We start from the raw sequence: 71,894 nt of genomic DNA, 5'->3' as shown, positions 1-71,894 counted from the left end.
TTATTATCCCTATTTTAGAAATGAAGAAACTGAGGCTGACAGAGGTTAAGTGACTGGTTTAGGATCACGCAGCTGTAAGTGCTTGGCCACTCTATTCACTGAAACACTTGGCTGCCTCTCCACTTCCAGAGATTCCAGGAGGTGGAGGTAAGGAAGCACATTCCAGGTGTGGGGAACGGCCTGTTTAAAGTCACAGAGACAGGAGACTGAATGTTATATACCACAAATGTGAGAGTTGGGCTTTGCTGGAGCAGAGAGTATGTGGGAGTACGTGATGTCAGCCAATTTATTAAGCTAGGCCAGAGCCAGATCCTGCAGGATCTTAAATGCTAAACAGAGAAGTTTGTATTTAGAATGAGGGACAAAAGAGAGCCCTGAACTTCATGAGCAGGGGAGCGATGTGGTCAGAGCTACGCCTTAGGAAGCTCCAGCTCTCTGGAAGACATGTTGGGGAGGGGAAAGACTTCAGGTGGGGAGATGTGATGGTCGGAGCTACGTGAGCATGTGAGGACACAGAGGACAGAGCTGAGAAATGCTGTGGAGGCAGTACTGATGAGAGTAAGCAAAGGACTGGAGATGAGAACTTCCAGGGTTGGAGGGGGAGCTAAGGGTCAGGAAGGCCTCTGAGGCTGAGGAGCTGGCTGACCTTCGAGAAGGATGCTGGGGCCTTTCACAGAAACGAGGAAGTTTATGGGCTACTGCTTCACCACAAGATATTCCCATTGAGACATACTGTATCTTATTTATGAGAGAGCATCTGAAGCTAAATTCATGCTTAGATGGTCCCAAAAATGGGGGAAAGCTTAGGATAACATGATATATGTGTTCTTCAAAAGTCCAACACCAACCAAGACAATGAGGATACAGATTTCCTCCAATCCTAGAAGTGCAAGGGTCTTGGTGGCCCCAACAAAGTATAAAGATTCCCTCTAACTCTCTCCTAGCCCCTCATCCTACCTCAAGAAATGCTGGGATGGCCCTCTTCCACCAGAAGAGACAAAGATTAAAAGCAATTGTGGCCAGCTGGTTGTTGAAGGTGGTGGCAGAGGGATTTGGAGCAGGGGATTTGGGAGGACTTGATCATGGTGGGAAGGATCAAGGGATTATAAAATCTTGTTTCAAAACTGTGTTCAGAAGAGGTATGGAGACCCCCAATGCAGCCCATAATGATTAGTAAGAGCCTCAATCATAGCCTTTTGCCTTTGTATTGCTGTGCATCCCAACCCTATATGGGGAATGGCAGAGGCCCCGTTCAAGGGCTAAGGGCACCTAACTCTTAACACCCCTCCCCCAATCGTTTAGCTATGCAGCCCTGGGGCAGCTAGGTGGAGCAGTGAGTACAGAACCAGCCTTGGATTCAGGAGGACATGAGTTCAAATCTGGCCTCAAACACTTGACACACTAGTTGTGTGACCTTGGGCAAGTCACTTAATCTCAATTGCCCTGCCTTCCCCACTCAAAAAAAAAAAAAGATAATAGATATCCCACCCTAAATTCAACCATCCTCCTCAGAACATTAATTTCCAATTACTGACAACATAGCAACTGCATGCCATTAAAATCATATATTATTTCCATTTAATATTTCTGTTGGCCAACGCCAGGGCTAGAACATGTTTGCAAAGAGGCGACAGAGATAACTGTGTTATATCCTCTGCTTATTAGTGGTAGGGGAGGCATTCCACAAGCAGATCGATGCATGCTCAACAGAGGCATGTGCACGGTCACAGACGCTATTCAGAGTGGAGTCCAAATGGAAGAGAGGCTGACTGCTTAAAGATGAGGAAGTCCTCCAAATGCATGAAGCTTGCGAAAAGTGTTGCAGGCTATCCTAAATGAGAGTTTGGCCTAAGCCCACATGAGAAGCACATGGCTGAAGGTCTGTTGTCCAGACAGTGACGTACAGCTGGATGGACAGCCCAGAGAGTGGGCCCAGCACAACGGGTAGGGCTGGAGCATGTATGGTTAAGTGGGCCATGGTCCTAATGACACCATGCTTCTGCCTCAAACAAAGACTTATCTTTGCACCACCATTATCCTTCTGGTAATAGGGCATGGAATACCATTGTGTCTAAAGAATTAAAGTTGGAGTCACACAAAGGGCAATGAAGAGATGCCTGATGGGTATAAACAGACCATAGCACGGGGGCTCTTAAATTGGGATCCTGCATTGCAGCATAGTTAGTTTCCTTTCTTAACCAATCTATTTTATTTCATCCATTTAAACACAGGATTCTGAGAAGGGGTCCATAGGCTTCACCACACTGACTGCCAGAGGGGTCCATGACACAAGAAAAGTTAAGAGACCCTGCCACAGTATATCACCAACACAGAACTGACAGCAAGCTAAAAGTGGTATAAAAGGCAGTAAAAAGATGAATGGCTAGAGAAAGGAAGTGGCCTGGTCATGGTGGGTCATGGCCAAGGGGCGAGCCTGTGTGCTCGGCCGGTACCCACCAATGCCAGGAGAGCTGGAGGAAGGCAAGAGCCTCATTTTCTTGGGCAAAATAAGGAAGTAGTTTCTAACCTGGTGGACTCCCAATCCGAATCCCAGCAGAGCCCTAACTAATGATCCCTGAGCAGCCACGTGGCGCCACGACTAAGCGCACTCGGAGGTTTGCGGCCCACGTGATCCTCACAACTCCCCGGGGGGAGGTCCTTTCTTGTGTCCATCCTGGCTAGCTGCACTCCCGGCTCTTCCCCACGGCCCGGGAAGCCCTTCCTCCTGGAAATCAGGCCTCGCCCCTGCCCTGCCTGGAGGGTGGAGACCTCCTCCCAGGAGCTCCACGTGAAGGGTTCCCAGCCTCCCCTCCCCCCCACCTCCGCTGCCTCTTCTGCTGTTTCTGAGACCAGAAAAATGTGTTTATTGACAGGCTGGTTATTCACATTTCACAGATGAGGAAACTGAGGCAGGTGGCAGTGAAGTCGCTTGCCCTCGGTCACACAGGTGGTAAGCGGCCCAAGCTGGATTTCAACCAACTCAGGTCTTCCTGACCTGAGCTGAGCCAGCACCCTGGGCGCTGCTGTGCCCCCTAGGGGCCTCACGAGGAACTGGCCCTTCCTGACTCCAGGCCCAGCACCCTGGGCACTGCTGCGCCCCCTAGGGGCCTCACGAGGAACTGGCCCTTCCTGACTCCAGGCCCAGCACCCTGGGCACTGCTGCGCCCCCTAGGGGCCTCACGAGGAACTGGCCCTTCCTGACTCCAGGCCCAGCACTCTGGGCACTGTAGCGCCCCTTGGGGGCCTCTAATCAAAGATAATTACAATTTCCTGGTGCCCACTCTGAGGACAGAAACGCCACCCAAAGAAAGAAGGCTTGCCACTCACCTGGCGGGTCCTGGCTGTCAGGAGCACGGGAGCCATCCTCTCTTCTGTTTTCTGGGAGAAGGGCAGTCTGTATAACAGGAAGGAAAAAGGACCACTGAGATGGACTGGCCCCGCCTTCCGGCTCTCAGTGCTGGGGTCTTGTTTGCTCGCAGTGTTTGCAGGTGGTCTCTCTCCTCAGACTGGGAGCTCCTCAAGGGCAGGGCCTGTCTTTTGCCCTCTTTGTGTCACCAGCACAAGGCCTGGCACACAGTAGGTGTTCATAAATGCCAGATGACTGACTGGCTGAATCTACTGACCCCTTGCTCTGGAGGTCATGAGGAGCCCCCCGTCCGTGCTCACTTCACTTCCAGCCCAACTCCCTCTCCAGACTTTTCTACCTTCTGGACCCCTGGAACCTCCTGACCCTCCCCCAATGCTGGCCCCTGGTAACCTTCCTCTCCAAGTCTCCCCTGGATGTGTTATCTTCCTCAATTAGAATATAAGATCCTTGAGGGCATGGGGAAGTGACTTGTGTCAGCACTAAGCACAGTATCTGGCATACAGAAAGCGCTTAAAGTTGCCTCCTGGCAACAACTCCAAAGATCCTTCTGGAGAGTGGGGGGAAGGGCTGGGAGAAAGATTCCGGTAGGGGAGTGGAAGGAAGGGAGAGAATAGTGCTGAAGGTGGTGACGGCGGTAGAGAGCCTTTACACAAGCCGTCTCATCTGCCGGCATTACTTTCATTTTACAGAAGAGCTAACCGAAGCACGGGGTCACCTGGCTGGAAGCGTCAGGGGCGGGATTCAAACCCGGCAACGCTAAGGGGCGGGGCAGGGGGCGGGGGAGAGGAGAAGGGAAGAAGAGAATAGCCTAGGAGAGGCTGGGGAAGCCGGGGAGGGAGGGAGCATAACATTCTGGCCTCTTGATTGGTCGGCCTTCTAGCCGCGCCTCCAAGGTCAGCCAATGGACGCGCGGAGGACTGCGTACGCGCAATTCTCAGAAGCCGGACTGAGGGTAATAGGAGGCTCCGAAGGCGGGTGCTGGTTGCCCCTCCCCCTCCGTCCGCCCTCCCGGGGCTCCCCCACCACGGCCGGGCTCGGCCCAGGGGCAGTGCAGGTTGAGGACCGTGGAGCCGAGGCAACCGCGAGCGCGCCCAGGCTGGCAGAGGCCGGACCAAATTGACAGCAGCGCCGGGAACAGTGGGCAAGGCGGAGAGCGGAAGTGACGAATAAGGAAGCTCCTGTTTCCTTCCCCCGCCTTTTTGTCTAGTTTCCAAGGCAACCGCGGTACGCGACATCGAAGCTCAGCCCCTGGGGAGGCGTGTGAACGCAGAGCGCACGTGCAGCGGAGGGAATCTAAGCCGGCAGGGGCGGAAGCCTCGGGGCCGGAGCGGGGAGTAGGCTGGGCAGCCCCATGTTCGGTGCCTTCGGTTCGCGCAAACCCAGCCTGACCACAACAGAACTCCTCCTCCTTCTCTTTCCCCTCTACCCCACCACCAGGAGGCGCCCCGACTCTGCCCATCACCCAGACCCAGCCTGGGCATCTTCGAACGGCCGGGCAGCTGGGGTTGTCGTTTCTGCTCCCACAACCAAGCCACCAGTTTGTTCAGAAACAGCCCCTGCCTTTAGGCAGCTTACACAGATATAAATATGTATGAGTAACCGGGTTTTAGAGCCCGGGAATTAGAGTTGATTTATAAACAAAGAAGTGACCTAGGACAATGTGCTGTAGTGAATAGCGAGCTAGTCCCAAAGCCAGGAAGACTTCCATTCGTGTCCTGCCTCTGAGATGTTCTGGCCCCGGACAGGTCACTTAACTTCTCAGTTCCCTAGGCAGCCCTGGAAGACTATGTGCTGACCTGCATTGACAGAAGGATTTTCCTTACACCAGTGAAATCACAGGTTCAGTCCCTATGCGTGAGATATTGTGTTGTTGAGGTTTACGGATGATGGGACCCCAAAATATCAACAGGGGGTGCTGAATAAATTTGACTCAAGCCTTCCTTCAGCCAAAGAAAAACAAAGTTTACTAAAGATCCTCCATATTAGACTCTTAAGGAATCTGAGCATTTGTATGGCTAATGCAAGCGGGCCAGATTGAATCTGAGCACCAGGATGGAGTCTGAGATGGATCTTATATACAGAAAGACTGGGAGGAATGAATTTAGGGGTTGGCCAAGTAGTCTGGGGAAGAGGGGATCTGGGGAGGATCTTGATGGGAGTGGACTGGGGTGACTAGAGTTCTTATACCAGGAAGCAAAAGAATGGCGTTTAGATAGTTCACGGGTGGGAAGTAGCAGAAGGCAATCGGGGGTAGCAGATGATGGAGAGCTAGGCTAGGTTAAGGGTAACAGAATTGGGCATAGCAATAACGAAAGGCTTATAGCTTCAGGTGAATGCCAGATCAAGTGGGAAGTTTCAAGGAGAGTTAAAGGGGGTTCACAGAGCCTGTACCCCATCCGTTTCTGAAATATTCAATGGGTACTTGATGATTCAGAACTGAAATTCAGCAGAGATTAGGGCTGTATATAGAGTCTTGGGAGTTATCTGCACAGAGATGATAATTTAACAATGGCAATCAGTGAGATCACCAAAAAAGAGCTTGGAGGGAAAAGAAAAAAAGAAACCAGGAAAGCCTTGGGTGATAGCCACTATGCCCTCTGGAATGCCTGTTTTGTAGGCAATAAACATCCCTTCATAAACATGTTCCTTGCCCGCTCCTTCCATTTACTAGGTCTTACTGAAACCTGGTCTCCCCCTAATAGCCTCCCTGGCCACCCTTTCCAGTGCTGGCTGAGCCAGGGGTGGGGAACCTGCAGCCTTGAGGCCATACATGGCCTTCTAGGTCCTTGGATGCGGCCTTTTGACTGAGTCCAAGTTTTACAGAAGAAATCCTTTTGTGAAGAGAATTTGTTCTGTGAAGTTTGTATTTAGTCAAAGGGCCACACTTGAGGACCTTAGAGGCCTGTCTGTGGCTTTGAGGCTGGAAGTTCCCCATTCTGGTACCTCTACTCATTCTTCTCAGCTCACTGCTTGAAGTGGGAATGTTGTAATACCCCTTCCTCTCTGGTACCATTTTCAGCTTCTGTCCTTCCTCCATCACTTGGTTACTTCTCATCCTTTGAAGTTAGTGCTATTCATATCTACTACCCAATCAAATTCCTGGTAGCTGTCATCTTCAGTGTCCCCTCCCCCCTTCCTCAATCTGATATCTAGCTTACAATATTTCTCTTCTTATCAACTCCTGCCTTTATACTATGGGACCTCAACATATATACTGGTTTTTTTTCCCCCTACACTAGCCACTTTCTCCTCATCCTGACTCCTTGGTGAACCAACCTTACTTACACTGTCCCCCTCTCTTGAATCCCTAGCTCCCTCATATTGCTGATTATGCCCAGCCAAGCCTCAGCTTTGGATCACTTCCACCATTTTTTACCTTTGCTCATATGCATATGCTACTGAATGAAGGTAGGAAAAGTCATGCAATCATTTTGACTAGGTCCCCTACAGATTTTTGATATAAAACCTCTACTGTGCCTTCACTGCTGCTAGACAATCTTACTATACCTCCCTTATCTATTCACTATCCCATTCTCTATAGAGGCTCTTTCAAACCTTTGCATCTGTGACAATTAACAAAGTTCTAAGAGACATAGTTTCTGCGTACAACAACAATGTTGCTAGCAGCTGTTGTGGGGGTGAAAGACTGGTAACACCAGCACACAGAAGAGCTGCCAGCACAAGTTCTTTGATATGCTTTTCTAAGGAAAGCAACCTTAACAGGTTAATAACCTCAATTTAATCAAATATACATATATCATTCACTTAGTTCAGGGGGAAAAGATCACACCCCTCCCCCTTGAACTTCAGGGCAAATACAAACAGAAATTACAAGCATACATTATAAACAGAGCAAATAACACTAAACGGTAGACAGGCTTCTAACTTCCTAACATCTCAGTACATAGTGTGGAAAATATTATACTATTTTATATCATTTTTGTAATTTCAATAAGACTCAGGGCCTGAACTACTTAACCAGAAGAAAAGCCTGATCCTAACAGTCTCTTTGTTCTCTTGTATCAACAAATCCAGATGGAGCATTTCTTGCTCTGTCCATGGCCATTAAGGGTGAAAACCTTGACCCCAGACACTATCTTGAATTATGTGACTTTTCCTTATCTTAATATTTTATGGGCATATACTATGTTGTGGAATGTTAATGGCCAATTAAACACAGAGATCCTGCGGTTGCAAATCCAGTTGACACTCTGTCAACTATCTAATTTGTTGTATTTACAATCTATTCCATTAAGAAAAATCCTCTTCTTGTATCACGGTTAAACATACGTGAGGGTCATAAAAATGAGGTCATACAGGCTTGCTAGCTCTGCTAAAATAACGTATTTAAGTTTTCTCATTGCTTTGTTCAGGCAGCCAGAGTTATACTCTGACTCCTTGTACGTACAAGTAAGCTAGCTCCGCTATGCTTTAAGGGAAAATAATAAACAACATGGATTTTTCTATCACCTAGCTCTCTTGTTTCCTTCAACCAAATTTTCAGGTTTAACAGTTATGGTGCCGTGACTTTCAGATGGAAATGATGGAAACAGGACAACGCAGCCCAACCTTGCCAACGCTTTTGGGCGCCATAGGATTAATTTTTCCTGGAATTTTGGCCTTGACAAGGTGGGGTAAGTTGTCTCTCTTCCCAGCTTCCAAAAAGAACTCCCACAAAATTGGTTGAAGTCTGGAAATTCCCTTTAAGCTAGCTCTGGGGGCAGGGATCAAATCTGTGGTAAAACACAGATCTGCGGTCAAACGCACATAGATCCCCTGGAAACACTGATTGATCTAGAAAATTAACTATGGATCAGTCAAAAACTAGAATTAGAAGTCCAACTGTTCCTCCACTCCCTCTCTTCCTTCGCTTGGAGGCTCTGTTCCTGGGGAGAAAAACTGCACTTTGCTTTTTCCCTCCCCTTCTGCCTCCCAGGAAGGGCTCTGATCCTGAGGAAGGTAACTCTGTTCTGCTACCGTTGCCTCCTCTCTCTCCTCCCTCCCCCCCCCCACTCCCTTTCCCCCTTCCCTTAAGGGCTCTGTTTTTGCCTTCTGCCCTATTCCTGCTTCCTTCCCTTGAAGGCTCTGATTATGGGGAGGATAAATGCATTTTATCCTTACTCCTCGCCTTCCTTTACCTGTCCTAGTCCTCCTCCATCTCCCCTTTCCCCATTCCTAAGGGATAGGAGAGTCAGAAAAATCAGGAACGCCAAGGCTTCCCCAAAGACCATAGGGATGCTAATAGCTAACTCATGAAAGCTTCTAATTCTCTGTTGTTTAAACTCTGAGCTCAGTCTGTATTTGTTCTGTATTTGTTTTGTTGATTGTCTGTTAACTGTCTGTGTGAGAGCGTGTGCTGTGAAATGTCTATACCGTGTAAAATCTGAAATGCAGGTAGCCAGAGAATTCTAAGGCTGCAGTTAGGGAAACAGAGACTCTATTTCCTTTTTCAATGTTTGGCCTGGCCAGCCGAACTTGAAGAAAAAAATAGAGCTGAAACATTTTAGCATATTCTGGGATTGATTATTCATTAAAAGTTTGGAAATTGGTTAGTTGGATTTTGGGACAGAACTCCTGAGACTGTAAAATCTCTCCAGGAGCTCACTCTTGCTGATCACTTAGGTGAAGTTACTTGAGTTACAATCATTGAGATCTTTCACCATTGTCTTGTCTCTGACCAAGCCAGAGCTGCAGTGAAAGAGCAGCTAAAACAAACTCCTTTCCTCCCAGATCAGATTAGGAGAAGATAATGCAGGAGAACTGTAGGGAAAACAAATCACCTTTCCCCACCTGGCAAAAGGAGGAGAAGGACAGAAATTCACAGACTGACAGTATTCTGACAGTCCTGTGCCCCTGGGTACCTTTGTAGCCCATCCTTGTTGGCAAAGTTTGGAATTGTCACCAGGTCCTATGCATTCTGCCCACTCTGTCCCCAGCAGCTGCAAACCGCCCTAGGCTCAGTAACTTCTGCAGTTGTGGGGGAAGGGTGAGGTAGATGGATTTGGACTTTCTGCCTCCCAGAATTGTCGCCACTGGGATACTAGCTTCTGCTCTAGGTAACTTCTCTAGGTAACTTTACACTTCTTGTTCCAATTGCAAAACTGTATTTTAATCTCTGTTTGACCTGTTTCCTGAGTTTTAAAGGGAAAGTAATAATGATGGTTGTTACGGGATCAAAATGATAATGATTGTAAAATGCGGAACATAAAGTCTGGTATATGTTAGATACAACATTATTATTATCTCTCTCTGACTTAATGTAATTGTTAACTTATGAAGTGGTTTTTAAATACCAGAAGTAATAAGCTGAATAATTTCTATATGTGGTAATCTGGAAATGCAATAGATGTCATCTGAAAATTATTGTTTCTGTATTTCTAAACTTGCATTGTGTTCCCAAAATTCTCTTAGATTGTGGAATTTGAGAAGACCATTGTGCGGTAAGAAATGATATTATAGCAATTTTAATCTGATTTTGATATATGTGAATTGGGTTTCCAAAGGGAGGTGATAAAATCTGGAACTGTTATATGTGGTTATAACAAGTAAATAATTAATAATACTGATATTTAACCATGAGAACAGACTTTCTGTGTGAAAAAGTTTTCTATTATGAGAATATATCTGGTGATTTAAAGTTATAGTTTCAAATGATGAGATGAAAGATTCTCTGTGCAAGGAGATTTAGGAATATGTTCACCTAACTGATAAATGGGTTGTTTCAAGTTTTAAAATGCATAATTATGTTTAGGGCACTGTTACATTTCTAAATTGTGTAATTTGACAAACAGATGTATCAGCAATATTGAAAAATGTGGTAATCTTTTACAATGCTAAGAGTATTGGGCCTTAGAAATTAAAATGTTACCACTAGTGGTTAGGAATCAGATTTGATTTGCTTATCCAACTCAGTTATGATCACTAGATTGGTAATTAATTGGAATCTGTTTCAAGTTTTAAGTACATGATAATTGCTTGTGGTGTACTTATTTCTAAATTTGTTATTATATACAAATTGGTTAACATCGCATTACCTGCGCTGTTAGAGAATAATTTCTTTTATAATCTGGATGTTGTTAGCTTAAGAATTGTAGTTAATTAAGAAATTGAGGTTTTTAACTGAAACAAGAACTTTTGAAACCATCTAGTCATGAATTCTTATCAATCTTGTGTGGTTTTCAGTGTAGAGGAATTACTCTGGAAAAAGCTTTTTAAAGTCCTGGTAAACTTTGTTATTGTGATAGCGTTAATTTAATTGGGTATGCAATTATAGAAACTAAGTGTCCTCCACATTATAACACTTTTTGACTAAGGAATTTGTAATATCTAGGAATTCTGGGCAATATTTGAGAATGAGGACATTTGGTACCAACTTAGTCAATGAATTCCAGCATTTAAGGGTTAATTTGCTTTAAGGAAAAAGAAGGAGATGTCTATCATTTTAAAAATATATATTTATATATGTTAATCTGGAGGTTTATGGACTAATTTGTGAATGAATCCAAATGTTTAAAGGTTATTTTGCTTTAAGAAGGAAGGGGGAGGGGCAACAATTACTGGGATTTGAGTTTTTACTGAAAGAAAGAACAGTAGGGGTCAGAAGCCTAAAAAAAAAACCTGGCTTTTTAAAGTCAGCAAAAGTGATGCGTTTTTAGGATAAGATTGGGTTTCGAGGAGGATGTGGGTCTTAAGGATACAGTTCTTATTAGTGAAGCTTGCCTTCTGATGGAAAAGAACCCACCCTCAGGGGGAGATGAGATGGCAGATCTCTCTAATAAGTGTTCCTTTCTTTTAGAATGAGTTATCATGAAAAACAAATTTTTTTTCTTTTTTTGTGTGTCTTTGTGTGTTTAAGAAGCTGGAGTGGGATTCCAGTATACACAGTTATGACAATGAAAGTACTAACTTATGAGTTGTTTTGTCCTATGGCTGAAATGAAGGCTGAGTAATGGGTTTGAAAGATTTTGAAAGGTAAATTAAGGTTGAGGGAAAATAGGAAAGGCAGATAAGAAAGTTTAGGGACAAACGGAAGTTAGCTAAGCTTCTCCTGTCCCAAGGGAATACTAGTTTCAAATGGTTTAAGTTAAGTTGAGAGTGTGAGAAAGTATTTTAGAAGACAGAAAAGTTATGTAGCTTGATTTGATAATTATTAGCTCAATGAAATTTGGGACAGTCCTATCTGAAGGATATTTATTTGCTATTTAAGATTTTATGGGACTACAATTTAATATTGTTTTAAGCTCTGATTACAGGAATAGGTCACATGAAGCCAGTAGTGGAATGGCAGGCATTACAGACTGAGAATTCTTAAAGGTGGATGTCTATGCCTGGGAGAAAGTCTTGAAGACGACCTTGGACACAACCTAGGTAGGATCTTCCTGACTCTATTTCCCAATTCTGCTATTTCCTTTCTGAAAAGGAAAATCCCCACCTGATTACTCCTAAGCCCTGCTTTCAGCATCTAATGACTGTAAGATTGGCTATCAGATATGACTCGTGCCTGGAATCAAACAGAGCTAAGGAAGTTCTTTCCTTCTGTTAAGATATATGACATTGTCCCTCTTTTCTTCATAGCAAATTTATATTAACAGGAAGTTTTGTAAGCACAATGCTAAATCTATTAGGTAATAGATGGATATTGGAATATCTCTGAGTTATTATAACAGGGTACAGGAATGAATAGCTTACAATTTTAACCTATGTTCATGACCAAATAAAGATCAGAAGGAGTATAGAGATGACATCCTCCAAAAGGAGGAAATGATTAGACACAGTAATAAGACAAAGATGTAATGTGATAAATGTCTAATTAAATAGGATAGCAAATTTTGAGAGGAAAAGGCAATAGGACCAAATTGATTCCTCTAAGAATTATATACAGATGTGTATGATTGGCTCCAAAATTTATCAGTCATGGAAATTCAAGTTAATTAGTGTGTTTTGGTAATAAGATCTTAAATGTGGATTTTTGTACAAGAAAATTGTATGAGATAGTACAAGTGAAATTATATCTCCTTTATTAAGGTATCTGTCTGATGATTTTAAAAGGAAGATGAGTTCAATTTATGGTTGGACCTTTATATTTTAAAGGACTCTTATACCAGGTACAAAATTTAGGTAAGGACAGAAACAGTAGATGATATATGAACTGAAATACTCTGAAGTTAAAAGAAGGAGAGCCAAATTTAAGTGATTAAGTTATATTAAGTTAGAATTGTCTGAGGATTTCTAGATCTGAACCAGAGAAGCAGAACTCTCTTTTACTATCTAGGAACCAGATAACCACAATCAGGCATCTGAAAAAAAAATTTTTTTTTTGCTTTAAATGGACATTGGAAATATGTAACTGGGATTTAAAGCTACTTTGTATTTGTACTGTTTGAACTTAGCCCTGAGTGGCTGGGACCTATGGTGTGCTGTTTTTCTCTCAATTATCAAATTACATGTGTTCTGAGAGCTCCTGTCAGATCTGACTACTTCTATAGCTGCCAACTTGTGGATATGGACTCCTTGATCCTTCTATCACATCTGATGATTGCCCGTGCTCCTGAGTGAACATCTGAGCCCATAGGACACCTTGCCCTCCGGTTTCAAAGAGCCTGAAGGGGACAGCATCGGACACAGGCAACCTTCCCAAGAGCCCAGACCAGAACCTGAACGAAGAACTGCTCTTTCCCTTTCTGAGTCCCTTGCGTTCCCAAGACTGTTTACTTGTACCTTTGGTATCTTTAGCTTATTTTACTTAGGTGTTCTAGTTTCCCCATTATGCTCCCTACTGATACCCCTTGCAACTTGCTCCCCCTGCTTGTTTACAAGTAGTTTATAATTACTGTGCCTCTCTGGGGATGTCCTAACACAGAAAGAGAAAAAAAAAACCTGAATCCACCTAGATAAGGATTTTTACAACTTTACCCCTGAGGTAAAGATAGAGGTTTTTCCATACCTTAATTGGTCTTCAGGTGAAGCTTTCAGCTTACCTTTGACCAAAAGGAGGAAATGGAAAATATTATACTATTTTATATCATTTTTGTAATTTCAATAAGACTCAGGGCCTGAACTACTTAACCAGAAGAAAAGCCTGATCCTAACAGTCTCTTTGTTCTCTTGTATCAACAAATCCAGATGGAGCATTTCTTGCTCTGTCCATGGCCATTAAGGGTGAAAACCTTGACCCCAGACACTATCTTGAATTATGTGACTTTTCCTTATCTTAATATTTTATGGGCATATACTATGTTGTGGAATGTTAATGGCCAATTAAACACAGAGATCCTGCGGTTGCAAATCCAATTGACACTCTGTCAACTATCTAATTTGTTGTATTTACAATCTATTCCATTAAGAAAAATCCTCTTCTTGTATCACGGTTAAACATACGTGAGGGTCATAAAAATGAGGTCATACAGGCTTGCTAGCTCTGCTAAAATAACGTATTTAAGTTTTCTCATTGCTTTGTTCAGGCAGCCAGAGTTATACTCTGACTCCTTGTACGTACAAGTAAGCTAGCTCCGCTATGCTTTAAGGGAAAATAATAAACAACATGGATTTTTCTATCACCTAGCTCTGTTGTTTCCTTCAACCAAATTTTCAGGTTTAACAATAGTTACCAGGGAAGCACAAACATCTGGGCTCCTTAACAACGGCTACCCAGAGTCTTGTCTGGTCAAATCATACAGCACTCCTCCAGTGAGTGAGAGCCCCAAACAAAATGCTAACCTCTGAGTTTATATATACTTCTTCAGGGTCAAAGGGTGTTGCAACCATGCAACTCAAAACCCTTAACGTAAGTAGGTCATCAAAGACTCTCAGTTTAATCAAGGAAACAAAAGGCAGACTCATCAAAGGCACTTGATTGCCTAAGTGTTCCAAAAGAGAAAACAGTAAAAAAGTCCCAACTAAATTGCCAATACACTGAATAATTTGATCATTTTATTAATAAGGCCAGCATGTTTATTAATAAAAGAATGGTCATTTGGCTGTCTCCCTTAGACCAAAGACCCTCCTGGCAGTGGGTTCACAGTTTATAAACCCTTCAAAGAGTAGGTGTTCCTAAGAGGTGGCAATCAACTCATATTGGTTAACAATTAATGAGAAAATGAGTATTACAATGAGGGTCTGGGGTGTATGACTTGGATCACCCCAATCTTGATCAAAGAAACTGAGCAATTCCCATGTCACCTGTCTGACAAAAGGGAGAATTAACACTTTTCCAGACCTGTCTGAGCAAACACAATGAGCAGGAATACATCTATTAGCCCAAACTTAGAATTTCTTTTACTGACTGATTAGATCTTGGCCTGGGTAAATCTCTGCTTAAGCTTTCCCACACTGGTTGGTTTCTAGATAAGGAAGCAGAAAAGGGGAAAAACCTTAGTCCTAATACAATAATTATTAAATTCAAGAGAAAAAGACTCATTTTTCACGCATCCCAACTCAAACCCTGCATGGCTCCTGCTTTTCCTAGTCTCTGGGTTGAGGAGCTACCTTCATATCCTATAGAAAAAAAATTTGAGGCTATTCACCATGAACTTCTCTACTTGTTCAGGTGATCCCAATCCATCCTGTCTCATCCAGTAGATTGTACTTGCAAGGAATGATTAGGCTTTCATTTCCACAGAAATCATGTGATGCATGGTTTGCGAAACCTAAGGAGTCATACATATCAGAAAGTCACTTATTGGTTGCTGCTAGTGCAGGAAATAAACTGGTTGTAGAAAAAGTAGTTGGGAATGTTGCTTCTGTATTTCACTGTGCTTACTTCTCTGCACACTTGAGAGCAGACATGCCCTTCTTTGTTCTCTGAGTAAACCCAGAGAATGCCTCTTCCTGTGTTAAGGCCAGATGAAGCTCCATTAAGGATGAGGCTCCTTAACCCAAGATGGGACTTTTCTTATGTTAATAGTAAAGCAAACACAGATACCCTGGGTTGTATTTTCAACTGACACTTTGTCAACTCTCCTATCAGTTGAGATAATTCCTTTCTCACGCTATGGTTAAACACATATGGAGATCATAAATCTGAGTGATGCAGACATCCTGAGGTGGGATTATTCTAAAAAGTATTTAGGACTTATCATTCTTTTACCAAATTAAGTATAAAGAAAACAAGGATGAGGGACCACTGAAATGTGGGAAATGGGAAAATGTAATAGAGGGGGGCAGAGACTCACTTGGGGTGGTAGGGTGGTTAGGTGTCCTGGATAGGCTGTAAACCCTGCAGTACCCAACCACTGGGGATCCAGGGGAGGGATTTGCATTGGGGACAGGAAAATAAAAGATTGTGATAAAAATCCCATTTTCTACAAGTAGACTTCCTTAACCTTGCTTAATTCCAGTGCCTTCTCTCTGTTAGTTATTTCCCATTTACCCTGTATATAGCTTGCTTTGTATATGTTGTTGGCATGTTGACTCACGCAGAAGATTGTAAGCTTTTTTAGAGCAGGAATTGTCTTTTGCTTCTTTTTGTATCTTCATCACTTAGCACAGTACCTGTAGGCACTTGCATTTGAATTGAAATGATTAATTGAAACAAAAAAAAAATAGGGAGGGAGATTTCCTGCATTCTCTCTCTCTCTGTCTCTCTCTCTGTCTCTCTGTCTCTCTCTCTCTCTCTGTCTCTCTCTCTCTGTCTGTCTCTTTCTGTCTCTCTCTCTCTCTCCATATATTTCCTGCATTAGGTATGGTAGAGCAGAGGTTCTTAATCTGGAGTCCATGAACTTGTTTTGAGAATATTTTGATGACTATCTTTTTAAATTTTTTTTATTTAGTTTTTAAAATTCAATCTTATTTTCAAATATATTCTCTTCTCACCTCTCCTTTAACATCCCATGCCTCCATTAAGAATGCAGGAAAAATAAAACCTGTTACAAACATGTATAGTAAAGCAAAACAAATTCTTACATAGTCTTGTCTCCCTCCCTTTCCCAATATGCTTCAATCTGTACTGAGTGCACCACCAGGTGCATAGCAAGTCCTCTTGGATGGAGGCTGGTCATTGTGTTGATCAGAGTTCCTAAGATTTTTTTTTTAAATGTTTGTTTTGACAATATCATTGTTATTGTATAAATTGTTCTCCTGGTTCTGCTTACTTTACTTTGCATCAGTTCATACAAATCTTACCAGGTTTTTATGGAATCATCCCCTTCATCATCTCTTAAAGCACAATAGTTCCATCAGATTTATATACCATAACTTGTTTATCCATTCCCCAACTGAAAAGAACCACTTTAGCTTCCAGTTCATCTTTTTTAAATTGATCTGGGAAATCAAGGTTGGTAAAACTCCTGCTTGCCTGGCATCCTAGAGAATAACATCATATGACATGTACAAGGCTCAAGGGCCTTGATTCATCTTTTTTTTCCTGCCTATCAGTCTTATTTTCTTCTTAAATAGATATTTAACATTTCATGAGATGCAACACATACTTTCCATTTCAATGGTTCTTTTGATTGTCTAAAGAGAGAATTTTGCCCTCTCTGAATCAAAATCTGTCTAAAATCTGTGTGCTTTATTTGATTTGTTTTCTCAGGAGAATCTAAGCCCATTGTGAGCAGGGACTTTCATTTTTTGCCTTTTGTTAGTAGCCATTGAATTGGGTTGAATTTCAAGTAAGAGCAGATGATGGAATTCTTTGTGTTTATTAAGATAAAATTTAAAAAATCTGATTTTTAAGATGAAATCCCAAGTTGACAATGGTATATAACATTTTAATGCTCAAGAGAGTAAAATCAATTTACAAGTACAAATCAACTTTAATTGATTTTCGCTCTGTTCTCAGCCTCTGCCTCCACGTTGGCCTCCCCCGGGGCCGAACCCTGCGTCCGTCCTGGGCGGGCGTGAGCGGGAGCTGGAGGCCAGGCTAGACGGGTGGCTGGGGATCCCTCGGCGCCACCTTGCGAGAACCTGGGGAGGGAATGGGCGGGGGAGAAACCACGCGTGCGCAGTTCGCCTTCTCGCTATGTCCCGGCTCCGCCCCCTAAGCCAGCGGGCGCACCCATTGGTCGGTGTTGAGGACTGTCACCAATCCAGAGCACCAGGCTCCAGGGCTCCCGCCCCCTTCGACGTTAGTTCATGTTGGCCCGCAGAGACTGAGCTTCAGCGTGGGTCTGAGCCAGGCGAGCGTTGTTCAGTATGGAAACGAGGGGTGTGTGAACTTGGAGGTTTTTTTTTTAAATGCAGTCTTGCATCTCGCTGCAGTTTGGAGAGCCACAGTGCAGAGAATGCAGATGGAGCTAGGAAGACCCGAGTTCAAATGCAACCTCAAACACTGACTACCTGTGTGACCCTGGGCAAGTTCCTTAACCGCTGTCTGCCTCAGTTTCCCCATGTGTAAAATGAGGGTCTCCATGGCAGTGACCTCCCACTGAAGTTGTGAGGAGGAGAGATATTTGGGAAGCGCTTCCCAAACCCTAAAGCACTGTATAAATGGTAGCCAAAGAAGAAAGAAAAGATGAAGTGTTGATAAAGCCCGTACTTCAAGGGGCAGTCACAGATACTTCCTGGTAAAGGGGTTGCAAACATCCCCCAACCTCCCCACCCCCCATCAAATACAGCGTCAACCCCACAAAACAAACAAAAAGCCCTCGTCCTTATTAAGCAAGGAGAGATGTGTCCATACGGAACAAATACTGACCAGATCTGATCATATTTGTCCACAGTTCTGTTATCGTTGACTTTTTATCTCTGCTTTCCTCCTCTCTATCTCAGTTTTTCCATTTGTGAAAGGGTCATGATACATTTCCCTATCCTACCAAGCTGTTAGGATAGGGCTTTGTGAAGCCCAATGGATTGCTAGCTCCTTTGCTGCTGCCCTGCCAGCTCTTCTTTCTCCCCCGACCCCCTAACCCCTTTGCCAGTTTCTTTCATTGTAAATTGAGTAGAATGCTTTACTAGGTACATCACACAGTTATTGCCAGGAAAGGGCCTTGTTAATCTTGAGGTTCCCTAGAGGGGAGCTATGTCTTCCCTTTCCTGTTCTGCCTTCTCCCCTCCCATCTCCTATAGTCCCCCTTGCTTCTCCTTTCATCCTCTTCTTCCTGCCCTTCCAAGGTAATATCTCCATCAGCCGGCTTTCCAAGCCTATGATTTTGCCAGGTAGCATTGGAGGATCTGCTCCTTGTGTCAAACAACTCCCCACTTTATCGGGGCACTTTCCCTCTGGTCTTTGCTCAGATACCGCCCCCTCTTAGAAGCTATCCTAGTTAGGAGAATTAGGGAGAAAACTCACTCCTCTGCCCCCGAGTCAAGTATTGTTGCCCCACTCTATCCCTCCTAGGGCATAAGAAATGTAAGCAAGAAGCAATTACAGATGTCAGGAAAGTGTGTGTTTGAGGAGAGAGGCCTTCTTGTCTCTGTTAGAACATGGAATACCCACTGTCAGAGGTGCAAGGTCACCCACACTGCCAGTTGGTGGCACATCACCTAAACCTGAGTCACATGATCCTAAAAACCTGCCCTTCCACTACATTCTTTGTCTTGGATGTGAGCTCCTGAGCTTGTCCTCTTCTGAATTCCCACAGCTCAGCATGGAAAACCAACCGGTGCTGTTACTGATTTCTCTATTCAGTCTGCCAGACACTTCGCCCAGTCTCTATTTTGTGCAAAGTACTTTTCTCCCTGAAAACCTGGCTTCAAATCCTGCCCCTTGACTATGGGCAAGTCATTTTGCCTCTCTGAGGTTCGGTTTCCTCATCTGTATAGAACGAGCTTAGTAATATCTATAGGACCTTACCTCGGGCAATCCTGTGGTTAGATTTTAATGAGATGATACATGTAAATGTTCATGGTCAGCAAAACAAACTCCCTCATTGGCCGTGTTCAGAAAGTCTGTATCTCCTTCTTTACCTTGAGTTCTTCTCTCTGCCAGGAAGTGGCTGGCGTGCTTCATCACTGGTCCTCTGGAGTAATGGCTGCTCATTGCCTTGATCAGAGTTCTTACAGCTTTCAAAGTTGTGATGTTCTAGTGATGTTCCTGCACCTATCTATAATGGCAAAAACCCAGAGGTATCTATCCTTTGGGGAATGGCTGGACAAGTTACTGTGTAGAAAGTACTTTAAAACCCTACATAAATGTAAGCTTTGCTTACTCTCTTGTCCTCTCATCTAGTCATATCTAATCTGTCTTCTAATGTTCTTCCCTTTGTCTTCTCTGATCTTGCCTTCCCTCACCTCTTTAGTCTCCTCTTTCTCATTCCTGCTTTTCCACTCTTCTCTAGTCATTTCTCTAATCTCTTCTTTCTGTGGTAATTGTCTAGTATCCTTGATTCTAATCTCTCCCCTCCTCTAGAGTTACCAAAGTAGTCTTCCTAACAGAGGAATCCAGTCACTATTCCGAAAAATCTTCAGTGGCTGCTTGTGGCCACCAGCATGTAATAGAAACTCCTCTTTTGTTTAACTCCCTCCTCAGTCTGGCTTCAGTGTACCTTCCAGATCTTTTTTTCCCCAGTCTTCCCCTCCAGGCAAACTGTATTCCTTGCTGTTCCTTTGCTCATTCCCTGCCTTTGCCTCCTTCCTCAAGCTTGACTTCCCATGGTCCCTCTCTCATCTCCATGCATTTGCCAACATTGACCTGCAGCCAACAATGTCTTTCTCCTCATCTTCTTTCAAGGCCCAGCTTAGATACATCTCTATTGTACTGGTCCATTTCTCTGTTTATCCTGCTGCACTCATTTTCTCTCCTTCCTCATTTCTTTTATCTTTACCTATCTGGGCCTATGTTGTATCTCCTAGAATGTAAGATTTGTGAGAGCAGGGAGGGAATATCTTTGTATCTCCAAGCAATACCCAGTACTTTGCACAGTTTTTTGGTCTAAGCCTGAGCTTTGTACATAGTAGGTGCTTAATAAATATTCATGTGATTGAATTGAGTCATAGAAATATCTCATGAGTTTCCTGTATCCTTCAGTTCAGCAGGGAGAGATCTGGGGATTTCTAACCCAAGGCTCCAGAAGCAGAAGGCAGGGCCAGTCCCTTTCCTCAGGCCTTTTTCCTTCCCAGCTTTGTTTTCTTTCTGTCTTTATAAAATTTTTTAAGAAGCTTTTTCAATCAGCAAAAATCTGCCCTCTCATTCTCCTACCTGAACCCACTGTTCCCCAACCAGAGAGCAAAAGAAAAACAAACCCCATTACAAACATGTATAGTCTAGCAAAACAAATTTCAGCATTGCCCATGGCATAAAATGTACATGTCTCACTCTACACTCTGAGTCCTTCATCTGCATGTTAGGAGGCAGACAGCATATTTCATTATCAGCCTCTGCAGTTGTGGTTAGTCAGAGCTCTTGAGGCTTTCACAGTTGTTTATCTTTGCCATATTGTCTTCGTATGAATTGTTCTGGTTCTGCTCATTTCTCCTCTGCATCAGTTCATTCAGTCTTCCCAAGTTTCTCTGAGACAACCCCCTTTATCACCTGGTGACCCAGTGGATAGAACACTGGGCCTGGAATCAGCTACACCTGAGTCAAACTCAGTCTTCCTGACACTAAGACCAGCAAGGAGGGAGGGAACCTTTTAGATCAGAGGATGTTGGAGCTCAGACAGATGAAGAAACAGGCTGAGAGGTTAACAGACATGCTCAGGGTCACAGAGAGTGAGTCAAGATTAAAAGTTAGGTCCTCCTCCCTTGAAGTTTGGGCACTCTAGCCACTGCTCCACGGCCTTGTTCTACCAAGGCTACCAAGTTTTTTTTCTACCAAGTAACATGTTTTTTTCATTATCAACAAACAAGAAGCACAATAGGATCTTAGAGAATTTGCATCTTTCAGTAGGTTGTGAGAAGACCAACATATGGACCATTGTTGGAATGTGTGTGTGTGTATGGATGGATGCCCTTGAAATGACTTTGCTTAATTACATCATCTTGCCAAGCTTTCTTTAGACTGACTTTACCTTCCTCTGCTTCTCTGTGTTTTATGAGACAATAATATTCATAATTTTCCATCATCCATCTTTATAATATTTTACAGACAAGTTCATATTGGTAGTCACTTTTCTCCATTTGGCAGGCAAGTCAAATGTTTGCAGCCCAAGTGCTTTCTGGGCCCTTTTTGTCTCCTTGTTATAACAATTAATTTATACAACTTCTAGAAATAATTATTGTATTCTCTGTTGATGTCATTTCCCTGTTATCTGTAGCTTTTTTAAATAATGCAGAGTAAAACTTTATCCACCATATCTTTTTCTTATTATTAAATGTCTTGTTCAATATCAGTTCTGATCTCATCTGTGACAAGTCAGTGTTCTGATAATAAATCTCTTCTGTCTGTCATGTTTTCTATACTTAGTGACTCTAAATTATTTTCTTGAGGAAAGTGTTCATGATATAGAGGCATGAGGCTTCCGTGTAATGTACAAGCCTTTGGCTTCTCTCATATCTTAGTCTTGAACCATACTTTTCCCACCTGTTCTAGTTAGGTGGCACAGTGGATAAGCACTGGCCTGGGAATCATCTTGTTGAGTTCAAACTGGGCCTCACAGACAAGCTGTGTGATCCTGAGCAAGTCACTTAACCATGTTTTCCTCCTTTAGTCATCTGTAAAATGAGCTGGAGAAGTAAATGACCAACCACTCCAGTATCTTTGCCAAGAAAACCCTAAATGGGGTCACCAAGAGTTGGACACAATTAAAAAACCACCACACTGATTGAATTGCCACCTTTCCCACCAAGTATCAGAGTACATATATATATATATATATATATATATATATATATGTATATATGTATGTATGTATGTATGTATGTATGTATATGTATATATGTATATGTACATATATATCTATATAGGGGTGTGTGTGTGTGTGTGTGTGTGTGTGTGTGTAGATTTTCTGTGGAGGATCTTATCAAGAACTTCATAGCATTTCTCTACCATGTTGTCTTTAGCAGACAATATTGGTGAATAAGCTGTAGTTATTTTCATGGTGTTTTTTTGCAAATGTTAATACTACAACATATGATGAACAAATGTTCCATGTAATAACATTTCTTGTAGCTTTTGGCATAAGATGAAACCAGCTCCTTTCATTATCTCCCCAAGGGAGAGCCATCCTCCCACTGAACTGCGACTTCTTCCTTATGATTTCATTTGTAACAAGAATGTTAAGACTGAAAGGATTTAGCTTCTCCAGTGGTATACCTATTCTTTGGCATTGGACAAGCCTTTTACTTTTAGAGTACCAATCATCAAATTGAAGTTTGTGGATGGTCTAAAAACTGATGCTTAGCACCCTCTGTCCCCTTTGCTGTCACTTTGCCACCATCACTGCAGAAACAGAAGGGGGACACACAGGACTAAGGTCATTTTTTCTTTGTTTCATAGGTTGCTGTAGCTCCCTACCCCCCCAAAAAAATCACTAACAGAAAGCCAGTCTTCTTGTGCTGTGCTGGCCCTTGGAAAATAGACAGGATTTGTTGGAAGTCATATCTGAAGTCTTTCCAGTCTGCTAGTACCTGCTAGGACTTGTGTTTTGCTGGCATAGCCTTCATGAACCTAAGGGTACCTCTGTGTCACAATGAAGCACCAGAAGGTGATTTCATGGAGAATTAATAATAATTCCCTTTTGGAGTATGATGAAGGGAAGATTATAAATTTTAATTTAATATGTGATATTCCAGTTAGTTAGACAGGGAAAAGGGAGAGATAGGTAATTGTATTTGCAAAATAGTTATGTTGCTGTGCATTTATTATTATAATTTTTTTTTTACTGAAAGTGGCAGCATTTGCTCATTCCTTCCTTGAGAAGCCGCTTTTAAGGAAAGACCCAATAATTCACCCTAACCAAATTAATCTCTGACAGTTGCATGTATTTTCCACATTTCAGAAAAAAAGTTATTTTATTTTGTCTTCATTTTTTTTGAGCTTGAGTCCTAATACTTTTATTCTGTTATAAAAATAATGATAACCGCCTATGCAATATACCATAGAACTTTAAATGTGAATGAATAATAGCAGCATAGTGACTTTTCCCAGAACCCTTTGCATCTGAAGTTCATAAAAATGAGAATAAATACTAATAGATTCATGAAGTACTTTAATCACAATAACCCCGTGAGGTAATCTAAGTTGCTGTATTCCCATTTTACTAGTAAAAAGACAATAATTCAGGGAGCCTAGTTAATCTGCCCAGGGTCACACAACAGCTTGTAAGCATCAGTGCCAGAATTTGGATCCAAGTTCCTCAGTTCCTGGACTCTTTCCACTGATTTTGCACCAAGGAACTCATAAGGAAATTAGAAGAATAAAAAGCAGTTCAGTACAGTTGACCAAAACATCAACCAAGTCTGACAGTATATGCAATGTTCCTTACCTATAACCTTGCCCCCTACCTTTCTCAAAGAAGAAATGAAAGTTCATTATTTCAAGCTTCTTTTAGGTGAAGCTTGGTCATTCAATTTTTTTCAGCGTCCAATTGTTTTATATTCTTTCAATTTCCATAATATGATGCTTTCCTGGTTCTCTACGGCATTTGAAATGGCTCCCTCTCAACATGTATTTATCTATCTTCTATGTCTTCCATGCCAGACATTGTGCTGGGCTGTGGGGATATGAAGATAAATGTGAAACAGTTACTGTTTGTTGACTGACATAAAGGATGAGACGTGCATGGTTCTTGCAAAGCAGACTGAGAAGGGCCATATAGGAAGAGACCCTTGACAGCAGTGTCAAGAAAATCAGGGAGGAGACAGAAGACTTGGGTGCTCATTGGTGACAGAGGTTGGAGAGACAACAAGAGAAATGAGGAATGAGAAAGATCCATTCAGTTTAGCAATAAAACAACCATTAGCGAACTTAGAGGAGTCTTAGCTGAGGGGTAAAGACTGAAGCCATATTGCTAGGGGTTGAACAATGAGAGGAAGGTGAGAAGTTAGTCAGCAAGTGTAGATAGCTTTTTTCTAGGAGACTGGTGAGAATGAGGGTAGAGATAGAGCTCCCTCATTTTATGATTCCCAGCAAGGAGTCACCTCCCTGTCTCCTCTGAATAGCTTTTGGAATGCCATGTGAAGCTTGGGTCTCCCCTTTTATTCCCCTGTTCATGCTTCCAACTCCTTGATCATTGTACTAGACCTCCTGTGGACGTTCTTCAGCTTGTCCGTAGCTTTCCTAAAATGTGGCAGCCAGAAATGAAAGCCGTGTTTAAGATATAGTGGCAATATCCCCTCCTTTCTTCTGGCAGCCATGACTGTTAGTGGAACCTGCTTGCACTAGCTTTTTTGGGGTTGTTTTGCACTGTTGACTTACGTTGTTATATTCAGTTTGCAATCACAGTCTCTGAGTTTGAAGTGAAAGCAGCCATCCAATCCCAGGTATACTGAAACAAGAAGAATTCATTCTACTTTGTGCCTGGTAAGTGGTCATTATATAGCCTAACCTAAAGGAAACCTACTACTTCCCAAAGTGGCAGGCCCCATCCTGGGATAGCTGTGATTGTTAAGTAAGTTTTTCTTGACCTTGAGCATGAATCTGCCTCCCTGTGACTTTCCCCTGTTTCTCTTAGTTCTACTCTCTGGGGCCAAGGGGAACAAGCCATAATTCTTCTCTTTGCCAGGCTAACTGTCCCCAGAACCAACCCTAACATGGCATGGTACATTAGGAAGGCAGAATTTATGATTTCAAAGAGAATCTCATATGTGCCTAAAAGGTCCGGAACTGCAGGATATAAGGAATTCTCTAGGCAGAAGGCAGGAGAACTAAAGCATGTATTTACACTTCACAGTAACAAGCCCACCAACCAGCATCCCCATTTTGATATTTTCATCAAAAGCTTCCAGGCCCAATAAGTCTGCCTCACAAGGGTAACCAGGAGGCCACAGAGAAGTGAGATAGTATAAGGCAAAATCATATACACGCTTCCCTTCTACGGTAAGAAGATTACCCACTGGCCTCCAGTCCTTGCTCAGTACTCCAGTCAGCTCTGCTACTGGCAGCTCAGATTCGGCTGTAGGCGTCTCTGGCTCCAACCGGAAAAGGAAGAGAGGATCTTCAAGCTGTCCTCTCCCCTCTTATAGAGTTTTTGACATCATCAAGCGCCACCTGAACAACCAGGGCCGATTGGTTCTTGACTTGGCCCCTCCCCCTAGCATAGACCAGGTTAACACACCTTCCCTCAGCCAGCCCCATGACTCATCACACAGGAAGTTCTCTGATTCCTGGCATGGTCGCTGGGCTTCCTGCCCCGGAAGAGCAAGCCCCAGTGTCCAGGGAAGCTCAATGAGGTAAGCTGAGTCATTCAAAGAAAACAAAGTCCATTCTGGTTACACATGGTCTTGAGCCTCACTGCTGCTTTGGGAATTCTCCAACTTATCAATGCCCAGAAGAGAGTGCTATAAGACTCTCATCTCTTAGTATAGCTTAAGATTAAGTAGGTAGTGGTTTTGGTTGCTTCATCACAGTGTTGACCCTTGTTGATGTTGGAGCTCAATAAAATCTCCAGAATGTATCAACCTTGTTATTTTTTAAACAATTGACATATTTGGTTTTGACAAAAGACACCAAAGCAAAAACTCACCTGCCCTGCCTGCTAATACATCCCCAAAATAGATGACAAAGAGCCAACATGGCATCACCTATTGTTGGTCATGTCAGACTCATGCTATTCTTGTGGGAAAATATGCAGAAATGTGGGTTGGATAGTAATACAGTAAGGCACATTTGGACTTGGTTGAATGCCTGGACACAGTGGTCCAAAATGCCAACTTAGAAAGAGGATTACTATTAGCTTGGAAAATGGTTTTCAGTGAGGTGCTGTTTGATTAATAACTCTAACAGAGCCATAGATAACAGGGACAGGGACAGAGCAGTTACAGTTGTTTCCATGGGACCAGAATGCAAGAATCCAGCAAGATAAAGTCTTATAGATGAACTGTGGAAAATGACAATCATTAAGGCCCTCATTCAGCATCCCTCCCCCAGCAAACTTTATGTTCTGGCAGGGCACATAAACTGACCCCTGGATTTATGGGTCAGTTTAGGATTCACTCAGGGATTTCCCTCTTGCTGTAGTCTCTGTCCCAGTCCCTCTAACCCTCCCCTCCAAATGAATCATGTCTCAGCAAGCATTAGACTTCAATACTGACTAGCTGTATGTGGAGGAGGGGAAGGAATCAGAGGTGAGGACTGTGCTTTATTCTGTCTTGAGTGGCCCCTATGTTAGGAAATGCAAGGGTGGCAGAAATTCTGCCTAGAACATCCAAGCCCTACAAAAAGCAGCATACTCTTAACTCAGCCCAAATAAAGAACTAAAGAATAGTGAGAACTGGTGCATTAGGCCAGTGCATGAAACTGCACAAGGGCCTAAAGAAAGGAGTCTGCAATTGATCTGGTGCAAATCTTGCCCTCACAGAAGCTACTTGCAATAGGGACTGAGGCCAATGATCTCTGGCCTATGGGAGGAGACTGTGACAGCTTTTAGGTCGTACCCTGGGGATAAACCCAACATCAAAAGGGGAGAAGGGCAAGGAAGGGAAATATGAGGGGAAAAAAAACCCCACTAAAATCACCAAAAGTCTCAGGTGGAAGAAAAACTCAATTAAAAATCCAGAGCAAAGGCAGATAAACCAGTAAGGATGATAATAAAAATCAAAAGGGAAGACGAGTACTAAAACATCTAGAAGTACAGTGTCTCTAAAAATCTCAAGAAAAAGGAAATTTAACCCACAACTGATGGAACACATATCTCTGTAGAATCCTAGCATGTCATGGAACCACAGCAGGATATTCCAGAGTAGTTAAAGAGAGAAATCAGAACTTGACAGAAGTTAGGATGGAACAAAAGGCTAAATTTATGGTCTGCACAGCAGAAAGAATTAGCAAAATAGGAAACTTTGAATCTATGGTGGCGGATTTTTCCAAAGAATCAAAACAGAGAGTAAAATAGGGAATAAATATATAATAAAGTAAAGGAAATTTTGAAAAAAAAAAGCAAAAATCATTAATGTTAAAAGAATGTATCTTTATATGAGCAAAATACACTGATTTAGAAAACATAGGTAGAAACAACTTGAGGATCATGGACCCCTCTAAAGGACATGACAAATAAAAAGACCCAAACAAAATAATGCAAGAAATAAATGCAATAAAACTGCCTAGCACTTCTGGATGCAAAAAGCAAAGTACCTATCGAAAGGATTTACACATCACAAATAAAACAAACAATCCCAAACTTATTATTCAATCTTTAGGACACACACTGGTTAAATTTCACAACTCCACTGCCAGACAACCACTTCTACAAGTGGCCAAAAGAAAGACCTTCAAACATAAAGGAATCAAATTATAAGACAATTTATCCTTACTCCAAAAACCACAGAAAGGAATGGAATAACATATTCTAAAAAGCAAAGGAGATCAGGATGTAATCCAAAATGAAATACTCTACAGATGTGAGCCTAATCATCAATAAGGAGATGGATATTCAATAAGACAGAGATATTATAAGTGTTTCTGCACACCTGCATAACAATAACCAAAAAAAGATGAGCAGATTATTAACCTTATAAAAGCTTTAAAGAACAGAAAGACAAGAAAGGATAATTAAATACAACTGCCAAAGAAAACACAAGTAATGAAATAAATTACTCCCAATTCTAAAGATTATGGGGGGAAAATAGAAAGAGAAAGACACCTATTTGGCTAAAAATAAACACTGGTACTGTTACGGGCTGAGTTAGAGCTGAGCCCTGCTCTCCTCAGACCTCCAGGCCCAGGGGCCTGCTGAGATAGACTCAGGGCTTTGGGATGTGGGTGGAGCCAGGAGGAGGGGTCTCGCCTTTGTTGCCTCCCTAGCGATTCCAGGTCGGACCTGCCTGACCACGTGGAACTTCCGGCTCTCTGGCAGAGCATGTGGAACTTCCGGCTGCCTGACCACGTGGAGTTTCCGGTCTTTGCCTGGACTGCCTGCCCGCAGGGAGCTTTGGGTAGTGTGGGAAGAGAAGGGGAGGAGAGTAGGCGGAGTCAGGGCGGTCCTAGGACCCAGGTGTATTAGTTTTACCTGTCTTTCACCCATGTAACCAAAGAATGTACCTACGTCACTAAAGGTATAAATGTGCTGCTTGCTGAAATAATAAACGGAGTCATTCACCATCTTGTTCGGCTCCCGCCCCATACATTGTCCACGAGATCAGGTCCTTTGCTTAGGCAGAGGCCTGGGGCTTGGGGGGAACCCCGAGCGTAGTCACGAGGCTTCGGAAGCCCGTGACATGGTACCATTAACAGATTTCTTTCTAAAAGTACATGGGGGGATAAAGATTAAAGCAGAATTTAAAGGAAAAGGAATGATAGTGGGGGACCAGGCCTGAAATATCGTGGAACAACCCTCAAATAGAGAAAACTTATCTTTGGTACTTTAGCAGCTTTAACTTCATGAGGACAAAAAGGCCAAAAAAGCAATAAGTAAACATTCAAACCATGAATCAAATTTTAAAAGTTTATAATGAAGAAATAAGAATTAATGAATAGAACAAGATAGAGAAATCCTTCACAGAAATATGCACAGAAAAAGAAACTTAGCAAAAGAACTTAGTTGGGAGAAAAGAAGGAAACAAATATTTCTTCTCCAGGTGTATTAGGCACTGTGCCAAGTATTTTACAAATATCTCATTTGATTCTTACAACAATCCAGAAAGGTGGCAGTTTACATTGTTCCCATTTGAGAGAAGGTGAGGAAAGTGAGGGAGAGAGAAGTCCCTTGTGACTTGTCCAGGGATATAAGCTAGTGTTTGAGACTGTATTTGAGTTCGGGCCCTTCTGATTCCAGGACCAGCACTCTAGTACTCTATCTAACAGCCCCAACTTAATTCTAACACTTAGCTAAGAAAAAAAAGAGGGCAAAAAGGAAAATTAGATAACTAAGTAAAAGAAAGAAAGAAATAATAAATGAAACATTGAAACTAAGAAAAGGATTGACAAATGGGGGGGGAGGGAGGAGTAGAAAGGAGAGCTGGTGAAAATAGAGTTGCCTTAAAATACATTAAATAATCATAGGAACAAAATACTGTCTTTAAAAAGGGAGGAGAAAGCACACACACAATTCAGAAAAAAAGCAAAACTAGAGACATAAATGAAAGAAAACATAAACCCAATTCAGTGTTTTAAACAATTCAACAAAGTGAAAGTAATAGATTGGATAAGAAAACAAAACTACATAATCTATTGTAAAAACAACAACAACAACAAACTATCTACAAAGTAAAGACATGCACAGAATAAAAAATGAGAGGCTGCAACAAAATTTACTAAAAAATCAGGTGAATTCAAAGAATCAAGAGTCACAATTATGCTTTCCAAAAAAAATTCACAATATAAACAGATTAACAAGGAAATTACATTATGCTGAAAGGAAACATAGGCAGCAATCCAATACCAATATTAAGATTATATGCTTCAAATTTCTTAGCATATCGATACATAAGAAATTAACTAAATTATAGGAAGACATTGAAAGTTACACAAATATAGGAGATATTACTCGCTCTCATTTAGGACAGTACTCTCATTACTTTCAGAGTAGGACATACTAACAGATAAAAAGGAAAACACAGAGTTGGAAAAAAATTAAGACTTGTGGCTTTTTTTTGAAATTGTTTTAATCAGCCAAAATCTACCCTTTCATTCTCCCATCCCAATCCCACCTCCTCAACTATTGAGAATAACAATAGCAACAACAAAAAAACCAGCCATTTGTTACAAACATGTATAGTCAAAACCAGCTTCCATATTGTTATAGCATCTTCTCAATGGGAACATTAAAGTATATACTTTTTGAAACACCACATGGAATTTTTAAAAAACACTGACCATGTTTCAGGGCACAGAGATAATGAAAATAAATGCAATGAGGCAAAAATACTACATACATCATTTACAGACCATAATGCGTTAAAAACAGCGCAACAAAACACCGACTTAATGGAAATGCAACGACACCCAAAATAATGAGCTTGCCAAAGAGCAACTCATAGAAACAGTAACTATGTGAAAGACAGAGATGACAAAGTATCATGCCAACATTTCTGGACGCAGCTAAATTAGTGCTGGAGGCAGAACTAAGAACATACATTAGCAAAAGAGGATGACTTAATGAACTAAATAGTCATTAAAAAATTAGAAACAACAAATAAACTCAAACGCAAAAGAAATATTAAAATGTATGCATGAAACCTAATTAAATTAATCAAAGCTGAGTAACGGATTAAGAAGGTAGAAACAACACAGAGGTAAAAGTCAAGTCAAGAAGCATTAATACCCACTCTGTGCCAAGGACTGTGCTAAGGATACACCCCCACACACAAAAAAAACCCCAGAAAACAACAGTCCCTGCTTTTAAGGATCCCACAGTCTAATAGGGAGAGATAACAAGAGAGTATTGTGTGAGGAAGAGCAAAGAAGCCTGTGTTACTGGATGTAGAGTATATGGAGGATAGTAAGGTGCAAGAAGACTGGAAAGATTTGAAGGGGCTGTGTCATAAGGTGCTCTAAAAACCAGAGGATTTTATATTTGATCCTGGAGGTAATAGGGAGCCGTTGGAGTTTAATGAATAGGGATTAGGAGGGGTCACATGGTCATACTTATAGAAAGATTAATTTGATGGCTCAGTGGACAATGGACTGGTGTGGGAATGCTTGAGGCAGGGAGACCAGCCAGAAGGCTATTGCAATAGTCCAGACATAGGGTAAAAAATGCTTGCACCAGGTTGTAGCAATGTCTGAGGAGATAATCGGCCAGATATAAGAGATGTCAAGAAGGTAGAAATGATAAGACTTGGCAAGTGATTGGATATGGAAGGTTAAGAGTAAGGAGTCAAGGATGGCACTTCTTGCAAACCTATGTGACTGGAAAGATGGTGGCACCCTGATTGTGGAACCGAAAAGTTAGGAAGACCCTGGAATGCTCTCCTGCCTCATCTATCTACTGATTTAGGAAAATCTACGACAGGAAGTTTTTCCCAATACCTCTTAGTCCTAGTGCCTTCCTAATTTAAATGAAATGGATGAATATCTACAAAAATATAAACAGCCCAGATTAACAGAAGAGAAAATGGAATACTTAAATAACCTTATCTTAGTAAAAGACACTGAATAAGCCATAACTGAGCTCCTTAAGGGAAAAAAAAACAAACAAATCTAGGAACAGATGGATTTACAAGTAAATGCTACCAAACGTTTAAAGAAAAATTAATTCCAACATTATATAAATTGTTTGAAAAAATAGGTGAAGAAAGAGTCCTACCAAATTCCTTTTATGACACAAATATGATTTTGCTATCTAAGCCAGGGAGAGTGAAAACAGAAAGAAAACAATAGACCAAATTTCTTAATAAAGTCGATGCAAAAATTGTAACTAAAATACCACCATGATTATAGCAGTATGTCACAAAGATCATATACTATAACTGGATTTGTACCAGGAATGCAGGGCTGGCTCAATATTAGGAAAATTATATGCATAACTGACCGTATTAATAACAAAAACAAAAAGCAGATGCAGAAAAGGCTTTTGACACAATACAATACTTATTCTTATTGAAAAACACTACAAAGCACAGGAGTAAATGGAGCTTTTCTTAAAATGATGACTATTATCTATCTAAAACCAAGTGTAAGCCTTTTCTGTAGTGTGGATAAACTAGAAGCCTTTCTGGTAATATCAGAAATGAAGCAAGGATTCATGTTACCACTATTATTCAACATTGCACTAGAAATGCTAGCTAATAGCAATAAGACAAGGAAAAGAAATTGAAGGAATAAGAATAGGCAACTAGGAAACAAAACCATCACTTTATGCAGATATATGATGGTTAACTTGGAGAACCCTGGAGAGTGAACTAAACAACTAGTCAAAACAATGAATGACTTTGGCAAAGTTGCAGTATATAAAATAAACCTACATAAATCATCAGCATTTCTATATATTACCAACAAAACTGACCAGGAAAAGATAGAGAAATTCCATTTAAAATAACTGCAGATAGTGTAAAACATTTGGGTATCTAACTGCCAGCACACACAGAGGAAATGTTGAGGGTTGAGGGAGCCAAGGTCCAGGAACCCCAAGACTGGAGTTCCCAGACAGGTCATTGAGGAGGAGTACCCCTCAACCTGAGTGCTGGAGAAGGTCAGGGCCGTCTGGAATGAATTCACGATCTCAAGCATTCTTTAAGTCAAGGTGGCAAAGATTTATTATGTTTTACAGCAGGCAAGAGTTCTTAGGGAACCTGCAGTCTTAAAGGGGATACAAGTATATCTTATATAGGGCATTTTGGGGAAAAACATATCAAGTGTCTTGATTAGTTTTTTGGGGGTGGCTTTAGGGAGTGGTTAAGGAGTGGTTAGTTCTTAAAGGAACATGCACATTTTGTATCTTCTGCGCAGGTATCTTACCCAGAGTTCACTGGGAAATAGCTTAAGGTGGGGCTAGGAGGAGGTGTGGTTTTGACTGTGAAACACCACTAAGTCAACTAACAGTCAGGGCTGAATGGAAATATCCAGGTGGCTCTCATCAAATGTCTTGTTAGACAAGATGAATGTAAAGGAGTATACATTTGACTATGTCTAGGATACATATTAGTAAGGTCAGTAAGTATTAAATATCACTGTGGCCCAGTGCACAGCCAATAAGCACATACAGCGGGAATCCAAACTAATAAATTCTATACTTACAGCTGCCCACAGTATCAGGAGGAGAGAGAAGTGTTTTGCTAAGGCATGCTGCCCTTGAACTGGAGAGGAACTGCCTGGGACAATATTTTGAGGGTAGGGAGAGATGTGATTTTAGAGCTGGATGTGGTTTTGGAATTGGGGTCCAGGAATTGGGTCTCCTCAGCAGAGGCTGAGGAGAAATGTGATGTTAGAATTAGGGTCCAAGCACAAGCACCCCATCAGAACTATAGAGACACGATTACAAAATTGTGTTCACTATTCGTCACATATATAAAGGCACTTAAATTGAATGAATATTAATTGCTCATGAGTGGGCCAAGCAAATAGAATAAAATGACAGTAGTACCTAAATTTATGTACTTAATCAGTGCCATAACAATCACAAAGAGTTATTTTATAGAGCTAGAAAAAATAACAAAATTCATTTGGAGAAACAAAAGGTCAAGGCTATCATGGGAATCAAAATTGTTCCACAGACACTGGAAATCATAGAAAAGAATGGAAGAGGATACTTCCACAAAGAACTCAACCTGCAAATCAACTAACATATTCTGGACTTGGAGGAAAAGAAAGGCATTTGAGGCATTTACTACAAAAATAGAAGTGAGTAGGACATTGCACTTGCAAATACCCCAAACAAGACAACCACAAGAAGGGTAAATAGGTTTAAAAATTAAGAAAACATTAAGTATTTAAATGAGTTCTCTCATGAAGCTAATTAGATCAATATGAGCTCAGAAGGCTCTACCACAGCTCAGGCATAAATTGTCCACGTGAACATTTGGAGTGGAAATGTTTCTAAATTCCCTATCTCATGTTTCTTTTGAGTTACTGCAATTCTGCTTTGCTGATAGAACACAGCCCTTTCTTTGATGGAGGCACACCAGTCTGGGTGGTCCCAGGCCAGTGTTTCCCATGTAAAGCAATCAATTCCAAAGTTCTTCAGAGAGACATAGGACAGTTTTTTAGAGAAATGAACTTTTTGCTTTCAAACAGTGTGGCCTGTCCATCGGAGTTGTGTTTTTTGCAGTAGAGTTTGAATGCTTGGCAGTTCATCCTGAGAAAGGACCTCAGGGTTATCCTGCCAGGTGATCTTTAGAATCTTCCTAAGACAGTTCGAGTGGAGTGGATTCATTTCCTGGCATGGTGCTGGTAGACCGTCCAGGACATATATATAGAGGTAATAAAATTCTTTGTTCAAGCATTCACCCTTATTAATGAGACAAGACTCAGGAGAAAGAGAATTTAAAGTTTATCAAAAAATATGTCAAGGTAGCAACATGTTGATTGGTTGACCACTAGAGATCAGCACAGGATTCATAAGGGGGCCAGCTTTTATTGATAAATTTCATAATGTGATGAAGACAGGTCAATATCAGCCCTAGGGGATGGCCCATTGGCTCTCAGCTCCTTCCCAATTGCCAGCCTTGCAGGCAAACAACTTGCCCCACCCCCCAGCAAGAATATCAGGGCTGCAGACCAGGGGACCCCAACAGGGCCTCTCTCAACTCTGACCTAGAGGCAGGACTGGGAATAATGAGTCATTATAACTTTCAATAGAGGGATTATCAAATGCATTTAAGGGATAAACGACTGATAATCTCAAGCAATCAGGAAAATTAATTGTTCCTCATAGTTATAAATCGCCCAGCTTGTACCACATGCTGTACTAGTGTTGAGGGGGAAAAAAACCAAGGACTCAGGAATCCCAAAACTAAAGTTCCTAGGACTGGAGCTCCTGGTTGAGGTGGGGGGGAGTACCCCTCAAGGAACCGAGTACTTGAGAGGGTCAGGGCCATCTTGAATGAATTCATGATCTCAAGCATTCTTTAAGTCAAGGTGGCAAAGATTTATTATGCTTTACTGTGGGCAAGAGTTCTTAGGAAACCTGCAACCTTCGAGGGGTGCAGGGAGAACTTTTGTAAGAGATTTAGGGGTGAAACATGTCAATTAAGTGTTTGTGTTGGTAAGCAAAACGGGCTCTTAACATTCAGTTCCACCAAGTGTCCTTGAAGAGTTTGGCTTTTGTTTCCTTTGAGTAATTCAGTGTATTTTATTAAGTCTTACTAGGTGCTAAGCCCCAGGCCCAAACCCCTTTTAGGTGTAAAACCTACGTGGGTGTGGATTGTTAACTAAGTTGGGGCCCAAGGTGGGGCTAACTAAGGGGAGGTGCTAACTCAAGAGCCAATCATAGCAGCCTAAGTTCTGGTCATTCAGATGACGTTTGATGATGTCTGAAGCCCTATAAGAAGAGGACAGAGCCATTTGCACAGGGCTGTCACCCTAGATGGTGTTGATGCAGAGACTCCAGGCAGCTGTAGCTAAGGGCCCTCCAGCTTGTAACCTGGATGCTGAGGCTTTGTTAAACTCTGGTAACTATGTATTGGGATTTGAATCAGACAAGGTCTGTCTGTTGATGTTTGTAATTTGTTTGTATTTGTTCTGAAGTTTAGGGTGCTGGATTTTTCCCCTGAACTAAATGAATGCTATTTGTATGCTGAATTAAAGTAAGCTTGTCAACCCCTTTAACCTTGCTTTCCTTATTAAAGCAGATCAAAAGAACCTGTGCTTTTGCAGCATGCTGGTAGCGTTCTTGTTGTTGGGCTTGGGTTGTTCTTTCACCGCCACAACAGCTGCTAGCTGGATTGTTGAAACAGTGTTTTGGGGTGGGATTAGGGAGTGGTTAAGAGGTGGTCAGTTCTTAAAGGAACATGCACTTTTTGTATCTACTGAGCAGGTATCTTATCCAGAGTTCACTGGGAAATAGCCCAAGTTGGGGCAGGGGGGCGACCTGAAGGTGTGGTTTTGACTGTGAAATGTCACTAAGTTATCTAGTGGTCAGGGCTGACTGGGTATATCTAGGTGACTTTCATCAAATGTCTTGTTAGACAAAATAAATGTAAGGAGTATACATTTGACTATATCTAGGATATGTATCAGTAAGGTCATTAAGTAGTGAATATTGTCATGACTCAGTGCACAGCCAATTAGCCATACAGTAGACAGGCACAACTGTCTGCAGAATCAGAAGGAAAGATAAGTATTTTGCTAGGGCTTGCTGCCCTGCTTTGCTAGAGAGAAACTGCTAGGACCAATGCTTTGATGCTAGGGAGAGATGTGATTTTAGAACTTGATGTGGTTTTGGAATTGGGGTTCAGGCAGAGGCATCCAAGCAGAGGCTGTTAGAATTAGGGTTCAAGCACAAGCACCCCATCACTAGAAGATGTCAACACAAGGTGGAAAAAAGAAATAGTCCCTGCCCTCAAGGGCCTACGGGCAGCTGGTAGCACAGTGGAGTGAGCACCAGACCTGGAGTCAAAAGACTGGAATTCAAATCCGTCCTTAGACACTCCCGAGCTGCGTGACCGTAGACAAGTCATTTATTCCTGCTTGCCTCAGTTCCCTCATCTGCCAAATGAGCTGGAAAAGGAAATGGCGAGCCCCTGCAGTGCCTTTGCCCAGATCACCCCACATGTGGTCACGGAGAGTCGAACATGACTAAACAACAATTCATGGAATTATTTTTTGGGGGGAAGTAATGGAGTCAATAAATACGGCCAGACTGAAGCCCTGCGTTCTTTCATAGGAGAGACAACACCTCGGACAGGACTTCACTCAGGCGGGGAGAGCCGAGCACCGGGAGGGAAGGGACAGTGACCCTGAGAGCCTTCTTCTGGTGTCTGGACCTTGGGGGGGGGCGGGGAGCGGCTGCAGTAAAGCCCAAACACTCTGGTGGGAGGAGGGGCACGGAAGCGTGACTCGAAAAAAAATCACACGCTGTAAGGGTCCTTTCCCAGGGAAGGGGAAGGGGCCACATACTAGCTCTCTCCGCTGCGTTCTCGGGTCGGAAACGGACGCATGGGGGCGTGACGCTGCCAGCCTTGGGGCTCCGCCTCGACTCTGGAGCAGAGAAGTGACTCTTGGGCATGCGCAAAGAGTTGCTTCCGCCCCTCGCCCATCCTCCTAACGCTTCTTCAGTCACTTCCGGTCCTGCCCCTTTCAATGCACCGCCCTCAGCGACCTCTGCCCTTGCTTGTCCGGGCTCCGGCATGTTTCTTTCCGCCCTCATTCGCAGCCCAGGCGGAGCCCCGCGGGGTCAGCAGGGGCCAGGAGCGGCGCCGCACCAAGCCAGATTTCGGGGCACTGAGCACGCGAGTTAGGGCTCTGGCTGAGTAGACACCTGCGCGTGCGCCTTCCTCTGAGTCTCGCCCATTGGTCAGGTCCGGGCCGGGGCGCGTTCTGGGAGCCAATCAGTGGCGCAGATCAGGGTCCGGGGCGGGTCGAGCTGCCGTGCCGGCGCTGCCCTCGAAATCCTCCTCCTCTCCCCTCCCCCTGGGTGGGTGGGGGGGGGGCTTTCCCTGAACTGCTTGGGCGGGGGTGACCCGGCACTTAGCCGGGCCAGGGCCCCTCCCACAGAGATGCGGTCCTGAGGTGGGGGGCTGCAGACGCAAGGTGCTGCCGGCCCTGCTCTTCGTCCCCTTTGTCTCCCCAGATTCGCCCGCCCCGAAGCAGCACCTGGAGGAGCAGCAGGAGATGGTGGGGCCCGTGCACCCTGCAGCCCGGGCCCCCCAGGTGAGGGACCGCCAGTGTCCAGTGTGGGGGGGGGGCAGGTCGTGCAGCCTATGATCGTCCGGGGAAACTCAGGCCAGGGATGGAAAAAGACTGACCATGATCAGCCCGCCAAAGAACATTCAGGGAAGCTGAGGAAACGCAGGGCGAGGCACTGCTAGAAGTGGGGTGTCGGGAGGAGCTTCCCCCAGGGGTGGCACGGAGGGTCCTGGAATTCTTCCCGGGACAGAAAGCGGCCCTCCAGTCCGGCCCCCCTCCCCCCACCGCCCAAAGTCTTGGCTTTTTGGTGGTGGGGCCTTGGGGCTGTCACGTGTGACCATCGTGGCCCCCAAAGGACTTTGCGCGGCTTCTTCGAGTCGGCCAAGGAAGACCCTCTGAGGCCAGACCGAGGTGCTGGGGCTCGTCAGGCCTGGCTCTTAGTAACAAGGAAAGCTCTTGAGGGAAGCCAGACTTCGGGGCTAAGGAGAGTGTGGAGGCAAGCATAGACGTAGCAGAGACGCGGCCCTTGGGATCAGGAGGCCGTCCTGCCCAGGAGATGGACAATATCTGAGGTGCGGTCCAAGCGCCCCATTTGCGTGGCTCCCGTCTGGGGGCTCTGTAGGCCTCCTGTTTGTGAGGGGACTTCCGTCCTATCCCGCCGGCTCCTGCGGCAGCTCGCCTCCTCTGGCACCCCCACTCCCATTTCCTTCTGCCTGCAGACATGCCCACGCTGCCCCCACCTGAAAAAGCCACACCTGGCCTTCATCCATGCCAACTATCATCCTGTGTCTCTTCTGCCCCTTTAGCTGAACCCTTCTGAAGTGCCGTCTACACTAGTTGCCTCCACTTCCTCTCCTCTCACTTTCTTCTAAACCCCTTACAATGTGCCTTCTGACCGTATCATTCCACTGAAACTGCCCTCTCCAGAGTGACCAATCATCTCTTAGGTGCCAAATCCAATGGCCTTTTCTCAATGCTCCTTCTCCTCCACCTCTTGGTAGTCTTTGAGGCTGCTGATCACTCTCCCCCCTAATACTCTCTAGGTGTTCTGGACACCCTCTCTCCTGGTTCTCCTCCTATCTGTCTGCTACTTCCCTGACTCCTTTGCTGGGTCCTCATCCAGATCACACCCTCCAACTATAGATGTCCCTTAGGATTTTATCCTGGGCCCTCTTCTCTGACACAGTCTTCATAACATCTTTCAGCATGTCCTCTTCTCTCCTATCACTGCCCTGGTGCAGGCCCCATCACCTTATGCCTGGACTACTGCAATAGTGCACTGCTGGGTCTGTCTGTCCTTCGTCTTTTCTTACTCCCATCCATTCTCCATTCAGCCACCAAAGTGATTTTCCTAAAATGCAGATGTGATCATGCCACCTCCTTACTCAGTAAAGCAGTAGTGACTTCCTGTTGCCTCCAAGAGCAAATCCAGAATGCTGTGTTTGGCATAACTACGTAACTTAGCCCCCTCCTACCTTTCCAGTCTTCCTATACCTTATTCCCCAACATGTATCCTTCAGTCCAGTGAAACTGGCTTCCTGGCTGTTCCATGAATGAGATAGTCCATCTCTGGCTGCCCCCTGTGCCTGGAACATTTCCCTCCTCCACTCTGACTACTGACCTCCCTGGCCCTCTCTAAGTCTCAACTAAAAACCCACCTTTTACAGGAAGTCTTATCTGCCCTCTTTTAATTCCTGTGCCTTATATCTGTTATTTCCCATGTATCTTGTATGTAGCTTACTTTGTATATATTTATTTGTTTATTGATTGATTGTCCAGCTTATGGGTGGATGATGATTAGAGTCACACAGGCTAGGCAGTCAGGGATCGGTGGTGACCTGCATAGCTAAAGTGAATGCCCACCTTGATGTGTTCATAGACCCTTTGGACACGTTGAGGACTATTATTTGGTTCCATGGTTCAGAAATGAACATACACTGGGGTACCCAGGAGGTGAGGGATCTGCTGCTGACAATTTCTGTTAGCTTCACCCCTCTTTTCCTAGGTCAGTAAGAGGAATGGTCCTTGGTTAAGCTTGTATTATGTTTTGTTTCAGGAATCAGTAACATTCAAGGATGTGGCTGTGGACTTTTCCTGGGAGGAATGGGGGCACCTGGCCCCTTCTCAGAAGGAGTTGTACCGAGAGGTGATGCTAGAGAACTATAGAAACCTGGTCTGCCTGGGTAAGGATGGCTTCCCCTGGCACTCAGAACCTGGCCCTTGGAGGATCTTTGCTCCCTCCCTTAGTCACTTGTTTGGCATACCTAACTTTCCTAACCATTTGTGGGAATGAGGCCAGATACTTGTGCTACCTTCCTCAGGTATAACAGTGCTTTCTTTGTACACCAGGAAACTGGCAGCTTGCTCATGATGCCTGTGAAGTTGTACCTCTCCCACTTTCTCCTCTCAGGGTCAGAAATTCTTTCCTAAAGCCCTAGGGCATATACCCAAAGATACGAGAAGGCTCCATCTTCTTGCCAGGGATTGGGTCTGATGATACCATTTTCTTTCCAAGTTCAAGTCTACTCTGCAGAGTCTTTCCACTTCCATCTTAGGAACACAGTAGAGACTAGCCCCCAGAGTCCTTTCATGGAGTCCTACTATTCCAAGTGGGGTTAATCCTGCATTCCAAGTTGACTTTCTGACTCCAGCACTTTCCTGTTTCCAATGAGTAGGACTTGCTGTCTCCAAACCAGATGTGATCTTCCAGTTGGAGCAAGAAGTACCTTGGATGCCAGAGGGAGAAGGCCCAAGATTCAGGTGTGCAGGTGAGTGAGTGAAACCAGGCAGAGTGGCAGCTCAGCTGGTTTTTCAAACATCTAAATCAGGGCTGTCCAACCTTAGGTTTTTATTGAAACAAAAGACAATATATTTTGATTTACCATTTTAGTGAGAGCTCTGCAGTAGCTTCCTTTACTAAAGCAGTTATGTAAATTTCTATGCTTGTAGTTGGCCCCATAGTGCATGCGGCCTGCATAAGGCATTTTGGACGGCCCTGATCTAGATCATTAAAGGAAATAAATGGAGAAAGGTAGGAATGGAGGAGGAATAGCACTTCCAGATTTCAAACTATATTATGAAGTAATGGTTATCAAAGCCTTTTGGTATTGGCTAAAAAATAAAGAAGTAAATCAATAAAACATATTAGACATAGGAGAATTAGAAATAATGGGACTTAATAACCCAGTGTTCAATAAATGCCAAACCATAATTTATTTAGGAAAGAACTCCAGATTTGATAAGAATTACTGGGCAAACTGAAAAGCAATCTGGTAGAAATTATGCTTAGACCAACATCTTATACCATATTTTACAATAAGTTTAAAATGAACACATAACCTAAATGTTAAGGATCATATCATAAAATGTTAGAAGACAAGCAGATCATATTGCTCTCACAGCTATGGGCTGGAGATGTATTCTTAAACACATAAGGGCTAGGGGTAGTCATAAAAAATAAAGTAGATAATTTTGATGACATGACATTGAAAAGCTTCTGCATAGACAAAATTAATGCACTAAAATAAGAGAAATAGTCAAGTGAGAGCAATGGTCTTTGTATCAAAATTCTCTGATAACAGTTTGATATCCAAAATACATAAATGATTAACAGACATATCTATGTATCTCTATTTGTATAGTATCGGATACATATAAAAGACAAAAAACCTTTCCCGTAGAGATAAGTAGACAAAGAATATGAACAAATCATTCTAAAAAGAGTGATAAACTATTAACATGTGAAAAAATGCACCAAATCACTTAAAATGAGAAATATTAATAAATATGATTAATATTGATAAAATTGATGTAACCAATATATTAACATATACTATGTAATGTAATATATAGTTAATATAATATTAATAAAAGTATGAGAAAACTGAGGTTTCATCTCAAGTCAAGCAAATTGGCAAAGAAGACAAAAGATTGGAAGTCAATTTTGGAAGAACTGTGGGAGAAGATAGGCACACTGGTGCATTGTTGGTGAAGCTGTGAACAGCTATGTTAGAAAGAAATTTGTAATTACTGAAAGTCACTAAAAAGTCCATAACATTTGACTTTGAATTTCCATTACTGGCCATTGATAAGAAAGTCTCAATATACACTAGAGTCATTAGAGCAGTACTTTTTTTTTTTTTTTAACCTGGTACTAAAGAACTGGAAAGAAAGGAGATGCTCATTGATTAGGGAATAGCAAAACAAGTTGTAGTATATCAATCTATGGGAATAGAAAGTGCTGAAAGAAGTATAATGAATCCAGTAAAATACGGAATGACGTATATGAACTGATACAAACAAAGCCAAGAACACAATATATTCAATGACTACAAAAAATGTAAATTGGAAAAAACAGTAGCAGCAAAAATTGAAAATGAATGTGGTACAATTATTAAGAACCTCTGATCCAAGGAAGAATGATAAGAAGACCCTGCCCCTGCTCACTCTTCTGCCTAGGTGGGAGGTCCGTGCCGTACATTTTCAGAACTTTTTGATACATTATATGTTAATCAGCTTTACTAATTATTTTTTCCCTTTTAAAATTTTTTCTTTAAACCAGTGCTTTGTTGTATGGCATGGCTCTCTGGGAGGAGAAGAAGACACAAGGGGAAATGCAGGTAGAGTTCAATCTGATTTCAAAATCTCAGAAGTTGTGCAGTGCCCAGAAGGTGCACACAGCTCATTCGTAACTGTAGGTATTTAAGAATGAAATAAAAATATTTTTTCTTTCAATTTGTGCCTCTTTCCTTTTTCGAACGGTGAATAAGTTGTTAGGACGTTAATACCGATTGAGTTCTTTGGGCCTAACTACTTAATAAATGGAGCTGTTATGTATTTCTTTTGGATTTGGTCTAGGGGTGCTGGGAAAAAATTACTGATGGTAAGGCCACCAAAAAGAAAAGGATATTAATTAAAATGTATTCTTTAAAAGACGAAGGTAAGGCCCAGGTTGTAAAGGGTTTTTAAAAGTTAAAATGCTGCACAAGACAACAGAGTGCCCTTGGAAACTATTCACGGGGTGGTGAAGTGACAAGGTTGGGCATGCCTTTTAGGAAAATCCCTTTGGCAGCTCCAGGTGGTGACTGGTGAAGCATACCCAGAAGATATTCTACATTATCCAGTACTCAGTCTCCAGGCCTTAGAGACGCCCAGAGGCATAGGGTACTCTCATCTCTTTGTTGTTCTGAGGCTCAGGATCTTCTATGAGAAGGGCCCCCTTTGGGACTAGAGGCCAAAGGGATTCAGGGGTGGAAGGACATCATATAGTTAACCTTGGGAAGACTAAAGGGAGGAAAGTGAGGTCATACCAGTGGTGATATCCTGGGAAGAGATAATTGGGTAGATGGCCAACTGGTCACATGGATGTAAATAGGTATACTGTGAAGTGAGTTAGAAAAATGAAAAGATAGGATATCATGGTCAGAGAGGGACATAGCAGAGTTTAGAATCATGGAAGTAGAAGCAGTGACACAAAATTGGGCTTAGAAGCACTAACCACCTCCAACCTTAATTTGGTATCTAACTCTGCTTTTACTAATGATAGAAAGAGTTAATGTTCTATTCTGCTTCTCCTGTACCTCCATTAGCAATGCCCTTTGGGTATCTGAATGGATAGGGAAAAAAGGGTGAAATTCAGGTGAAGGAGGAACTATGATAAAGGTCTTAGAGTTGAAAATGGGCGTGGTTTGTGGAAGGCAAGGCAGTGAGAAGACCTGCTGGATGGGAACTGAGGGTGCTTTGGGGGCGGGGGGAGATGTTATTTAGCCATTTCAGTTGTGTCTGACTCTGCAAACCCTTTTTGGGGGGTTATCTTGGCAGAGATACTGGAGTGGTTTGTCATTTCCTTTTCCAGCTTTCACAGCTGAGGAAACAAGCAAACAGGGTTAAGTGACTTGCCTAGGATCACATAGCTAGTGAGTGTCCATGGCTAAATTTGAACTCATCAAGATGAGTTTTCCTGAATCCAAGCCCAGTGCTTGATCCACTGTGTCACTTTGTTGCCCAGAGTCGGGGAATGTCAGGATGGATAGGTAGGGTAAGGTGCTAGCCCTGAAGCCTTTAAAGGATTCACCGAGGAATTTTGAAGTCCTTGTGTAGATAAGGCCTGGAAGCTGGATTGTGAGATGACTTGTGAGTGGACAATGAGAAGGGAAGCTTTGTCCTGTAGCTCATTGGTGGGTGAACTGGAATGGGGTGGGAGTGAGGAAACAGACAAAAAGCCTCTTTAATTAATTAGATCCTATTGCCATATATCGAGTGTGAGATAATATGGGTACAGATTCTGATTCCAGACTGTCTACTAATCCTTATTCATTGTCCGATATTTCCCCATATTCTTGGCCTTTTCCTTTATCACAAAGCTTCCTAAACTTTCTTGGCTCATGGTGGCCTTATACTGAAACCAAAAGAAATACCTAACAGTTCCATTTATTAAGTAGTTAGGCCCAAAGAACTCAATAAGTATTAATGTCCTAACAACTTATTTGCTGTTTGAAAGAGGAAAAAAAGCACCAATTGAAAGAAAAAATATGCTTATTTCATTTTTAAATACCTACAATTACTTACTAATGAGCTGTGTGCACCCATTGGGCTTCTCAGATGTGAAGCTTCTCAGATTTTGGAATCAGATTGAACTCTACCACCCTCATTTCCTGTTCGATACTGATTTTCATGCAGTACTTCCTTTTGATTGCAGCAACCACTGAAAACCAGCTTCAGAAAGAGAGGGTATTGCAAATGGAATTAATTTTTGATGAGCTCTAGCACTTAGCCAATATTCATCTGCTATGTTTCCCCTGAAAGTTTAAAACATCTCATGCTGTGCAGTGCACATTTTGGGAACTGTGGCTAGTTATTCCATCAGTGACAGTTTCCATCTTCTGTCCATCTTGGATTCTTTGTATTCAACTTTCTCTTTTCTACTTTCATATGAGTCTGCATGGCTCTGTCTGAGAGCTGTCAAAGCCATGTATTTTTGAGGTTGCACCTGGTTTCCTTTCTCCATTCAAGTGTTAGCTGTTTGCACTAAAGTAAGATTTTGAGGCCCAGAGAAGTTAAGTGACTTGCTGAGTGTCACACAGTAAAGTGTATGATTTGGGATTCACACTAAGAGCTTCCTTTTCCCCAGTACTACTGCTCTATCCACTAGGCCACCTAGTTTCTCATGGGCTGTTTTGCTGTTGCAAAGGCACATAACACTGGTATCTCCTACAGAACAGGGGAGAGAGCCACTCAAAAACCCGGAATTACATTGAGGTCCAGGGCTGTGTGGAAAAGCCACAGTATTATTAATAACACACCTTGTTCTTCCTTTCATAGTGGCCATAATAGGTAAGGACTTCTCAGAATGTATCTAGTCCAACCTCTTGTTCAGTGGAGGAATCCTCATTATATTATCTCTAATGATGGCTAACCATTCTGAAGTATTTCTGTACATAGAGTAAATTTGCCTCATAGTGGATAGTCAGTATGATGTGATGAAAAGAACTCTGGATTGGAAATTGGGAGACCCAAGCATGACTACTCCCTGTGCTCTTAACTAGTTGAGAGACAATTGGGGTAATCAATATATCACTGAATCATTTAGATAAATCCCTTCATTTAGAAAATGAGACAACTGACCAACTTTCTTACAAGACTATTTTGAGACCATTAAGGAAGCCTTTTGAAAATTGTAAATAACTATAAAGATGCATGGTAACAACCCTATTTAGTCTATCTTTTGGAGTTTTACCATGATTGCTTTTGGAGAAGACGTAGGTGGGAAGCATTTGGGATGGGTACAGAGGATATTGACATGTTTTGTTTTTTTCAGACCGGATGACTAGGCCTGAAACTCCAAAGCTGGGCATTTCTATGGATTTGTCATCCCTGGAAAGACTCCCAAGAGAAGGCACCTGTGCCTCCAAGTTGGGAGAATCTTATGACTGTAATGCTGGGTTAAAGAGGAAACAGAATAATGAAGAGAAGCATTTTCAGCAAGTAAAAATCATCCAGAGGAACTCTTTGAATACAGTGAGGGACAATGAATGTAATGTATGTGGCAGAAGGTTCTGTCTAGCACAAGTCCATTCTCCATACCAGGGAGAACAAATAGGAAGGAGTCTCTACAAGTATGATACAGACAAAAAGAGCTACTCACTCAATTTAGACCTAAGTAGAAGCAGTGAAATCAACGCAAAGAAGATACTTTCCAGGTATAATGAATGTGAAAATTTCTTCAGCCATGATTCCAACTTTACTGAATATCAAGGAAATTGTACTAGAGGGAAACTTTGTGAATATGATGAATGTGGGAAAGCCATATGCCCTAACTCATACATTCCTTCATATCATAGGATTCCTTCTGGAGAGGAACAAAATAAATATGATGATTGTGGGGAGACCTTCTCCCAGGGCCCACAACTTATTGAACATCAGGTAATGCCTCCTGGGGAAAAAGCATATGAATGTAATGAATGTGGGAAGACCTTTAGGTACAGTTCTTCCCTTTCTTCTCATCACAGGATTCATACTGGGGAGAAACCCTATGAATGTAATGAATGTGGAAAGACCTTCAGACACTGCTCATCCCTCACTTTCCACCTCAGGATTCATACTGGAGAAAAACCTTATGAATGTAATGAATGTGGAAAGGCCTTTGGCCAAAGCATACAACTTCTCGGACATCAAAGAATTCATACTGGAGAGAAACCTTATGAATGTAATGAATGTGGGAAAACCTTCAAACACAGTTCTTCTCTTACTTACCATCACCGAATTCATACTGGAGAGAAATCACATGAATGTAATGAATGTGGAAAGGCCTTTCGGGAGAGTTCAAAACTGACCCGACATCAAAGAATTCACACTGGAGAGAAACCTTATGAATGTAATGAATGTGGGAAAGCCTTCAAACACAGTTCTTCTCTTACTTACCATCACCGAATTCATACTGGAGAGAAATCACATGAATGTAATGAATGTGGAAAGGCCTTTCGGGAGAGTTCAAAACTGACCCGACATCAAAGAATTCACACTGGAGAGAAACCTTATGAATGTAATGAATGTGGGAAAGCCTTCAAACACAGTTCTTCTCTTACTTACCATCACCGAATTCATACTGGAGAGAAATCACATGAATGTAATTAATGTGGGGAAACCTTCAAACACAGTTCTTCTCTTACTTACCATCACCGAATTCATACTGGAGAGAAATCACATGAATGTAATGAATGTGGAAAGGCCTTTCGGGAGAGTTCAAAACTGACCCGACATCAAAGAATTCACACTGGAGAGAAACCTTATGAATGTAATGAATGTGGGAAAGCCTTTAGCAGGAGAACACAACTTACTCGACATCGGAGAATTCATACTGGAGACAAACCTTATGAATGTAAACAGTGCGGGAAAGCCTTTTGTCAGAAGACCCAGCTTACCAAACATCAACGAATTCATACAGGAGAGAAGCCATATGAGTGTCGTGAATGTGGAAAGGCCTTTCGCCAAAGGTCACATCTCACTTGCCATCAGAAACTTCATATTGGAGTAAAGCTTCATGAATATAATGAAAATCAAAAGGATTTTAGTCATACACCTTGCTGAATATTTGAGAATGCATATTAAAAAAAACTGTAAATGAAGCAAATTCTTGTTTAAATTTCAACAGCTATTCCAAATTTTTTCTTCTCTAGTATCCAGACAACTCTCTCATCCAATGCCAAGACTTACTGCAGTTGAATTTCCTAATTTTCTCATTGGGTATATATCTGGTAGGAACTCACTCCCTCAATTCTTTAGAAAATTTCTGTATCTGCTCTCTTTTCTAGTCTTTTTGTATCCCCAATACTTAGTACACTGCCTGGCATATAGTAGGTACTTAATAAATGCTTATTGACTGGCTGGCTGACTGCCTAGTCACAGAGGAAAGGTATCCCTATTCCTCCCTAAAGCTATTTCCTCTTTTTGCTTCCTTGGTGCTAACTTTCCTACCTGTTTAAGAGCCTTACTCATATTTCTTAAATCCAGGGAGTGTGGGACTTAAGTCTGAAAAACTTGAGGCCAGATTCCACTCTTGGACGTCTAGCTTATGTGACTGTGGGAAAGTTTCCTCATTGGTAAAATGGAGTTACTAATACCTACAAATGCATGGGGTGTCTATGAGGAACAATTAAGGTATAATATATGTAAAAGTAATTTGCAAACTTTAATGTGTTATGTAAATTTCAGCAATTACTTGTAATATTATTCCATCCTTCTTTACTAGAGCCTTCATAGCTTCTTAAACTACATGCATGTGTCCCCAATCATTATAAGCCATCTTTTCTGTCTTTGACATATCCAGTTTCCACTTCATCTCTTTTCTCTCCTTTTCTGCTAAATTTCTTGAAAAAGCTGCCTATATTTATTGCTGCAAGTTCCTTACTAACCTCCATTTCAGTGCATTCCATTGATTGGTCATCTTGACTGCTCTTGCTTTCTAAAAAGTCTACAGTCACTTCCTAATTAACCTGCTACTTTTATCTTCCTGAATTTATAGACACAGTTGAACGTCCTTCAGACCCTTTCTGGATATTCTCTTTTCCCTTGTCTTCAGAGTCACCAAATTTTGACTGTCATAAGACTCCATTGACAATTTCTCTGTCTTCTTACTCTTGGACTTATTCTCTTGTCTCCTTGTGTTCCTGGGAATCGAATTTATTTACAGTGCCTCATGTATCACTTCCAAGTGGCCCTGACCTTACATTACCATTTTCACCTGCCTATTATAACCGGATTTCCCAATTTATGTCCATGTTAGCACCCTGTTTCACATGTTCTAAAGCTTGGTGTTTTTTTTTTCTTTAACCCTTCTGTATCTCTCACCTATTCCTACTTACTAAGGTCTGTTGAATATACCTTACCTCTTTACCTTCCTCTTTTAGACCAATAGCCATCCTAATGCAAGCCTTAATGATCTCTGGACCACTGTGGTGGTGACATTCCTTATCTTCCTTCATCTCCCTTATTCCTTTAATTTCCCCATGCCATTAAACAGACATCTTCCTGAGGATCTAATTGCAACTAATTTACTCAAAAATCTTTCAGTCCCAAATATCTACAGAGTATTTTTCATACCCCTTTGACTAATTTTAAGTTCCTCCTGAATCAAATGCCAGTTTCTGTCTCCCCAGTCTTCGTTATAATGCTCTCTAGATAGTCTGTGGTCCAACCAACCTGGACTATTTGCTGTCTCATCAATATACCCTGTACCTTCCTGCCTTTCCTTAGGATATGCCCTGTGCTTGGAAAATCCCTCATTCCTATCTCCTACTGGTTTTGTACAAGACCTTTAAAGCCAAAATTAAATGCCACCACTATCTTAACTCTTCCCTGAACACTCAGGGCACCTATTCTGTATAATTTGGAAGTTTTTTGTTCTTTGTTTTACTAGTCAAGTCAATGAGCATTTATTAAGTACCTACTATGTGACAGCCACTGTATTAAATCCTGTCGGCACAATAAAAAAAAAGAAAATAGAATACTTCTTTCATCATGTCCCCCAAGAATGAATGTCTAATTTTAAAGTTTTATTGGTGCCTTTTTAAAAAATAACATAAATTTTCTAATCTATATATTATTTTATATTCTAGTTGACTGTCTATATGTCATCTCTACCTGCTGGACTCTAAGCTCTATAAAGGCAGGGATTATGTGTTTATATTTAAGCCTGGTGCCTCTCCCATAAACAGTGCTGTGAACTTAGAAGATATGATTGCATTTGAATGACTAAATGAAATTCCTGGAATTATAAAATCTCAGAATTGGAAGGAACTTCAAGGCCATCTAGTCCAATTTAGACCTCAATTAGTATCCCACTGCAACAGCCTTGACACAGGCTGTAATCCACTACTTCCCAAGATAACCCATTCTACCCTAAAGAAATCCAATTAGAAAGTTTTTTTTTTCATCAAACTTGAATCTGCCTCTTTGAGGTGTTCACCCATTGTTTTTGGCACCAAATAGATCGAGCTTATTCTCTCCTGCGTGACAGCCCTCCAAGTACTCAAAGCCATAATACCGTGTTTCTCCGTAACATCCAATTCTCTCCTGAACATCCACAGTTCTTTCAACCAATCATGTGATATTCTCACAGCCCTTCTCCAGAGGCTCATGAGCTTGCTGATGTCCTTTCAAAGATGTGGTACCCAGAACTGAACACTGTAGACTGCTCTAGGTGTAGTTTGATCAGGACAGAGTATAACAGGACTATTACATCCTCATGCCTTGGAGTTGAACTTCTCTCAACCTAAGAGATTTTAGCATTTTTAGCTGCCAGATCTGATGCTACACTGTTGACTCACACTGAGCTTACAGTCCAGCAAAATCGTAAAGTCCTTTTCAAAGCAATGCCCATCTAGCCATGCCCCTTCCCCTGTCCTGTACTTGTGAAGTTGACATTTTGAAATCAAGTATAAGAATTTACATTTATCCCCATTTCATCTTCATTGATTCAGCACAAGGAGTCTATCAAGATCTTTTAGAGTCAAGACTTGGTGGTCCATCGTGTTGGCTATCCCTTCCAGCTTGTCATTTGCACATTTGATAATCGTATGTCTGTACTTTAACCAAGGCATCGCTAAAATAGTTAAACAGCATAGGACGGAGTCCAGATGACAGGGCTGCTCCACCAGAAATCTTTGAGGCTGACATTGAAATTAATGACTATTCTTGACCGACTATTCAGTCTGTTCCAAACCCACTTACTTGTATGATCACCTAGCCCACTGCATCTCTCCATTTTTTCTACCATAATAGCATGCTTTACTAAAATCTAGGTGAATTATATCTACAGTTTCCCTCTAGTCCACCCATGAAGTTATCTATTCCAAAAAGAATGTGAGCTTAACCTGGCAAGATCTGTTCTTAAAGCAAGGATAGTTCTTTGTATTCACTGCTTCTTTTAAACAAAACTTCAGAATTTTGCTTGGAGGGACATGGTGAAGTAGAAAGGGTGCTAACCCTGGAGTCACAGGACCTGAGTTTTAATTATAGCTTTGCCACCTAACTGCAACCTTTGACAAGTCATAATTTTAATAGGTCTCATTTTCTTCATTTATAACATGAAAAGATTGAAGTAGGTGATCCCCAGCTCTAAATCAATGGTCTAGTCAGCAGAATACCTGAAGTTCTCAGGTCTATAATTGTAGACTTTATTCTTTTAAAAAAAAATTGGGATATTTGTCTTCAAGTTCCAGTCATAGAATCTGAGAGTTGTAAGGGCCCTAAAAGGCCAGTTAGTCCAACTGTTACATGAAAGGAATCTCTGCTTTAACATACTCAGCAAGTGGGTATCCAGCTTCTACTTGAAGTGCTCCAGGGTGGAGGAAGCCTCTCCTGTTATTATCCTTCCTATTTCTTCATGTCCTTTTAAAGTTCATTTCACACATACACATTTCTAGCCATGCTAGCCAACTTACTGTATGTGAAATTCCTTTCATGTCCTCTCACAGGTTTCTCCCTTGTATCCAACATTTTGACCTTCTTCACCTCTGGCTGTCTCCAAGTCTTAGCTTCTGTCTTACTGGTTTTCCAGATTTTACCCTGATTGCTGGTGCCCTCCTCTACATCACTGCACATCCTAGATCTACTTATTTGTGTATCCTCTGAGTATTATCTAGATTGTAAATGCTATTAAGGCAGGGACTGTCAAACATTTATGTTTGTACATTAGGTATATGGGCATTTAAAAGCTTTATCAATTTAGCACCAGCAATCCTGGACCATTGTCACAGAATCTCAGATTTGAAAGGGATGGCAGTAGCCACTTAGGCCAACTCATGAAAAATACCTACTACAGTATACTCCACAAGTGGTCATCCAGCCTTTGCTTGAATAAATCCAGTGGGAAGGGTGATTCTGCCCCCTTCGGAGGGAGCTCATCCCATTTTTACATAGTTCTAATTTGTAGGAACTTTTTCTTTATAGCAAGTCAAAATTTGCCTTAATTCTTTCCTTTGGGGGCAAATAGAACAAGTAATTTCTTTTCCATGTCACAGCTCTTTAGGTGTTTGCTATCACTAATATCTTCTCATCCTTCCCTTGCCTCCCCTAGTCATTAATTCTTAATAGCATTTTACACAATGCTTTAAGATTTGCAAAGCCCTTTCTATTGATTATCTCATTTGATTCAGCAACCCTATGAAGTGGGTGCTATTAGCACCCACATTTCACAGATGAAGAAACTGAGGTAGGCAGATTAAGTGATTTGCCGAGGGTCATATAGCTAGCAAATGTCTGAAGCAGGACTCAAATTCAGATCTTCCTGACTTCAGCCCAGTGCTCTATTCACTGTGCCATCTAGCTGTCTCTTCTGGCTAAACATCCCAGTTCATCACCCAGTCACCATATGGGATGAATTTAAAGCCCTTTACCATTCTGGTAACTTTCTTCTAGATGTTCTCCAGCTCATCAATGTCATTCAATAAACTTGTTTTATGTGCCCGGTGTGCTTGGGAAGAGGGAAGAAGCACACATGATGGCCTCCAAAGACTCACAGAGGATAGGGTCACTGCTATACAGAAGGAGGATTAGGCAAACTTGCTTATTGGCCCCAGATGCAGATGAGTAATGGATGTAGAAAAGAGGCACATTTAGATGTCATGTTGGGGAAAATATTCCTAATGGTAAGAGCTTTCTGCTACTCCAGGGGGTTACTGTAGGAGGTGGAGAGCTCTCCCTCTTTGGAGGGCTTGAAGCAGAGAACAGAAGACCATTTGTTCGACATGAGTGTGGGATTTCTTCTGTGTATGGGTTGGACTAGATGGCTGCTGAGATCGCTTCCATTTCTAATGTTCTCTGGTCTTCACCCAGATTCTCCCCACCTTGCTTCTGTCTCTTGTTCCTTAATTACTTCACTTGAGCATGTGTATTCTCATTGTAGTACTGCTCCCTCCCCTACGCACTTCCCTTTTACTGAGCCTGCTTCTTTTAACTGAGGCTTGTACTTTTCCAAAGATCACATTTTGTTCCATCAAGTCTTAGTGGCCTCTTTGAAGTTTGTTGCATTAACTTTGGTTATCTGGGTACAGACATTTGGCAAAGGTTTTGCCTTTGGTGGAATGGTGCATGAACTTCAGGGTGTCTCTATTGCTGTTTCTCTTTCCTCCATTATAGTTAGTGTCACATCTTGCTTAAATTTATACAGACTGTCTTCTTTATTTCCCATCCCTTTTAGTTTAAAATCCTCTTGACAAGACCTGGAAGACATGAACCAAATATAGCTTTGCTTTTTGTTTTTTGTTTTTTCCAGGTATGGGACAGCTTTCATTTTGCCACTACATCTCTTAGGAAATGTCTAAGATGCAAAGGATTCACAGGAGCCCAGGACGAGATATGGAAACATAAAAGACTCAAATCTCACCAGGTAAAACACTTTGAAGGGCTGGTGAAAAAGCAATCCCATTCCCTTCAAACCTGACTAGTCTGAGCAACTCATAGTCATATCAAGGAAGTCATATCAAGGTCTAGGCCTCCTACCCCTTCATAATGTGGCCCAAAATCCTCCAGTTGTGGCAGGGGTCATTTGGCAAAATCATCTCCTTTTGTCAGGAAGCAGAATATTAGGCAAATCTCCCTCTAGGGGACAAGTGCCTGAAATCTCAAACTTGGGAAATTTTTAAGTTGATATTTTACACATCTATGCTTACAGTTTTGTAGCCACAATGCTGCTTGCAGCTGCTGTGGAGGTGTAAGGCCAATAACACCAGCACATAGGAGGGCTGCTAGCACAGGTTCTTTGATCTGCTTTTTTAAGGAAAGCAACCTGAAGGGGTTTACAATCTCACTTTAATTAAACATCCATGTATCATTCACTTAGTTCAGGGGAAAAAGTCAGCACCCTGAACTTCAGAGAAAACACAAACAGAAATTACAAGCAGAAATTATATAAAAAGAGAAAATAACATAAATCAGCAGACAGGGCTTCTGTCTGTCCATAGCAATACATACATAATTACCAGAGAGAGAAGCACCAACATCTGGGTTTTCAAAGCCAAAGCACCAACATCTGGGCTCCTTAACGGCTACCCAGAATCTTGGCTGGCCAAATCACACAAACACTTCCAATGAGTAATCTCCCAAAGAAAATGCTAACCTCAGAGTATATATACTATTTCCAATCAAGTACTCTTGATTCAATCAAAGACTCTTGATTCAAACCAAGACAAGACCCAATCAAAGGCACCTGATTGCCTTAGTGCTGAGGAACATTCCAAAAGAAAAAACAGTAAAAAGTCCCACTTTGCTTGCTTTACAAGTTTACAAAGCAATTTCATATCCATTATCTCATTTAGTGCTCATAAGAGCCACCAGAGACCAGGAACAACAACAATGCTAGTAATAACTAGCATTTATATAGCACTTTAAGGTTTTCAAAGTACTTTATATATTATTTGATCCTTACCACAGCCCTCTGAGGTAGGGGCTATTCTTATTCTCATTTTACAGATGAGGAAATTGAGGCTGAGAGAGGTTAAGTAACTTTCCTAGGTCACATAGCAAGAAGATTTTGAGTTAGGATTTGAACTAAGGTCTTCCTGATTTCCACGTCCATCACTCCATATCCATCGGGTCACCTCAAAACAGGAATTAAGATTATTTTCCAGATTAGGAAAAATGAGACCCAGAGAAACGAAGGGACACTGACCACACAGTGAGTCAGTGGCTCAGCTATGATCGGAACCCAAGTCTTATGGCCCCAAGGCTGGTGTTCTTTCAAGTACTTTCCACCAATGTAGAGTACTCTTTGACTCCTGAGAATCAAGACAAGTCTGTGAGCCTTGGCTTTTCAGTCTAGAAGAGGTATGCCCCTATTGAGGTCTAAGCTATATCTCTGAAGAAGTGAGAGAAATCATTTGGGACTGCAACTCTACCATGTTACTTCTTGTTCAGCACCTGCTTGGCTGCCTACAGTGAGATTTGGGTTTAGATTGGGCTGTGAGTTCTAGGATGGAAACTATAGTGCTCTCATTGTTAGGTGGCCCAGTTGACCCAGGATGTACCTTGGTTTCCCTACTTCTCAGTTTCTGGCTGGCCCAGCAGTGCCCTGATTTGCTACAGAAGAGCTATGAGGGGGCAACCTACTTTCCTCTCCAATGGCAGGAGGGCTACAAGTCATGGCTATCTCATAGTGGATACAGAGGTAGTCTCCCAGGTACATAGGCAGTTCAGGAAGGCTCAGCTAGGGTAGGAGTTCCAAGCAGCTGTGTTGAACCGAAAAAAAAAAACAAAACAAACCAGGATGAGGACATCTCTACACCTGATGAGGAGACTGATTCTCAGGCAGGCCCGGCTGCCTTGCAGATTGGTCCAAGAGAACATGTGGAAGTCCCTTCATTTCAGCAGAAGCCCTAGTCTGCTGGCCTTCTCAGGTGCTGAGCTGAGCAGCTAATTCTGTATTCTTGAACCTTGTATTTATTACCCAAGGGGTAACTCCCAATGATGGAATGATCCACTGTCAGGATCTCTGTTCTCTGATTGTCTTTTCTCTTCCATCTGCTACTGCAGGAACTGTTATTATATCTTAGGCAGGGAAAGCTCATTCTCAGGAACTCTAGTTTCTACTTTTTGCTCAGAAAAGGAAATAGAGGAAAGGATGCCAAAAACTAAAGATCCATGAACTCCCCTGTCAGGCCATTTAGGGGAGCAGATGTGCCTCACTATATGCTCCTACCATTCACCATCAATCATTAGGGGAGCAAGAGGGGAAGGAAAATAGCCCTGACTACGCTCTGGAAGAAGGCACAGGAGACCAACTGAAGGAGTCTTGAAGAAAGCACAAATATACGTTGTCCCATCTTTGTTAGGTGTATCATTGCTTGACCAGGGGCCTGTCATTCTTTTGTTCTTAGCCAGGGTCCAGAAATCTGAATTCTATTCTCAGGACCTTTTTAGCCAGTTGTTCACTCCTCAAATCATTTTTCTCCTCTGTATCCCTTGCCTTCAATGGGTAATGGTGAGGAAAATGCTATCTGTGGTCTTTGTTTTCTTGCCCAAGTCTTGGGAATTTCAGTGCTTTCTAGATTCCTTCTGGCAGTATTACTTGTGGCACCTGAAGTGGGTAGGGGTCACCTGTTTTGACAAATCTTGATAGATTCTACAGTATGTCTTGAGTACGTGCTGTTAAACCTGAAAATTTGAAAACCTGAAGGAAACAACAGAGCTAGGTGATAGAAAAATCCATGTTGTTTATTATTTTCCCTTAAAGCATAGCGAAGCTAGCTTACTTGTATGTACAAGGAGTCAGAGCGTAAACTCTGACTGCCTGAACAAAGCAATGAGAAAACTTATATACGTTATTTTAGCAGACCTAGCAAGTCTGTATTACCTCATTTTTATGACCCCCATGTATGTTTAACCATGATACAAGAAGAGGATTTTCCTTAATTGAATAGAGTTGTAAAGGATGTTGACAAAAGTCAGTTGAAACTACAGCCCAGCGTCTCTGTGCAGAATATTAAGCAAGGTAATCTCTCCTTCCAAGGCAAAATATGGACTTTCAATAAAATAGAGGACTTTCAAGCTTTCTCAGTGAAAAGACCAGAACTGAATAGAAAATTTGACTTTCAAACACAAGAATCAAGAGAAGCATGAAAAGGTAATCAAGAAACAGAAATTGCAAGGGACTTACTGTGATACCTGAGTAGCCAGCTATTGCTAAAAAACCCTGCCCCCAGCCCCTAATTGCAAACTCCAGTGTGCATATAAAAAAAAACAGACTGAGTTCCTGCCGTTTGGCGAGTGTCCTGGGCCCTAAGACATTTCCAAGGAATGTAAGCTAATTACCAGGAAAGCCTAACAATCTTCCTTTGTCTAACTGAGTGGGCTGAGAGACAACTCTATCTCTCGTCTCAACAAAACCCAGCTGGAGCATCCCTCAGTCTGCCTATGGCCTTGAAGGATGAAAGCCTCAGCCCCAGATATTCTTTTGAATTATGTGACTGTTCCTAGCTCTTATCTCATGAGTCATGTTGTGGGATGTATGGCAAACTGGACACAGAGATTCTGGGTTGTAATTCCAGTTGACACTTTGTCAACTATCTGATATGTTGTATTTACAATCTATTCAGGAGGTTCCTCTAACGTATCATGGTCATAAAAAGTGAAATAACACAGGCTTGCTGAGTCTGCAAAGTAACGTATGTAAACTTCAAGAGATAATTAAGCACTGAATCCTGTATTGTCTATATAAACTACCGTCTCCCTTTAAACGTGGTCATTTGGTTTGGGAATTTTCCCCGAATGACCGCCGGCTAATAAACTTCTCCATTCAAAACTTATACTCTGTGGCATGTCTCACTCACTTCTGGTATAACATTACTAAAGTTGATCTGTTTTGTTTACATTCCTACATGGAAAGATGATGTGTATGATTCATGAGACCTCAGTATTAGGGTAGTTGAAGGGAATATGCATATATATATATATGTTTATGTATATATATATAGGTGAATGTGTAGGTATGTATATATCTATGTGTATATGTATGTATGTATATGTATGCATATATATGTGTGTGTTTATATGTATATGTGTGTGTATATATATATATATATATATATATATATATATATATGTAAAAGAGAGAGAGCAGACACAGGGTGAGTTGAAGATTAAGGGAAGATATCTAAAAGAAATAAAATGAAATTAAGGGATGAGAGAGCAACATACTGAGAGAGGGAGATAGGGAGAGATAGAATGGGGTGGATTATCTCGCATAAAGGTGGCAAGAGGAAGCAGCTCTGTGGGAGGAGGGGAGAGGGCAGGTGAGGGGGGAATGAGTGAACCTTGCTCTCATCAGATTTGGCCTGAGGAGGGAATACCATACATACTCAGTTGGGTATCTTACCCCACAGGAAAGAAGAGGGAGGAAGATAAAAAATAAAAATAAAAGGGGGGGGATGATGGAGGGGAGGGCAGATGGGGGTGGAGGTAATCAAAACAAACACTTTGGAAAGGGGACAGGGTCAAGGGAGAAAATTCAATAAAGCGGGATGGGTTGGGAAGGAGCAAAAGGTAGTTAGCCTTTCACAACATCAGTATTGTGGAAGGGTTATACATAATGATACACGTGTGGCCTAGGTTGAATTGCTCGACTTCTTAGGGAGGGTGGGTGAGAAGGGAAGAGGGGAGAGAATTCGGAACTCAAAGTTTTAAAAACAGATGTTCAAAAAAAAAAAGGTAATCTCTCTTGGGGTTAGGGTAATGTCCTTAGGTCAGTCTAATCTGGCCTTGTTGACAGAGGTAAGGGTATTTATTACCTGAGCAAACTTTTAGAGAACAAAGAAGCCCAGGTCCTGGATCTTCATCCATTACTCATTAATTCAGGCTCTGGGTCTGGTTGAAATTAGAAATGATATAAAATAGTATAATATTTTCCACAGTGCCCAGGAGGACAGACAGCACCTGATGTGCTGTGATTGGCCAGTTTACAAAGAGCTCTCCTGGTGCACCCGAGCAGGCAGCCAGTCTGTACTGCTCTGCTCTTCCTCTGGCCCAACTCAGTGCACAAACACACGCTTTCTTCTCAGAGCATCCAGCTGTCATCACCAGAGCTTCTCATTTGTTTTTAGCTGCCCGAAGATGCTGTTCTTTTATTTCCATTGCTTCCCTGCATGGGGCATTCTTCACATTCCAGACACTTCAGAAAGGTAATAAGTTGTCACTCATCCACTCAAAGCCTTTTTTCATATTTTGTGTCCTCCACCATCTCATTTCTGGGGATCGAAAATCATTGGATTTGAAGAGGTGTTTCTCAGGCCCCTTCACCTTTCTTTCAGGAAGAAAACTAGCCTGCACTTGGTACACAGATAGGAGTCACATTTTAGCCTCATCACCAACCTATAATGGTAGTTACTTCAGATGTTGCTATCTCCATTTTACAGGAGAGAAAAGTGAGGTTCAGAGAGGTTAATTAACTTATGTAGTCACTCAGAGCAGACATGTCATTGAACAATCAGTAGGCCATAGATTTTAGAAGTGAAAGGGAACTTAGATGTCAACTAGTTCAAAATCTCTACTTTATAGGGGAGGAAAGCTAGAGAAATTGAGTAACATCCCTAAAGTCATTAGGGATTAAGCACTAGAGTGGGGACCTTGCCCAGGGCTTTGGACTCAAAGCCAGCAGTCTTCCCCTGAGCTATGGTAGCTCTCGATATCCGGGATTATCAACTAGTCACTATCACAATGCAATTCCCCAGGGACATAAAAAACAAACAACCCAGCAGTATTATGTTGACTTACTATTGTCTGCTAATATGAAGCTTAGCTGAAAATTGGGGAAGAAGTGGAAAAATAATAAATTAATGAATATTAGAGCAAGTGTGGGTTTCCCTCAGAAACTCTGAGGTTCAAGCCAGCAAAAACATAAGAATGAAAGTAAGGATATTTGGGAAGCTGGGGAGAAGGGGGCAGTCTGAGAGTGAAACTCCCAGGAAAGTAATTAAGAGTTGTGGAGCTTTCAACAAAACTGGTAGTGGAAAAAAAATATGAATTGAGAGCTGTGGGTATGTGTTAGGTTTGAGAAAATAGGAATATTGGTGAAATGAGGGCAATTCCGCTTTTTGGGAGGGGTTCTCTAGTTAGTTAAAACCATGAATGAAGACATGAATGAAGCCAACCAGCACCTTCAGGTACTCTGTGGAGAAATGACACGAGTCAGGCGGAATCTGAATCAGAGCTCAACTCTATTCAAGCAAGCAACAGACTTTTATGCCGTTTCTTAACCATTACCTAATGCATTGCTTTGATACTTTACTGGGACATCTTGCCATGTTTCTCATGTAGCCCATGTAGCTCTGATACATACATGATGACTATATTGCAACATTCCTGATCATTCCCATGCAGATACTCCTACTGAAGCAAGGCCAGCAGACCCAGGGCCAATGGGTTAAGTGACTTGCCCAGGGTCACGTAGCTAGTAAGTGCCAGAGGCTGGATCTGAATGGGCCAACACTCCATACACAGTGCCACATTACTGCCAAGTAATCGGACAGTGAGTGGTAAGGGCTTCACTGTGGCAGCAGTGGGGAAGGTGGGCTGCACTGGGAAGAGCTTGAATTGGGGAGATCAGTCAGAGGATTGCAGTAAAATCCACGAGCCGAGATGAGAACTGGTGCCCAGGGGGTGGCTGTGAGTGGAGACAAGGGGCTGGATATGAACAGTGTGAGGTTGTGTTGGTAAGCAAAATAGGTTCCTTAGCACTTAGTGCCCTTGAAGAGTTTGGCTTTTGTTTGCTTTGAGTGGTTCAGTGTATTTCATTGAGCCTTGCTGGGTGCTAAGCCCCAGGCCCAAACTCCTGTTGGGTGTGGAACCTGTGTGGGTGTGGATTGGTGACTGGGGTGGGGCCCAAGGTGGGCTGGCTAAGGGGAGGTGCTAACTCCAGAGCCATGCCCTATTAGGTGTTAACCTAATCTATGTGGATGTGAACCTCCCAGGGTCCTAAGAGGAGGGGCCAACTCAAGAACCAGTCACCAGAGCCTGAGCTCTGGTGATGTTTGATGATGTATGAAGCCCTATAAGAAGGGAAGACAGAGCCATTTGTGCAGGGCTCTTGAGATGGTGTTGATGAGGAGACTCTGGGCAGCTGTAGCTAAGGGGCCCTCCAGCTTGTAAACCCAGATGCTGAGACTTTGTTGAACTCTGGTAACTATGAATTGGACTTTGAATCAGACAAGGTCTGTCTGTTGATTCTTGTAATTTGTTTGTATTTTGTTCTGAAGTTCAGGGTGCTGGCTTTTTCCTCTGAACTAAGTGAATGATACTTGTATGCTGAATTAAAGTAAGCTTGTCAACCCCTTTACCTTGCTTTCCTTAATTAAGCAGATCAAAAGAACCTGTGCTGTTGGCAGCTTTCTGGGTGCTGGCTGTGGGTGGATCTTACACCCCCACAGAAACTGCTAGCCGGATTGTTGAAACAGAGGTATAAAGGTGCAACTGACTGACTAAACAATTGGAGAACTCCATGATAATGCTGAGAATGCAAACCTGAGATGTTGGAATGATGGTTGTACTTTTCACAGATATGGTGAAATTTGGAGAGGGATGGGTTTGGGGGAAAGATAATGGGTTTGGCTTTAGATATATTAAGTTTAAGAATGGGACATCTGATTGGGGTTGTCCAAAGGCAATGGGTGATGCAGGACTAGAGCTCAGGGGAGGGACTGGGGCTTGATATGTAGAGCTTGGAGTCTTCTCTGTAGAGGTGAGAATTAAACCCATGAGAGCTGATATGAGGTTACCCAGAGTACAAAGGGATAATAAAAGTGGGCCTAGAACAAATCTTTGGGGAACAGCCACAGTTAGGTGGTCTAATGTGGGTGATGAGCCAGCAAAGGAGACTGAGGAGGATTTAGGCAGGGAGGAGGCAAGCTGGAAGAGAGGAGGGTCATAAAAACTCAGAGGAGAGAGTGGTCATCAGTGTCAAGTGCGGCAGATAGGCTGAGAAGGCGAGGGCAGAAAAGACGTTTAGATTTGGCAGTTAAGGGAACATTGGTAAATTTAGAGACAGCAGTTTCAGATGCTTGGTGAGGCCAGAAATGAGGCTGCAGAGACAAGTAATAGGGAGCTGCAGGAACTCCTTGAGCAGGAGGGTGACGTAGCCAGACACGGGCTTTAGAGAGATCTGCTTTCTAAGCAGCCGAGTGCAGAATGGAGACAATTAGGTTACTGCTGTGGCCCCTAGAATGGGGGCCTGAACCAGTCTTATTTCATACTTCAGCCCTGGACTTCGTCTCTCAACTGGAACTGCTCTCTCCAGTTTCCAGTGACCTCTGAACTGCCCAAATGGATGGTCTTTTCTTGATCCTCCTCATTGACCTCCTAGAAGCATTTGAGAGTTCTCCACTGGCTTCCCCTGAACACTCTTCTCTTCCTTCTTTGGATTTTTGGGACTGCTTTCTCTTGTTTCTTTTCCTACTTGTCTGCTCCTTATCAGTCTCCTTTTCCTGTTCATCATCCATCTTATGTATCCTAACTGTGAAGGTACCCCAGAGCTTAATCCAGGACTTCCTTCTAGTTTCTCTCCACAATCTCACTTGGTGACCTCATTACCCATCAAAAGTGCAACTCTATAGTGATGATTCCCACTTCTCTATATCCAACCCTAGTCTCTCCCCTGAGACATTATATCATTTCATTTTTTTTTTTCACTAAAATAAGAGGCAAGGTCCTCAGCTGAAAAGGACAAGAGGTAGATGTGATAGAGAAAAGAGAAGGTTTGCAATAGTTTCTGGTGGGGAATGAGATAAGGAATAATTAGGGAGGTATACAAGGACTATATTATTGTACATTGTATTCTGATTATGTAAAATTATATGTAACATAAATCATATATTAAACTATATATGCTACTACCGTTTCTATGCTGACAATTCTCAAGTTTCCCTATTCTGCCCCAGTCTCTCTGCTGACCTCCAGTCTTGCTTCTCCACCTGCCTTTCAGACAGTTCAAAATGGATGTCCAATAAATATCTTACACTCAACATGTCAAAAGCAGAACTCCTTCTCTTTCCCCCAAACCCTCCCCTCTTCTCAACCTTGCCTATTACTGTTAAGGACACCACCACCCTCCCCGTCCTTCAGGCTTCCAACCTAAGAGTCATCCTGGATACCTCACTATCTCTCACTACCCCTCCCCCACCAAGTCCAAGGCCAGTTGATGACACCTTTGTGGTATCTCTTGAATACACTCCCTTCTCTCCTCCGACATAGATATCACTCCAGTGCAGACCATTATCACCTCATCCCTGCACTACTGCATACCCTACTGGGAGGTCCGCTTGCCTCAAGTCTCTCCCCACTCTAGGCCATCTTCCACTGAACTGCCAAAGTGATTCCTAAAATGCAGGTCGGATCATGTTACTGCCCTTCTCAATAAACTCTTTCAACTCCAGGGTCAAATAAAAAAAGATGTCTTTGACATTCAAAGCCCTTTAGAACCTAGTTCTCTACTACTTTTCCAGTTTTCTTATACCTTATTCTCTTCAATATGTTCTTCAATCTAGTGACACTGGCTTCTTTGTTTATTGAACAAGCCCCTCCATCTCTCAGCTCTGGGCATTTTCTCTGGATGTTCTCCACACCTGGAATGCTCTCCCTCCTTATCTCCACCTCCTGGTTTCATTCAAGTCTCAACTAAAATTCCACCTTCTATAGGAAGTTGTCCTCGGTCCCTCTTAATTTGAGTGCCTTCCCTGCATATTTATCCTGCATATAGTTTGTATCTCTTACATTGTAAGCTCCTTGAGGGCATGAACTGTCTTTTATCTCTTTTTGGGGCCCCAGTGCTTAGCACCATGTCTAACTGTGTCTAATTGGCCAACTGCACTGAGGACCAGTTGTGGTTGGGTGACACAGCCTTGCAGTGTGCACGTTAGCAGTTGTGAGACTTCTTCTAGCTTCATTTGGTGGCTTCTGAGCAGTAGAAGCAGAAGCAGGTGGTGGAACAAGGACTTTTGAACTGGATGTTCTTCATGCATCTCCAAAGTCAGACATGTTCCAGAGAGAACCATTATCTTTCTCCTAAATTAACCAGTTTCTTTTGAGTGTACCACCATCCTTGCATTCATCAGGGTTTGCTGCCCCCTCATTCTCCCTCTACAACCTCTTTCCTCTGTCCCCTTCTTTCCACTCACACAGACATTCTTGAAGTCACTTCCTCCCTCCCCCACTGCTCCCCTGGACGATTATGGGAGCATTCTTCTTAGTCTCTGCTTCAACTGCCTCCCCCCTGCAGCTCACCCTTCATAAAGCTGCCCAAGGGCAATTCTCAAAGCACAAATCTGCCCATGCCACTCCCTTTCTTGCTCAATAAATACTCTTTCCTTTGCTCTTAAAGCCTTTTACTACCTCGCTTCAACCAACTTTTTTCTTTTGAAGGGGGAGGTGAAGTCACTTGACTTGCCCAAGGTCACACAGCTAGTAGGTATCAAATGTCTGAGGTCACATTTGAACTCACATTGTCCTAACTCCAGAGCTGGTGCTCCATTCACTTCACCACCTAGCTTCCCCAAGGAATAGAGAAGGCACAGTTAGCTTTTCTTTTTTTATTTTTGGTGAGGCAGTCAGGGTTAAGTGACTTGGGTCACACAGCGGTAAGTGTCAAGGGTCTGAGGTCAGGCCTTCCTAATTCCAGAGGTGGTGCTTTATCTACTGCACCACCTAACTGCCCCCTACCAAGGCTTATTATATACCCTACTCTTTCTTGCATTCTTTCTAATCCTTACAGATGGTTTGACTTCTTCCATCTTTGCCTCTTCATAGGCTGTCCTCACACTCCATGTCTGCATTTACTCTCCCTTACATGTTGGAGAATCTCTAGTTTCTTTTCAAAGCTCAGGTTAGACTCCATCTGTAGATGGAGTTAGACTCCAGTGCTTCTGCATGAAGCTGTTCCTTATGTTGATACCTGGAGTGCTACCACCTGAAATTCACTTGTCTTTATTTTGTATGTACTTTGTATATTGCGTCTATGTGTATGTTTGTGGGAGGTGGGGAATGGTGGCCACCCACAATGCAGGACTTCATATTTCTCACTCAGAGTGTTAGACACCTACTTAATCTCTGGCTTGGCTTGTTCACTCCAACCTACTCTCACTTGGGAAACATCTAGGTTTGTTGGTAGAGGGTGAGATATGTAAACATTCAAGAACAGCTGTACCAGATACAGAATAATCCCATTAGTTGACATGTAGGCTAAAATAAGCAAAACAATATATCAGGAGGGCCATGAATTGGGCAAAGTAAGAAATATCTCTACTGACTAGGTGTTCATAAAGTGCTCATGAGATGTCATAAGACTATCCTGCTCATGCTGGGCAAGAGAGAATGGTTCAGAGGTACAAAAATAATTTTGGGGGGACTTTTCATGTAGTTGAGTCACCTCTGCCACACTGGGCTTGGTCACCATGACAAGAAAAATCAAGGGTGGAGGGCCTCCAGCCTGCTTCTCATGATTATGCAAGTGATCTTACCACCTATTTCTCACAGTTCTGGGGCCAAATATACAGAACTTATAATGATATCAAATTGATTGACACTGATTGGGATAGAGTAGGGGGTCTTCAGTGAATCAACCACTCACCACTTTGGCTGTGAAATCACCATTGGTGTGCTTCCATTTACACAAACCTAGGCACTGACAGTGATGACATATTCCATCTTAAATATAATCTTTTACTTAACAATAAGGTGAAAGCAATAATAATAGAATCAAAAGTACTCATTTAAGTCAAATGCAAGAAAAAGAAATACATCAGTTCATGCGTAAACCTGTCACTTTCTCCTGCCAGTGTTTTCAGTATCTGTGGGACAGAATGGTCACATTTACAGAACCCTATGAAGGATAATTAAGGAAAACAGGGTAACTATGGTGGTTTCCTAGGTTGTTATTCAGTATCTTATGTTATAGGTTATTCAGAAACGAAGGGTTCAGACAATCAATCTATTTAATAAAAATATATTCAAATAGTCCTGTTTCAAAGCAATCTAGATAATAATAGCTACTAATGAGTAGGTTAAAACAATCTTACAGAAAGTTTCCTGGGGGTCTCAGGAACTCCCTGCCAAAGTCTTGAAAATTGCTTTTGTACTCTTCTTGCCCAAATAGCCCATAGCTGAGTCCCAGCTCAGTCCATCTGGGAGCAAAGTTAACTCCAGAGGGTCCAGGTATGCCCCAAAACTTCCATGTTTGCAACAGTACCAGCCGTTATGAAAGTATATAAGGTTAATACACACCTTCCCAATTCTTCCAGTTTTCTGACCCACTACTCACCTTTCTGTGATCTCTGGCTGCCTATAAATATTCAATTTATAGCACCAACAACATGTCTTCTCATTGTTGCCACAAAACCAGGAATGGGGGTGGGGGGGGTTCTGTCAGAATAGCTGACTGGACCTACTCTATCCACATGGCTAGGACTCATGCTGCTTTTGACCAACCCAACTGGCTAGGGTCTCTTTACAACTGGCAGAGGCCCACACGGCTGCTTCATAGCCTACACGAACCATGTTATGTTCTCTGTCTCCAGAACTTTCCAGGACAATTGCTCAAAGAACATAACTTCTGTTTTGAACTGTTGCTACCTTAGCTAAGCTAGACATGTTTTAGGCAAACACTGTTTCCCTGGTGTTATGGTAATTAGAATTTGCTGTTCTCTTTTCGAATGCTAAGGCTATCAAGTGCCTTTAATGAGTCTTGCCTTTGTTTGAATGGGGCAGGTAAAGTGGGACCCTTTTGTCTTTTGTTTTGAAGTGCTTCTCAGCATTGAGATAATGCAGTACCTTTGATGAGTTTTGCCTTTCAAATGTAATGGCAAGCAAAGTGGGCTTTTTGTTGTCTTTGTTTTGGAGTGCTTCTCAGCACTAAGGAATCTTTGATTGAATGGGGGGTCTTTGATGATCTCCTTATAGTCAAGGGAAGGCTTAATTCGCACGGGTTTGAGTTGCATGGTTGTGATGCCCTCTGACCCTGAAGAAGTATAAATTTCACCTTTGGGGGCACACTCATTGGAAGAGTATTGGTGATTTGGCCAGACAAGACTCTGGGTAGCCGTTGAAGGCCCCCCCCCCCCCACAATAGCTTTGAAAACCCAGATATTAGTGCCTCTTTCTGGTAACTATGTAATTCCCTGGTCAGACAGCTAGAGGCTTGTCTGCTATTTCTGTGTGTGTTTGCTGTTTTTATAATGTATGCTTGTAATTTCTGTTTGTATACTCTCTGAAGTTCAAGGTGCTGGCTTTTCCCCCTGAACTAAGTGAATGATATATATATGTTTAATTAAAGTGAGATTGTTAACCCCTTAAAGTTGCTTTCCTTAGAAAAGCAGATCGAAGAACTGGTGCCAGCAGCCCTTCTGTGTGCTGGTGTTGTTGGTCAGCAGCTGCTAGCAACACTGCTATTACACCTGGGTGTACTCTCTGATTCTCTGCTTTCAGGTTCTTCCTCTACTCAACTGGGCTTACTGCCCAGCAGCAACTGGATGCTCCATCCCTGTAACATCTGCTGAAATCTTTTCTTTTATCTCTCTTATCTTCTAGGGTTCAGACTCAGGGACCTTTCTATAAATGTCTTATGGATAATAATCAAATTGCCACCTTTCTATAATCAATAAAGGACATTTGTCCCAAATCATCAATAGTTCAAGTAATGATATTCTCTAATTACTAACCAAAAAGTTACCCAGTTCTCCATATTCAAAGTACTGAAGCAGACTGTGTCTTGCATTCAGTATTCTAAAGCTTGTCACATCCAAATAACCAGCTTCTGTCTCAGAACTATGAGTCAGACTTACCTTCAGCAATTACTTCTCTTAGAAGTCTGCACAGACCTAAGCTGAAGATAAGTGAACTGTCAAAGTAAATTTGACTTTGTAACTGCTTTTTTTTTCTTTCCAGAAAGACATTGTCCCATACAACCAAATTCTTACTCCTTTACATATACAGCTGTGTGAGTGTAGCCTGATCTCTTCTGGCTGGGGGTAAACTCCTTGAGGGCACGGCTTATTCCATTTGTGTGTTTGCAGTACCAATGCCTAGCACAGAGTAGGAGCTTAATAAATGTGTATAGACTCATTGAGTCTAATTGTTCCCTTTATCTCCACAGCTCTGCCTTATAAGGACTCTGCCTTTTCCCCAGAGCAGGAAGGGCCAAAGAAGAGGAAAAGGAAGAAGAAACAGTTCCTGTGTGCCTAACAGGGCTCTAGGGGTGAGTTTTCCTCATGTTCAATGGCCACAGTAGCCTGGGCCTTAGAGTGTGGATACATCTTTCCCATGGCCTGGAGCCTGAGAAACTGGAGCCACTCTAGATTTAGAGAGAGAAGGGAGGGTAGAGATCGTGGGGTACAGCTCCTCCATTTTACAAGAGAGGAGCCTGAGGCCCTGAGTGGGGCAGAGACTTTTCATAAGTCACAGAGATGGGAAAGAGGAGAGGGATTGGCAGGTGAAAAAGACCAGAAGGAAGCTGCCTGGGAGGACAGTGTGCCCAACAATGAGCATGTCCTGTAGGGGACTGAGCCTCTCCAGAACTATGGTAGTCAGCACCTCCCTATTCCCCTGCAGCTCCCCCCCACACTTACTAGAGAAGGCTGGAAATGGTCAAGCCCAAAGATTCCGAGATTCTGAGTACAGCAACCAGTATCAGCTTCTAGGTAATTCCTTTCAGTTCAAGATGCACTGCCAGGCATTTGTCAATCTAGCACCTTCCTGGATAGTTTTAAGTTCTCCCCAAGTCAGTGGGTTTAGGCTTTCAGTGCTTTCCACATTGAGAGAATGCTCAGATTTATGATGATTTGAAAAGGACTTTCAGTTGATTTTCCCACTTGACCGAAGATATGTACCATCTTGGAAAGTTCTCAGATTTTCCCCTCTATGTTTAACTCTTTTCTGCTTGGGGGAACTAAGAGATTAGACCAGAGGTGCTGGCTGGGCTGAACAGCCAGCATCAGGGTTTGCCCATAATTAAAAAAAGGTCACATTATGGAGCAGAGGATGGGATGTCAAGAAAAGCCCTAAATGGAAATGTCACCCCAGGTTTAAGCAACGGGAGGGGGAGGGATGGGAAGTGGAGATACATTACTGAGTATAATGTGGCTTGTATTCAAAGAATTGGGTGTGGAATTGGGAGGTGGCCACAAGTCCCCAAGGACTGTCCTCAGGTCCTGTTGCTGTGGATGCAGTGTGAAGAGAATTGTTAAGAACTCTCACCATGTTGGTTTTGGCTGACTTACGGGAGGACATGTGTTGCGGGCCGAGTTGGGGCTGAGTCCTGTCCTCCTTGGACCTCCAGGCCCAGGGGCCTGCTGAGATAGACTCGGGGCTTTGAGATGTGGGTGGAGCCAGGAGGAGGGGTCTCGCCTTTGTTGCCTCCCTGGCAATTCCAGGTCTTTGCCCGGACCTGCCTGAGCACAAAGAACGACCGGTTCTCTGCCTGGCTTGCCAGAGCACATGGAGCTTCCCGTTCTTTGCCTGGACTGCCTGCCCGCAGGGAGCTTCGGGTTAGCGCGGGAAGAGAAGGGGAGGAGAGTAGGCAGAGTCCTAGTATTGAATTTTACCTGTCCTTCACCCACGTAACCAAAGAATGTACCTGCGTCACTAAAGATATAAAGGTGCTGCTTGCTGAAATAAAATTTGGAGTCCTTCACCATCTTTCTCAGCTCCTGCCCCATTCATTGTCTGCGAGATCAGGTCCTTTGCTTAGGCAAAGGCCTGGGGCTTGGGGGGAACCCCAAGCATAGTTACGAGGCTTTGGGAGCCCGTAACAGACATGGGCAAGAGTCACCTAGGCTGGGCAGCAAGGAATGGGTATCGATCTGCATGGCTAAAAGGAATGCCCACCTTGGTGAGCTCATAGATCCTTTGGAGCAGATTGAGAATTGTTGTTTGGTTCTATGATTCAGAAATGAATATAAACTGGGCACTCAGGAGGTGTGAGGTGTGGTTCTGCCAGTTTCTGCCAATTTCCCCCCTCTCCTCCCAGGTGAATAGTAGGGGTAGTTCCTGGGGAAGCCCATATTTGTGTGCTGTTTCAGGAATCAGTAACACTCAAGGATGTGGCTGTGGACTTTTCCTGGGAGGAATGGAGGCAGCTGGGCCCTTCTCGGAGGGAACTTTACCGGGAGGTGATGCTGGAGAACTACAGGAACCTGGTCTGCTTGGGTGAGGACGGCTTCCCCTGGGACCCTGGAGGGTCTTTGCTTCTTCCTTTCATCATTGCTGTGGCACATTATCAGGGTTGGGCAGTTACTGTTTGGCATACCTACTATGGCACACCCAGGACAGATGAGTGAAGACTTGAAAAGTCTCCATCCTCTTGGCAGGAATTGGTCCAATGACCCAATTTTCTTTCCCAGTCCAAGCCCGCTCTGTGAACTCTTCCCACTTCCCTTTTAGGAACACGGGAGAGATCAGCCCTTAGAGAGCTTTTGTAGAGGCTGCAGGGTGTTGGTACCATGGCCATGGTTTTCAGAATAAAGGGGGATTGGGTATTACGAGTTGGCTCTGACTCCAGCACTTTCCTGTTTCCAATGAGCAGGGCTTGCTGTGTCCAAACCAGACATGATCTCCCAGTTGGAGCAAGGGGAAGCACCTTGGATACCAGAGGGAGAAGGCCCAAGGTGCAGGTGTGCAGGTGAGCGAGGGACAGCAGCAGGCTAGGCTTGGGCAGTGACAGCACAGCCGGCCATCAAGGGGAAGGAGGCACTTCAGATAGTCTGTATTGGCGGCTTTCCTCCAAGCTCCCCAGGTCTGGGGTTGTCTGGCATGACCCGCTTCATACAGCCTCATCTTCACCTCTCCAAACCCCAAGTCATAGATGGCTTTCCTCTCCTCAGTGTATATCGATTTGGGGAAAAACATATCCAAAACGCCTTGTTCCCTTCCCTAGTTCCTTCTATCCTCATTTCTTCTGGCCTAGTTTGAGGCTTCCCTTCTGGTGTCTTGTTACATGATGGTAGTCTGAGTGTGTCTATTCAGATCCTGCCCTCTTCACTCTCATTGGGTCATGTCAGTCTCTCCAGGGACTTTTGCATTCTGAGGAAAAGATATTAACAAAGAGGTGATGATGTGGTCCTGCCTCAGAATTTGTTCCACTGTAAGCCAGTTTGGCAGCTAGGTGGCATAGTGGATAAGAGTGGGGCCCTGGAGGCAGGAGAGGCAGAGTTCAGATCTGGCCCTGGGCAAGTCACTTCACCTGATTTCCTTCAATTTCCTCTTTTGTAAAGTGAGCTGGAGAAGGAAATGGGATCTTTGCCAAGAAAGCCCCACATGGGGTCATGAAGAGTTGGATATGACTGAAACACCTAAACGACAACAACAAAACCCAGTTTTTTCAGTCCTGATGCTCTTCCAGAAAAGGCTGCTGGGAATGATTTTGTCAAGAGAGAGCCTTGGCTCCTTTCCATAACACCCCCAGACTACAGTGGTAGAATCCTGATCTCTGGGGCAAAGGTTATCAGCCCGTGCCCACAAACAGAGGAACTGACAGATCCCCCCAGCTTTTCATTTGGTGGTTTTTACCTCTCTTTGCAGATGTCACGGGTTCAAGGTGATGCTTCTGTGATATCTAGAGTTTGAATATTTGTTCTGATGTTAGTGGGTAATTGTCATTTTCTGGAAAAGTCCTTGTTCATTTTACACATTCCTGTCCATTCTTTGAAGATCTTGAATGCTGATTTCCAGCAGAAACAATTGAAAGGAAAAAAGTTATGTTTTTCAGTCTTCCTTTTTTATTCTAGATACATTAATTTTTATTTTGCACAATCTTTTAAGTTGTTAGTACTAATAATATCCAGCACTTGTGAACACTTTGATAGTTGTAAGGTATGTCACAGGCACTATGTCACTTGATTGTCAAAAACAACCCTGAGATTGGTTCTGTTACTGTTTCCATTCTACAGATGAGGCACCTGGGGCTCAGAAAGGTTAAGTGACCATGGTCACACACCCAGTGTGGGTCAGTGGTGAGACTTAACCCAAGGCTTCTGACTGAGGGCAGCTCTTTGCACTAGAACATATTTTGTGTGTGTGTGTGTGTGTGTGTGTGTGTATACATATAAACATATATATATATATATATGTATATATGTGCATATATACATACATATAGTGAAATGCCCTTATTTCCTATCGGTTTCCATTCTGGAAGTGGTTTTTAAGCCAGGCTGACAATATCAGACTCAGGAGATAACCAGTCCAAAACAAAGCTGGTCACTCTGAACACTTGGGAGTTGAGGGAGTGTTTCAAACAATTTGGCTAGCAGCTGCTGTGGGGGTGAAAGACCAACACAAGCCTAACAACAAGAAAGCTGCCAGCACAGGTTCTTTAGATCTGCTTTACTAAGGAAAGCAACATTAGGGGGTTAACAATCTTACTTTAATCCAGCATATACATATATCATTCACTTAGTTCAGGGGAAAAAGCCAGCACCCTGAACTTCAGAGCAAATACAAACAAACGACAACGATATATTATAAACAGACCAAATACAATTCATAGTTACCAAGAAGGCATGAACACCTGGGTTCACAAGCTGGAGGGCTCTTAACTACATCTGCCCAGAGTCTCCACATCAACACTCCTCAAAGAGCAAGAGCCCCCAGCAAATAACTCTGTTCTCTTTTTATACACTCCTTAGCCGTCATCAAATGTCATCTGAGTGACCAGAATTTAGGCTCCTACTATTGGCTCTGGTCTTGGCAACTCCCCTTAGGACTCTGAGCGCTTCACGCCCACATGGGCTTAGCACCTAGTAGTTAAGGGTTTGGGTCTGGGGTTTTGCACCTAATAAGGCTCAATCAAAGGCACTTAATTAATTT

The 71,894-nt window shown here is 42.7% G+C and overlaps 3 protein-coding genes across 3 annotated transcripts in view; 2 read left to right on the top strand and 1 right to left on the bottom strand.

Annotated features, from left to right (window-relative positions):
- LOC118844695 (zinc finger protein OZF-like) overlaps positions 1-3,363 on the bottom strand; it is a 17,932-nt gene extending 14,569 nt beyond the window's left edge. Inside the window, exon 1 of the mRNA XM_036752681.1 lies at positions 3,328-3,363. Within this exon, the coding sequence (XP_036608576.1) occupies positions 3,328-3,363 (36 nt within the window). The remainder of the gene's footprint in view (positions 1-3,327) is intronic.
- Positions 3,364-37,376: 34,013 nt separating this feature from the next.
- On the top strand, positions 37,377-47,185 carry LOC118833481 (zinc finger protein 883-like). Its single transcript, XM_036740835.1, has 5 exons — positions 37,377-37,586; positions 39,619-39,745; positions 40,235-40,330; positions 45,379-46,680; positions 46,765-47,185. Exons 1-5 carry the CDS (start codon positions 37,548-37,550, stop codon positions 47,145-47,147), a joined length of 1,947 nt encoding a protein of 648 aa, XP_036596730.1. The 5' UTR covers positions 37,377-37,547; the 3' UTR covers positions 47,148-47,185.
- A 21,659-nt stretch (positions 47,186-68,844) lies between these two features.
- Positions 68,845-71,894, top strand: part of LOC118844608 (KRAB domain-containing protein 4-like) — a 7,424-nt gene continuing 4,374 nt past the window's right edge. The window contains exons 1-3 of the mRNA XM_036752573.1: positions 68,845-68,919; positions 69,110-69,236; positions 69,613-69,708. Coding sequence (XP_036608468.1) covers positions 68,845-68,919; positions 69,110-69,236; positions 69,613-69,708 — 298 coding nt within the window. The remainder of the gene's footprint in view (positions 68,920-69,109; positions 69,237-69,612; positions 69,709-71,894) is intronic.

The sequence above is a fragment of the Trichosurus vulpecula genome, chromosome 1 (genome assembly GCF_011100635.1).
Source record: "Trichosurus vulpecula isolate mTriVul1 chromosome 1, mTriVul1.pri, whole genome shotgun sequence".
In the NCBI taxonomy this organism is placed as follows: Eukaryota; Metazoa; Chordata; class Mammalia; order Diprotodontia; family Phalangeridae; genus Trichosurus; species Trichosurus vulpecula.
The sequence above is the reverse complement of the archived record's forward strand: the minus strand, read 5'-3'. Positions and strand labels throughout refer to the sequence as shown.

Bases quoted from the DNA above. Each gene is read 5' to 3' on its own strand.
- LOC118833481 (XM_036740835.1), top strand. From the start codon at position 37,548: ATGGTGGGGCCCGTGCACCCTGCAGCCCGGGCCCCCCAG. The intron at 40,331-45,378 runs GTGAGTGAGTGA...TGTTTTTTTCAG, and splicing joins CCCAAGATTCAGGTGTGCAG to ACCGGATGACTAGGCCTGAA. The intron at 46,681-46,764 runs ATGAATGTAATT...GAGAGAAATCAC, and splicing joins TCATACTGGAGAGAAATCAC to ATGAATGTAATGAATGTGGA.